A 70,663-nucleotide genomic window follows, 5' to 3' on the forward strand; every position below is an offset into this window, starting at 1 on the left:
AGTGTTTCTATGTAGGTGTTTATTAGGATCTTTGGCAGTGGCTGATACACTTAACTCTATGGGGCAGAATGTGAACAATACATGTACACTTTGTCAATCAGGAGATGAAACAATAAACCATGTGTTGTTTCACTGCTCATATGCGCAGGAGGTTTGGAGAAGGGTGGCAATTACAAGTTTACAGGTGAGCTTTTAACCCTCGTTAGAGGATAACTTTCGCACTCTCCTCAGTACAATGGAACTACATGGCCAAAATTGGACAAGAGTGGTTGTTGTGGATGATTTGGAAAAATAGGAATGCAATCTTATATGCCAGCACTCAAGTTTCATTAGATAGATTGGTAAGAGAATCACTGGATGAAGCTAACTTATGGTTAAGGTTGAATCAATCAGAGAATCAGCAAGGAGTTCATCCCTCAACACAGTTCACTGAGAAATGGTTGCCACCTTCACCTGGGTTTATGAAATGTAATACCCACACAAACTGAAGAAATTCTTCCCTGCATTGTGGCATGGCATGGAGAGGAAGAGACTGCAATGAGACAGTATGTCATCATGCCCGAGATGCCTTTACGACCTCTCCTAACCGTTTTGTTGCAGAGCTGAGTGGTATCATTTGGACACTGGAGAGCAACAGAGATCTTGGAGTAGTAGAGCTCGTGCTCGCTTCAGACTACAGTGAAGTTATTGAGGCAATTAATGGTCCATATCATTGGCCACGAGCATTACTAGAACAAATTTCTGCACTCAAGCTGTGTTTCACCAGTATTACGTTTGAGGTATAAATTGTGCTGAATAACTCAATAGCGAGAGACATTGCCAAGAGTGTTATTCGGAATGGTCGGTTCCAATCATATATGGCGCTTGGAGGGCCGGTGTGGTTGCATGATCGTCTCCTACGAGAAACTACCGGAAACAACTAATTATTCTTTCTTATGTTTTTTTATTCTCATTCCTTGCGATTTGTGCAAGTGATTTTTATGAGTTTGTATTCCAAACGTATGGTTCATTTCATCAATCACAGATGTTCAAAAAAAAAATCACAGCCTTAAATACATTTGAAGAAGTCAACTACTTTTGTTGACCAAATAAACAAAAGATTTTTAAATGAATTTGAGCTAAAACAAATTCTGCTAATTTTTGGGTCCATCTTCTATACCTATATATCCTAACTCTCTCAAATCCTAACTATTCATCTATAATCTTTGGAAAACAATTTACATATTGTTTTATAGCATTTTTATGGAAATTCTCTCAAATGACTTTTAAATTGTTTTTTTTCACCAAACATATTCACAAGAAGAAATATGACCAAAAGATGTTTCATTAAAGATCCAAAAGACTTTTATACCCTCACTTATATATATATATAAAAAAATTATTTGAACAAAAATATAAAAAAAAAATCAAAATATTTTTTATAGTTTGTAAATTATACTTTTTTAAATTCAAACTTAAAAAAATATTTTCAAAATTTTATTTTGAAATTTAAAAATTCTTTCCGGAACTATTTATCAAATTTTTACTTTAAAATTTTAAGTATTTATTTATATATTTTAATAATCCTAAACTTTATCCCTCAAATCTAAACCCTAAGCCTAGATTAGTTAAACTTATGGGTAAGTGTCTACTTATCTCTGTAATGAAACATTTTGGTATTTTGACTCTTGAAGGCTATTTTTATAATAAAAACTTTTTAGGATCATTCTAGGGAATTTCTCTATTTTATTTTATATTATTTTATTTTATTTCATATGGATATATTTAAAATAACACTAATATAGAGCAAATAATTTCTGAATGCATTTCGTTCTAAATTTCATAGTATAAAAAATATTTCTTATGATTAAATTATAGCTTTTTGAAGGTTCTTATATTGCAATTTCACTAAAATTTAGAAAAGGAAAGGAAAAATCTGTATATATAAAGTTAGCTTTTCCCTTCTTCTGACAAGTGGCAGGAGGATTTTTCAACACATATCATCCATGTATTTTTTTACATTTTAGGTCATTTTTCTTTTAGATTATTATAATTTGGCCAAGTACTTTGTAATTATGCAATATCTAATCATTTTCGCACTAACTATTATCGTGTGAAGTTTGATAATCTATTTTATTGTTCACTAAAATTCAAGAAGAATAAAGAAATAAATAAAATAATAAAAATATATTTTACGTATTTAATTTATTCACAACTAAAAATAAAATAAATGTTTCTTATTTTATTATCTTTTTACCATTATCTATTATTTAATTTATAAATTATATATTTATTTAAGTATTAAAAATATAAAATGACCAAACTAATAAGAAGAAATTAGAGTGCAATACATAATCTAAACATAAAACTTCCACAGTCACTAACTCAATAAAGGTTTGAAGCTGAAAAAATATCAACAAAAAAGACTAACACATATCTCATCTTACCATAGAATGTCTTGCCTAGAACAAGCAGATGTCCGAAAAAGGTAAAAAGATAAAATATGAGACAAAGCAATCCCCAGAACACAAATGATCGCGATCTAGCACCAGCGCAAAAAAACCCAAAAAAGCAGGTCAGTGAAAGAATAATCATCGGAAGAACAAAGTCACCACAAAACAAAAAGACGCATGTCTAAAGCACCGGAAGCACAACCACTAGCTAAGATATAAGAAAACCTCACAAACTAAACAAACACATACAAGGCGCCCATGCCCGAGAAGTACCACAAAACTCTGAATAGAAGAAACCAAAGCTCCGAAAGACTAACTCCGCACACCTATACCAAGGGATGCATGAGAAGAAGATAAATAACGTGAGTGGCGGAGAATGGAAGCCAACCACCGAGAAACCAAAGCTTAAGCTTGAGACCATAAACAACTTTCCAAGCGCACAAAGCATACACAGAGAAAAACACTATCCAAACTTGGAGTAGCAAATATGGCGAAAGGGAGAGCCACCAGAGATGTGATCAGCGATGAAAGATACAACGAGATGAGAAAACAAAGAGATAAAAAGAGACAAAATAAAATCAACAAACCGTGGAGCCATCCTCGGTTATTATACATATAACAACACATTATTAAATAGATAAACACATAATATATTAACTTATTACCTACTACTATATAACATAATAAAATATCAAATAATGCTCTTCACAAATAAATACTGACCACATAATCACATCATCCAAAAATCATATTTAAGAATAATAAAATAATATTCGCGCGGACACCCTCTAGTTTTAAATATTCATGACCAGAATCATCTCAAAGATTAAAACAAAATGAAATATCTAGAAGCAATAACCGCTGGATCATTAGGCGAGTTAATTCTAGTTATAAATATTAAATCCTATGTTACAAATAAGAGCTTATTCAAAACTGTGTTTTTGAATTTAAGTGGTTTTAATGGCTTGGTTCCGGAAAAATTACATGTTTAGATCCAAAAAATTATTCGTGCTAAATACAAGCCATACAAGCATTACGTGCTAAATACGACCCTAATTCTATTTTAATTCAAATTTCCAACCCGAACTTCTTTGTATCACGTAAAATATACTTTGACTAACATTTAGGTAGTCAATAATTAACCTAGTTAAGCCAACGTGTAAAGACTTTAAGTGGGTTTGATATGTTAAGTAAAACTATGTTTGCCTCTAACACAAAAAGACAACTTTTTGTATAAGTGATTAAATGAACCTTTTAACCATTCTTTCCTTTTTCTCTGCAATAAAGACAAGCCATTTGACTTGTGGGGGAATGTCACGTTTAGTGCGTCTTATGGTGACTATTGGGTGAAGAATAAAGCTAGAGATGTTGGTTACATTGATGGACAAGTGAAGATCATTGAATCCAAACCAAAGGATGTGTTTGTTATGTTATCAACTGAGTTTGGGAAAGGTTTTTATGGACAAAATGTGTGGTACAAACTGCATTTTGAAGACCATAAGGATTGAAAATTACTGATTAATGGGGACACTAGTTTCTAAAGAATGCGTGAAGCGGGTAGATGGACAGGTGTAGTCAATCTGTTTCTATTGGATACAACAGAGAATCCTGAGGAAGCAGAGCAACTTTAACCCGACAAGGAAGAGGTTCAGGTTGAGGAAAACGTGGCTGATTTTCTGGATGAAGATACCTCCTAATTCTGATGGTGAAGAAGAAGAAGAAGAGAGTTTTGTGAGATTTAGACGAGGTAGTGGACAACTTCAGTTAAGACAAATGTTTGATACTATAGATGAGTTCAAAGATGCTTTGGTAGATTATGCAATTAAGGAATGTTGAAATATCAAGTTAAGAAAATGAGAGAAAATTAATTTTTCAGCTGTGTGGGACTGAAGAAGGTTTTACGTGGAGGATATATTGATCTTAGGAAAAGCTAATTGGAAAGTGGATGTGAAGACATATTTTGAAAAACATAGCTATCAAAAGAATGGATATTGTAAGATTCTCAAAATGCCAGTGATTACATTCTTGGATTATATAAGGACTGATCCAGAAACAAAACCTAAGACTATACAAGAACAAATTGAGCAGATATTGAATTTGATGACAACAATCGGCAAGTGTTAAAAAGCGAAGGCGAAAACAATTGCTCTCATCAATACGAAGAATGAAGATCAGTCTTCTAGGCTGAAAGATTACCGTATAACACTCCTTCATTAAGTGACTCTTTGATGAATATAGTAAGACTTTGAGATTTCGGTTAACTAACCTCATTTCTCCCTTGCAGGTCTAACCCTGGATCAACTGTGGAGCTAGACACAGTATTGGATGATGAAGGATCATAAGTTTTCATGAGGTTTTATGTGTGTTTTTCTACCATCTGCAAGTTATGGTCTATGTGGTGTCGTCCAATCTTCCGTGTCTATGTTGTTTTATGAAATCCACGCTAAAAAGGACAAACACTAGCTGCTGTGGGAAGAGACGCCTATAATGGAATTTATTGGTGGAGCGTGGAACAGGTTGGATTGATGGTTTGTAGAGAGCACATAGAGGTTGTAGTCGGGTTTTTGGTGAAGACAAGAAGGTTCGTGTAGTTGGATTTTGAAGGATGTTGTAATGACTGAACAAAACGCATATTGGTATTCTAAATGCTTGAGTTCTAGTTTATTGGAGATTGCAAACTCAAATAAAAACAAACATCATTAATACTTATCAATCGTCTTGTTACAAATACAAACACCATTCGTACTCATCATTATTCTTGTTACAAATACATAACACTACTCATAAGTTAGCTACAAATACACAACAATAGACAATACACCATTCATAACTCAAAGACCTCATACAATCATCTCACAAAAAAACCCGACAATGTTCTTCGAGCTTTGGAGATGCATTTTGCATTCTCCAATCTCCTTATTAACCACAGCCTCGCAAACATGTGTCTCTTGTGCCAAATTATCGAACTCATTTTCATGAACAGTGAGCCCATTTTCTAAAGTCATGGATGTTTCTTCAATGTTATCAACTTTCTCAATTAACTCTTCAATCTCTTCAACCATACATATATCTGTCCATTTTAACGTATGAGACCAATCCCTTAAAGACAAATTGCAAGCTTATTTATTTACTAAACCCGAAATTGACATGTTCCTAATCTATAGAACTTTTTTTTTTTTGACAAAAATAATCTATAGAACTTACCCCATCTCTTCCTTATGGGCAGGCGTGAAAAATCGCCCTATATTTTTAGTAGTCTTTGATGTCTGCATTACAACATGTTGCCCACATCTATAAATGTTAGGAAACCCTCTCCTTCGTTCACTCATTTCTCCAATCAAAGCTTCAACAAGATGCAAACAAGTTTCATGTTCATCTTCCACAATTTAATGAAATATAATAGTTATTAACATACAGATGACATTGACGATTTAACTTGCCCATAAACTTAAGTTCTTTAAAACTCCAAATTCTCGATCTGCCCTCAAAATAGCTCGTCTTTATCACAGAGAAAAGGAACGAAGGTTAAGAATTTCATTTAATATAAAAAATGATGTCGTCTTGTGTTAGGCAAAACAACGTCGTCTTACTAAACATATCGACCCTACTTAACGGCTTTACGCGCTGACTTAACTAGGTTTAACGATTGACTAACTAAATGTTAGCCATTGTAGGTTTTACGTGATGCAAAAAAAAAATCGGGTTTGAAATTTGATTAAAATAAAATTTGAGTCGTAGTTAACACGACTAATTTTTTGGGTCGTATTTAGCATGATCCTAATTGTTTAGGCCTAAATAGGCAATATTCCTCTTTGGTTCCATTTGACTTCTGTACTGATTCATATGAAAATGAAAAATAAAACAGATGATTTATTGGACTGATTACCATCTATTTGAACTTCAACCTAAGATGGGTGTGGTCTGATACCACTATTATCACCAAAATCTTTAACTTTGATTCAGTTTTCTGTTATATATTACTGTAATAATTCAACTCCAATTTCAGAGTGTTAATTTCATGTATTCAATTATATAGTTATAATCATATTTTAGCATCTATTTTTATACCAAAAGAATGTAAATTTGATGAGTGAATATACTATCTTATAATGCTTACACAGATAATTTTCCTGTGTGAAAATCTAGTAATCCTGACATGTATCCACCAAAAATCTACAAAACAAATATGGCAAAATACATGTCGAAAAACAAACATAATATGTTTATCTGAAACTCAATTAGTAATCTATCTTATTAAAACATGAACATTATGTTGGATCTAACATTTAGTCATAAGTTATATTACATAAGTGTTATTAATGATTAATGAAAATAATAATAGAAACAACATTATACTAATTTCTATGTTTCCAAATAATATATTTATTAATATAGTGTCCAAAAATATAAAACATTAGAATCCACTTTTTAATAACTTTTCATTATTTTTTAGAATTATTTGATAAATTATATAATTGATCAAATACTCAAATAATATATGAAAAATAAAAAATAAATATATGTGTTTTCAAGTTTAGATACTACAAATAATTAAATGTAGTTTGAAATCAATTACACTAATGAATTATTTTATCTACAATTATAATAAATAGAAAATTATATATCTTATTATAACAGGAACATTGTGTTGACCTAACCTTTAATCATGAGTTATACATAAAAGTTATTAATGATTAATGAAAATATTAAATCAAGATAATTATAGAAACAATATACTATCTATGTTTCCAAACAATAAATTTATTAATATTGTGTCCAAACAATATAAAACATTATAAATCAACCTTTTTAATATTTTTTATTATTTGTTTAGAATTATTTGACAAGTTATATAATTGATTTAATACTCAAATAATTTATGAAAATCAAAATAAATATAGCTATTTTTCAAGTTTTTTTTGATGATCCTGGTATACGAATTCCCCCGAAAGAGACCCGACTAGTGCCTAATGACTGTCCACCGGAGCTAAGATGGAGAGCCCGCCGAAGGCATTCAGGGGGCCGCTTTTTTCACCCCATTTTAGTCGACGGTGGCCGGGACTCAAACCTAGGTGGCGGAACCTCTTTTTCAAGTTTAGATACTGCAAAATAATATCATTTGATATGAAATCAAATAAATTAATGAATTATTTTATCTACATTTATCATAAATAGAAGTTACATTCGTTTAAATTTAAATATGCTTTTATGTTAAATTAAATATTTTATATAAATAAAATATTAGAGTTGCTAAACTGACATCAAGTAACCTTTAGAATTAAAAATTTATCAAAACGATATTACATAATTAATTTAATAAATTGCAGAGATTTTATTAAAAATTCAGAACAAAACGGATTAAAATAATTAAAAAAAAAATAAGTAATATCTTATATAAGTCTATTTATAAATAAAATAACATAATTATATATTTTCAAATAAACTAAAATAAAAATTTAAAATATTTAGTTTTGTCAATTAGATTTTGTTAAAGAATCATCCCACGCTTTTAAAACGCGGATTAGAATCTAATAAATACAAAAGTTTTCATATATTATATCATATCTGATTTTTAAGTTTGTGATTCCTAATGTGTTCATTAGATGATGATTATTTGGTCACTCATTTTTTGATAGACCATTTTTCTTTTGAACTAGACAATATTACGTTGTTTCATATGGACTCTAAAACCATATCAACGTGTAGGTTTACACTTCAAGATAATAATTTTTTTCTAATTAAAACTGATTAAATGCAGATAAATTTGATTAGTTTAGTGAAATCTTATATATTAAAACAGAAGTAAGAACTTTGATTCATGTGTAATTTTTTTAAAAATGGACCTAATGAACCTATTTCTAGAAAGTCATGTTACATTTAATTTCTAATCTTATCATTTAAATTTTGGGCCTACCAGAAATTTTTATTGGCCTATCAATAATTGGATTTAAACAATAGATGATCCATCGAATTTATATATAGTATAAATTAAATAGATATAATTTAATGTTGTAATACTATACTTTCATACGTTAAATATTTAAATATTTGTCATGTTAACTTTAAAAATTATAAAGATTTTTTTAAAATAACAAAAATCATATTATCTAACAATGATTAATCTTTACTACCTTAAACCAATGAAAACAAATTTTAAACTATATAGTTTATTTTAAAAATTAAACAAAAACTAAATTTTTAATTATTTACTCGATAATATAAATCTATGAAGAGAAAAATTTAATTTTTTATAAACTTTCTAAATTTGTAAAATGTTACAATATCTTTGAATACGACAATAAAACGATATTTTACTAATCTTTATATATAGTTACGATTTTAATAATGAAATAATAATCCGAAAATATATATATAGAAGAAGATACAAATACATGTGAAAGTTTGAAACAATCTATTCAATGAAAAAAATATACCGTAAACTTATTATATTTTAAAAATTGATACACACATATATATTACTCTCTCTGTTTCATAATACTTGATGTTTTGCCTTAGTGGACAAAGATTAAGAAAATTATTTTTTTCTTAAAAAAACATTTTAAGGATATAATTTTAAAATTAGTTAACCAATTATAAAAAAGACGGTAAAATCTAATTGGTTGAACAATTTCCAATAAAGTTAAAGTTAACCTTAAAATCTCAAAACTTCATGTAAATTGAAACAAAATAATCATTCTATAATATAACCAATTTAGAATTGAAAACAAAATATTTATATAAAAATAAATGAAAATAAAAAAACGCGCGGTTGCGCGGATCGAGATCTAGTATCGATTAAATTTATTGAAATATAACTGTGTTCCAGAAAAAAAGGATTTTAAATATAATTTTAATTTGATTTAGAAGTTAAAGAAAAACTTACAAAAAAATCAAACTGATTGACTATCGAACCAAACCGATATTTTTTTTTGTAAACATGTTGATCGGTTAATTGATAAGGTGTTGAAAGAGAGCCAAGGGAAGCAAGAAGAGAAAAGTAATTACTCCACTTGTTTGGTCAAATAATGGAAGCGGCGACTAAGCAGAGCGTTACAAACCGCCTTCTCACCGTGAAGTCAGTTTCCGGCAAGACTTACAGCCAACTAGCGGCGGAGACAGGGCTCACCAACGTCTACGTGGCTCAGCTGCTCCGTCGCCAAGCCCAGCTCAAACCCGAAACAGTGCCCAAGCTCCGTGAAGCTTTACCTGCTCTGACAGAAGAACTCATCGCCGCCATGATGTCTCCGCCGTGGAGATCGTATGATCCAAACCTCATCCAAGAACCCACCGTCTACAGGTTTTTTTATTCTCATCGAAGTTTATTAGTTTCTGGGTATTAAAGTTGATGGCTTTTTATAGGTTGAACGAAGCAGTGATGCATTTTGGTGAGAGTATAAAGGAGATTATCAATGAAGATTTTGGCGACGGCATGTAAGTTTTGACTATACTTTATATTCATATAAGCCACTGCTGGTTCTTCTTATGCTCATAGTATTAGCTTCTTCAGTAACTAGAATGTTCTTTGTTATTAAATTAGAAGGTAATATTTGTTTAGTAGATTCCGCTTTACATATAAGATTGCTGTTAGAAACCTTTGAGTCTCTGTTAGTGGTAACTTTAAAACTGAGCCTTTTGTTACATTGTTGTGTGTGTATTCAGCATGTCGGCGATAGACTTCTATTGCTCTGTGGACAAAGTTAAAGGAGTTGACGGTAATAACCGCGTTGTCGTGACACTTGATGGGAAGTATCTTTCTCATTCGGAACAGGTTAGTGTTTCGTTTGTTAATCCATATTATTGATACATCCACTAATGTTTTGAATAATTTGGGGATCATTTTGTTGCAGAGGACTGAGAATATGGTCTCAAGGCTAAACCTCAAGGGAAGTACAAGCGAATGATATGAAAATGTAAGAAGAAAACGATTCATATGAATGTAAGCAGCAATCCATGAAGGTTTTTATGTCTAAAGCTGTAAACATTGTAATATTTATGGTGTTTGTTTATCCTGTACTCTATGCAACTCCAGCCTCAACCTGTTTCAGGCTGAATAACAGTGAATTAAATAAAATAAAAAACAATGAAACCTTTTCTAGCTTCGTACTCAATATTGTTTAATTTAGTTATAATTTCATACTAAATATCAGTTGAGTATCAAGAGGATGCTGCTTTTGTGGCATGGACTACTACTCACATCGACTCTTCCAAGTAACCTTGGTGGTTTGTGTGTCAATGCAGAGTGTGTCTATTTCAAGGTTGGTAACAAAAACAATGGGAAACTCTTTAAGTTGTTGCAGAATCTCGTTTGTCAGCACTTCCCACTGATAAGGCCATGAAAGCCAAATGTGCTAAACATGACAGTACAGCTAATTCTTTCCAAGATTCGGAAAATAATAATTTACGGAGAAGATGACTACCATGATGTCTTGAGAACAAGATCATTAAAAAAGGTTAATTAGGATTAAAGAACCCACGCTCTCAGTCTACTCTACTATTCTCGCTATATCTCCTTAATGTTGAACGTTCTGTATATGGTTTTATGATCCCTTGCTTGCAAGGGGAAATCTAGCTTTGGCTGTTGATGACGATGGCTTATGTACTGAGAATGATCCATTTCAGTTGCCGTTATGTCAAAGATGCAGACAAGTATTTTACTGATGCCGTCAAGGTGGTTACTGATGCCTAAATGTTTGTAATAGGGCCACATGAGTTAGTTAAGATCACACTTACTGATTTGTTACAATTATTTTGTTATTTCAGGCCAAAGGAAGGCTTGTTAGTCAGGGAGATTTACTCACTTTATCCAATTTACTGGCCGCCAAAGACTCCTCCTCTCATATACAGAGATCAGTTCTCGAGTTGCGGAGTTGGTATGCTTCATGTTTAACATGATTTTTTTAGTAGAGGTCTTAGTTTTTGGGTTCGTTTAGTAGTATAGTTCCAGTGAGGCACTTCGTCTCGCTGGTCCTTGTCTTGAGTTTGGCTTAAAAGATGTAGGCTTTCGTCTTGTCACCCAGTCCTGTTAAATATCTTTGAATTGATTACATCTATATGCCATCTTTCTGCATATTGATTTGCGAGTTAATCGCCACACTGTTTAGGATATCTGGCCTAATTGGCTCGTAGATATTAGCAAAGATGATACAAAGCTTATTATTTAATTTCATGAGACGTTTACATGTTGAACTGTTGAAGCTTGATTAGGCCTGTGTGCAAGGAGCAGTTTTAGAAAACAATAAACAGGTGTTATCCCATACTTATGTTTATGCCACGCTTTATCAGGTCCTTTGATTGCTTGTTTGAGAGTAGGTGAATGCATTGTGCAAATATCCATGATCTGATTATAAATAATACTCTAATAGTCAATGATTGCACTTAATTAAGTGATAATTTTAGGCTGATTAATCAATGAGACCAGTCCAATACCCCGATTCACTAGTGACTCGAGTTTTGCGGAGAAAATACCGAATGAGCTCGCCTTTGCGAATATGCTCAATGAATAATCAATTTGATTTAAGATTTGCACACAATCTCCCAAAAGTCCGAAATTAATTTCTGAAATACCAATCGAAAAACATTTCAATTCACCTTAAAAGTCCGAAATTAATTTCTGAAATTTAAGATTTGTATGTATATGTGTTACATGTATCTATATATTGTTTATTTTATTGTGCATATAGAATAGATCGAGAGAGAGAAAAATTATATTTCAATTGTATAGCTTTAAATAAAATAAAATTCAACAAATCAATGTATCCTTTTTAAAAAAAAAACTCGAACCATACTAGTATAAGATAATATAGATTGAAAATCCATTTGATGTAATATATAGTATAAAATATATAAAATATATAAAATATATATTTATTTAGAAAGATTCATTATATTTTATGTGTAGAAAATAATATTTTTAATATATAAAATAAAAAATTTAATAATTATTTTAACATAAAGTGAAAGCAACTAAAAGTAAAAAGGAGAAACACATTTGTAACATAATTTTTTTTTTTCGAAAGACGTGTAATTCAAGGATAATAGAAGTTAGAAAAATTCTGATAGTACTTTTTAAATTTTTATCACAAAATAGATAGCTCTCAATGAAAAAATGACCAAAATAAATTTTATTAAAAAGTAAAAATACATTTTTACCTTAAAGTTAACTAATCTACACTTAGAGTTTAGAGTTAAGGGTAAGTTTCTGGGCATAGATTTCAAATTTAAAAAGGATAAAAAATATATATTAAAAATTTCAAAATAAAAAACGGCTATTTTGGTTATTTTTAAAGCTATTTTGATGACAAAAAATTAAAAATAACTATTTAAAAGAATTGTCAAAATAGTTATTATACAATATACATAGTATATTCTAGTCTATAGAACAATATGGTCATTTGATGAATTATTGATTTCTTCTGATTATAAAAGTTAAATTTCCTTACAAAGAAATCAATACATAAATTCATACTTCACTTTCTATTTAAAATTAAATCTTTCTAATTATATTAGGTTTTCAACTCTTAAATATAACAAAACTGATTATTCAAAATAAAGTAATAAAATTCTGTTTACTTATCCTACAGAGCTAACATAAAATTTAATTTAATTTGAATATTTTCCTCTTAAAAGTAAAATAATACTTTCAAGATCTTGACCCTCCTTTTAATTAACAAAAAAAATTATGATTGTTGATGTATAATAAACGATTTAGAGACAGTCCAATATAGGGGAAAATAATATATTACTGCCAATAGTTTCTCCATGTATACAGTACGAGAAACATTCAAAATAAATTAAATAGCATATAAACTAAAATTTAAGTTAAGCAAAAAAAAAACTTAAAATTGTGAGGAAAGAACTAAGAGCATGATTATTGGGGGTTCTCATAGTGGGATTCTCAACGGAATATAAAAATCCGTCTCTTAACTTTTAACGTTAAGAACCGGCTCTTAAATAAGAGTTTTAAGAACCGGTTCTTAGTTTTTTTTAGTTAAAAGTTAAGAGACGGATTCTTATATTCCGCTAAAAACTTCATCCTAATAACCTCCAATAATCACACTCTAATACCGCTGAATGTCCGTGAAAACTAACACCTAGAGATTCTGTACACACGTCAGCTTTCAGCTTCGTAGAAAGAAATTAATGTGCTGTCTGCAATCAAATCCCAACACGCTTTCTTTCTATATTCATACCTATCGATCCTCCCCTATTATTGAATTCGATCTCTCCATCTTCGCTCTCCTAGCTTTTTGATTCTCTAGTAAATCGTACGATCTGTATCAGTTTCAATGGCAGCAGAAGGGGTGAGAGTGGAGCAAAGACATGGGAAGGCGAGAGTGAGAGTTGGGAGAGTTTGGCGTCAAGGCGGCGATGGATCTCATCACTTTGTTGAATGGAACGTTAGCATCAGCCTTCTCTCTCACTGCCTCTCTTCTTACCACCGTGACGATAACTCCGACATCGTCGCTACCGATACCATGAAAAACACCGTAAGTCACTCCAAAAAACAGACAAAAACTTTTTTGACTAATCTTGACTCGAAAAAAAGACAAAAAGCTTTGATGTTTGTATTACATCATCTTACTGTTTCTTCTCAAATCTTCAGTTACTTGCGATCATAGTTTATAATCTCTGTCATCTTGGACTGTAGATCATAGGATCATTGTAATGAAAACAACTTGTTGGATCTTGAGGCTGTAGATATATGTTCTTGTTCTTGCCCTGTTTCTTGAGAATCAACCACCTTTTGTTTGTTTGATTGGAACGTATCCAACTTACCTTTGGTGTCTGTTATGTTTTTGAATGAAAAGGTTTATGTGAAGGCGAAAGAGTGTGGAGATCGACTCTCTGTAGAGGAATTTGCAATACTTTTAGGGAATCACTTTTCCTCCTTTTATCCACAGGTATATATATCAGCTCAATATACACTCTTTAAAAGCGTGTGTGTGTACCCATCTCTCTTTTCTTGTTTATTGTTACAAGGTTTACACTGCTATTGTTAATATCATTGAGAAGCCGTGGGAGCGTGTATGCATTGATGGAAAGCCCCATTTACATGGTCGGTTTTGTGACTCTGCTTTTGGAACCAGTTTTGCTTTGGTTTGATTAAGTTTCTCAGTAAAGGTTTCTGTTTTGTTTAAAGGTTTCAAGCTTGGGTCAGAGAACCATACAGTGGAGGCTACAGTACAAAAGTCTGGTGCACTAACCTTAACTTCTGGTGTTGCAGGACTAGCTCTGCTCAAGACAACCCAGGTACACAGCATTTTGTTTTTCTTTTTGAATTTTCTGGCTGTGGCGAGTTAAATGTCGTTTGGCTAGTGTTTCCTGCGATGCATAGAGTTATTGGTTTGCAAATGAATTCTTTTTGGTGTTTTTCTTCTTTTATTGGCGGTCTTCTCTCGTTTAATCCCTTGCCGAGTCTACTCTATAAGAAAGGGAAACACAATGTAGATCGTTATACCTGTCCTTGTTTGTATATAGCTGTTAGATATACAAGTCTGCTCCTCTAACTTATGAAGTTGAAGGAGAGGAAAAGCAAAGAAGAATGATATGAAAAAACGAGATTTGATGTTAGTTTATCAGTCTGTTTTAGAAAGATTCTGATAACTCATTACTCACAAAAAGCCACTTTAATGAAAATGAACAGTCAGGATTTGAGAAGTTTGTGAGAGACAAGTACACCATTCTGCCGGACACTCGAGAGAGAATGCTTGCCACAGAGGTGAATGCATCTTGGAGGTATGAGTTAAATAATGATGCTACTACATACATTTCTTATTTGTGATTGATTCTTCAAACCGAAACTAGACGTTCATGGTTGATAGGTACTCATATGAGTCTGTTGCAAGCATCCCAAAAAAGGAACTCTACTTCAGTGAGAAGTTCATGGAAGTGAAGAAAGTTCTGATGGATACTTTCTTTGGTCCTCCAGAAACCGGTGTGTATAGTCCTTCTGTCCAACGCACACTCTATCTTATGGGAAGCGCTGTACTGAGAAGGTACCATCATCATATCTGTCCACATTGTCTTCACTTTTTTTGGGTGTGATTCTTACCATGATCAGATTCTTTTGACATGTTCAGGTTCCCTGATGTAGCATCGATTCACCTTAAAATGCCAAATATTCACTTCTTACCTGTAAATCTTTCAACAAAGGAAAACCCTTCAATGGTTAAGGTAAGAATCTTCATGTTTTTACGATGACATTCCTAGATATGAATGGTTTCTGATAAATTGCTTTTGCAGTTTAAGGATGATGTGTATTTGCCAACGGATGAACCTCATGGATCTATTGAAGCAACCCTAAGCCGCATAACCTCGAAAATGTAAAAGCTTTTGGACAATGCAATGACAGTTTAAAGACAACACTTCACATGTTCTACAACTTTTGGCTTTTTTGCCTTGTTTATGAAATAAAGAGGGGCACTCTTCATGAGGTGTTAGCTATATGTTGCAAGAAACTATGGTGTCTTTGAACACAAAAAAATGTATGTGATGCATGGGTTTGCATTTATATGCTATATAAACCATGTACATGACCTTCCTTGTACCCAAAATGTTTCAACTTGAATTACAATGTTGTTGTAGTTGAAGTGAATCATTGCTCAACTGCTTGAGTAAAGGACCAGGCACACTATTGAAGGTTGTCATGATCATTGCCTGTAGAAATAATTGAAGTATGATCTGGAGACAATATATGATTGTCAGTACAGACTGGAGAATCATCATGAATCTATGAAAGGTTACATTTTGATTACTTCCACATGCAAAATATGAATCATTTCTGGTAAAGAGCATAACCTATGAGAGTGGTATAAAAGACAATGTTTGTGTAACTTTTGTTTGCAAAGGCATCTTAGTTTTAAAATGTAGAATAAACGACTACCATGTCAAAATACTATGAATCCAAACTACATGACTAATCTTTCCGTTAGTTCTTTGATTGATAAAATCGGTGGAAAACAAACTTATAGCCATCCGCGGTTATACCAGCGTGGAGTTGTAAAGGGAAAGACTGTCAAAATGAGGGGATTCAACTGAGTGATATATAGGATTAGTGATAATTCTGGTACAAGATATGATATTAGTACAACATTTCCAAATCAAATCAGACCGAATACTCTTTGTAAAATCTGAATAGGGGTGGACATAATCAATTCGAAAAAATAAAATGGAACCAAACCGAAAATGAGAAAATGCCTGAATGGGTTCAAGGGGTCAGGTAGTTTGGGTATCAATATACCAAACTGAACTGATACTCGAACATGTAACCATAAATATTGATACTCAAATGGGTACCAAAAAAATATCAATACTCGAACCGGTAGCGGAAATAGCTGATATCCAAATATATGTATATTTTCTAAATTCTAAACAATAATCGTTAAACTCTAAATCCAAATTTTAAGGTATTTTTTTAAGAAGTGGTATCAAATTAACGGTATTTTAAGCATTTTTTATATATGTATGATTAAACTAGTTGTTTTATGTTATTTTAATATTTTCAAAATATTTTTTAGCATTTATAGATATTTTCAAGTATTTCCCTATGTATATATATATATTTTTATATTTGGTTATTTCAATATATTTTAGTATAATTTTAATGTATTTTAAAAATAAATAGGTATTTGAGTATATTTGGATATCCAAAATACTAATAATATCCAAATAGGATCCAAAAAAAATTTCAGGTACATCTTCCGGAACCCGAAACAAGAAAAAAAAAAGTAAATTCAAACCTTCAAAACTAAATATCCTAATGGATCCAATCCGAAATCTGGATAACCATGCTGAGTATAACAACGAGAGAAAATTGGCCAGTCCCATAAACCAAAAACAATTATTAACAAAACAAACCATAATGCTTTTTTCTCTTTTCCTCTTTTTCCAAAATCTCTACCTTTTTGTTGTTAAATGGGTAGAGGACAATTATGTAACATCCTCTCAATATTATAATATTATTTTATTACTGATTTTAAAAAACTAAATAATGTGTTATTTTGGCTATTTGAACAATTAACCCAAAAATATGCTTAAAGAAGGCCAAAATTGATAGTGGCAAATATATATTACAAATCATAAATATCTACTTTTCATTCTTTTAATATTTTTTTTATTCTTTACTATTTGTTATATAAGGTGAAAATTAAAGCGCTTACTCTTTACGCTTCGCAGTTCATTTCGAAATTCAAAACAAAGCTTTCCAGAGGGATACAATGCAGAAGGCGATTTAACTAGTAAGCTTTTTCAAATTGATTTCATAATTCGTTTTGGATTTGAGATGAGTTATGTTGAGAGTTAAAAGATTTACACAATCATGTATTCGATTGTTATGCATTTTTATTTCGATCATTCAGATTAGTTGAGTTTTGTTTTTCAGTTTGATATAATCTTTGTGTTTATGAGCTCGACGGAGATGAGTTTCATGTCGACAATTGTTCTCCTCTTTATTTCATGTGTTTCAGATTATGATGAGTTTGATTTCTATTTGAGATAAATTTCATGTCAAGGATCTCTGTGTTTTTACTTTCTTCTCATCTATGTTTTAGAGTTTCGTTTAGATTAGTTAACAATTTGTGTGTGTTTCACTTTCTTTTCTTCGCTGTTTTGTGTACAAGATTTATTCGGATCTGAGATTAGTTTCCAGATAGAGTAGTCGATGATCTGTGTATTTTAATCTTAATTGCACTACTTTTAGTTTCATTGCCAATTTGATTTAGATTAGTTGAGGATCTTTGTGCTTTCACTCTCTATTCTCTGTATTCCACTGATTTAGATTAGTTGAGGATCGTAATGAGTTCCCACCTTCGAACTTCTTTCCCTTATGAGTTCTTGCAAAGTCACTTGAGGACAAGTAAAGAACAAGTTTGGAAGAGTTGATATCTTGCATATTTGCATTAATTTAAGCTTCCATTTTGTACATAATGATCATATAGATTAGGAGTTTAGCATCTTTAGGATCCATATTGCATTCATATATCTTAATCAGGTAATGAAGTGTCCTATGGAGTAATCAGAAGTGTTTAGAAGCATTGTGATCCAAAAAGAGATGAAGAATGGAGATTGTTCAATCATAAGGCGAGCCACGCGGGTTGCAGCACCCCGAGTCCACTTGCCCGCGTCACAGAAAGACCAACTCGAAGGAGCCACACGGGTTGGAGCACGCGGGGTCGACTACCCGCTCGCACGAGCTAGAAGTATCATCGAGGTCTTCACGCGGGGAGGACGACGCAGGTGATCCCCATCTTCCCTTACCCGCGTTGCCGAAGAGTTTTGTTCGAGGAGTCACGCGGGTGAAGCAGGGCGGGAACCCTTACCTGCTCGCACGAAGAAGGAGTGTCGTCGAAGGTCCGACGCTGGGAAGGTGACGCGGGTTGGTGCTGGTCGTCTTGACCCGCGTCGAGACTTTACCTTAGTCGAATTTTAATGTTTTTAAGGGCTTTTAAGACTTTTTAATGGAAACCATTAGGTTTTCCAAAGATATATAAATACTCTTGTAATCCTAAAGTTAGGATCTAATCTTGTTTTCTATCTAATAACAGAACTTTTAGGTGAAAGATCTTATCTTGATCATTTTCTCTTGTGATTTCTTGATTATCTTGATCACTAATCATGATTAGCACCAAATCATCATTGATTCTTGGGCTCATCATGAAGAGTAGTGAATAGTCATCTTTGGGTGAGGGAGACTAAGGGTGATTAAGCTAGATCTAAGGTGTTTTAGTATAGATCCATCTTGTTCCTTGCTAGTAGAGTGCTTTTAATGCAACTTTAGAGTTGACCTCTTTAAAGTTGAGCTCTAGGCATTTCACACCTGAAAGGTGTTTGATAAAATGTCTGAACCAACTCTCCTAAGCTTTTAACATTATTTACCAAAGAGAATTGTTGTTAAAGGTGTTAAGATGACTAGTAGACTTGAGATTAATGATTAATTAGATAACATTCAACCAAAGAGATTTGATGCTTGAGTTATCTTAGTAAATGAGCATTCATCTAGAGATAAAGTTTGTTTAGGATGGTGTCTAGGTCTAAGGTAGATAGATTGGTTGAAAGTTAACACCTTTAGATTGAAACTTGATCACCCAAGGTCAATTCCTCTAGCACATGAGTTTTCTTATCTCATAAGAAAGAAAAGTTTGTCTTTTATTGCATTTTAGTAGTATTCTAGTTCAAAAATCATCTCACCAATTAATAGCACTTAGATTAAACATGGTCTTGCATTCCCTTTGCTTTAGAATCACTCAGAACTGGTTTGAGATCCTTTATTCTACAACATTTGATTAGGAGCCTTGAAACTATGCTTCAACACTCGACATGCTAGAGCTCACTACAAGAAAACAGCGACATACTGAGGGAAAAAATTGTCGGTATGTCGTCGGAATAACGTTATTCCGACGACATACCGACGAAACAAGTCCTCGGAAATAACTCCTCGGAAATTCATTTTTCCTCGGAAATCCCTCGGAATTTTTCGACGGAATTCCGAGGAAACAAATTTCCGAGGAAATTCCGAGGACCACCTGTTCGTCGGAAAGCTCCTTGGAATATACCGAGGGAGAGCATCCTCGGGATATTTCGATGGATTTTCCGATGGTCCAATCCTCGGAAGTTCCGACGAAATGTTCCTCGGAATTTTTATCGGAAAATTCCGAGGAACAGGTCCCTCGGAATATTCCGAGAAACGGGGTCCCTCGGAATATTACGAGGAACATGTCCCTCAGTATATTCCGAGGAATGGGGTCCCTCGGTATATTCCGAGGAACATGTCCCTCGGTATATTCCGAGGGACCCCGTTCCTCGGAATTTAAAAAAAATTAATTTTTTTTTTAAAAAATAAAATTTTTGAAATTTAAATTCGAAAATATAAAATTAAAATTGAAATCATTAAAATTAAAATTAAAATTTAAATTTAAATTCGAAAATATTCAAAGTTTCACAAATAAAAATAAAACATTCCGAGTTTTTGGAAAAAAAAAAACTACGCGTCTGGCACGTCCGGGAACACCTCGTTCGGGTACATCCTCTGCATCATCTCCATCATTTGCTGGTTCAGTCTCCTATGTGCCTCATAGCCCGCCTGTTGAGCCGCCATCTGGGTCTCCAACAAAGATATGCGATCATCCTTGTCCTTCAACTGAGCCGTAAGTACTTCTGGATCAACAAAGGGCGGTGGTGCAGAAGAAGGAGGAACCGATCTGGTGCGACGACCCAAACCGACCAAACGTCCCTTCTTCTTTGGAACCGACTGAAATAGAAAATAGCCAAATTTAAATCAAGAAATAAATGAATTAAAATTTTAAAAAAAAAGAACTTACGGATTCAACGATTTCGTTGATTCGAAACCGGGACAAGTTGGTCGAAGCCGTCGAAGCGTCATCATCGGTTTGAAGCTGAGACACTTCGTCCTGCACCTGAGTTTGGACCAGGGTGACCACTTCCCGCACAAGACCGTCATCAATCTGGCCGGTCTTCTTGTTGGTATATGCCCTCTTCATTAGGGCGAGATCATCAACCGGCTCGCCATCATTTTCTTCCGCCTTGAAAAAAACATAAATTAAAGAAACATTAGAAATTAGAAGAAATGCACAAAAAAAATAAAATTTAAAAATTTAAATAATTGAAGAAAAAATGAATGAACTTACCATGCGATCTCCCAGAAAGGCAATAGATTGAGCACCCAAGTTATGCTTGAAGACGCCCTTCCCTTTACGGTCGCTCCTGCGGTTGGTGGAGTTGGTGGAAGAAGTTTCTTTCGTCTCTTCCTTATCCCAATGCGCACACAACTCCGTCCAGATTGTGTTGTTTATCGACTTTGAGACCTTTTAATAAAAAAAAGAAAATAGTTAAATAAATAAAAAAATCGTTTAATAAATTTAAAAAATTGTTTAATAAATTTAAAACAAACCTTGTTGATTTCTCACTTCTTCTTACACTCGTGGATCTGCTTCCCATAGTTGTCCATAACTTTATGGACGAAGTGGTGATAGATAAAGAGCGTCTCATCGGAATTCCTGTTGAACTCTTGCTGAAAAAAAAATACAATTAGTAGAAAAATTATATTAAAGATTAAAAATATAAGTTAAAATTAGAATACTTACCGCAAACTGACGAAACCACAGATGCTGCTTGTCGGTAGGGAAGTGAGTGAAAGTCGGATGTCCCCTGTCGAGGGCCGAGTACATCATACGGTTGATCCATGCGCTGATCCCGTTCCCGGATCGGTTGAACCTAATAAAAAGAACAAACAGTTAATAATGAATCAAATTGTAAAGAAAAAAATATGTTTAATTACCATGTTTGACCCCGTCCATGTGGATACGGAGTGAGATAGGAAAGATGGTCACGAATGGGCTGTCGAACCAACTCCGCAACACTCATCACTCCCGGAGGACCCGAAGGAGCAGGAGCGGGTACAGTAGCGGGAGCGAGAGGAGCAGGAGCGGGTGCAGCAGAGGGAGATGTATGGTAGAAGCTGTGGGGCGAAGGGGAATCCTGAAAATGACTGGAATCCCGAGACTGGCTTCCCGTACCACCACGACCACGACGCTGTCGAGGCCGGGTCTGATCATCATGAGACCTGTAAATTAAAAAAAATATATTTAATAAATATAGAAATATATAAGTTAATATTTTTTTTTAAAATCCCAAATAATAGTTTTTAATCACAAAAAAGTTTTGTAGATATTAAAAATGTTTAATAAATATAAAAATTTATATAATATAAATATATATTTTTTTTTAAAAAACAAAAAAAAAATCTCAAATAATAGTTTTTAATCACAAAAAAAGTTTTATAGATATTAAAAATGTTTAATAAATACATAAAAATAGTTCTAATAAACAAAAAATAGTTTTAATAAATAAAAAATAGTTTAATCATTACAAAAAATAGTTTTAATAATATTAAAAATGTTTAACAAATATATATATATATATATATATATATATTTTTTTTTTTAAATCCCAAATAATAGTTTTTAATCACAAAAAAGTTTTATAGATATTAAAAATATTTAATAAATATAGAAATTTAGATAATATAAATACATATATTTTTTTTTAAAAAAAAATCCCAAATAATAGTTTTTTATCACAAAAAAATTTTATACATATTAAAAATGTTTAATAAATATATAAAAATAGTTCTAATAAACAAAAAATAGTTTTAATAAATAAAAAATAGTTTAATAATTACAAAAATAGTTTTAATAATATTAAAAATGTTTATTAAATATAGAAATTTGTAAAATATATATATATATATTTTTTAAATCCCAAATAATAGTTTTTAATCACAAAAAAAGTTTTATAGATATTAAAAATGTTTTGTAAAATCCAAAAAATTGAATTTATATACAAAAAACGTTTTGTAAAATCCAAAAAATCAAATTTATATACAAAAATCGTTTTGTAAAATACAAAAATCGAATTTATACACAAAAATCAAATTTATATACAAAAATCGATTTTATAAATACAAAAAAATAAAAAAAATATAAAAAAATTCTAAATCAATGCAACAAAAAAAATTATTCAACCAAATCACAGTTCTAATTCTATTATACAACCAAATCACAATCCTAACCAATCACCCTAACAAAAATCAATCAAACCTACACAAAAACCTAACAAATAGAACCTAAGAGAGTGGGGTAGGGTCCTTACATGATTTGTGTAAGAGAAGGGGGAGATCGCCGGAGATATCATCGGAATTCAGGGGGAAATCGCCGGAGAGGAGAGAGGAGCCGCACAGAGGAAGAAGAGAGAAATGGGGAAGAAGAAGCGGCTCGTGGTTATAAAACCTAGGTCCGACGGATACTATCCGTCGGAATTCTGTCGGAATTCTAATTTCAATTTTCGCAAACTATTTGCCCGATTAAATGAAAATATTCCGAGGAAATTCCGACGGATACTAAAATATCCGTCGGAATTCCGTCGGAATATTCCGAGGAAATACCGAGTAACTAGTGTTTGGGGTTTCAAAACATCAATTTTTTTGCCGTATTTCATTTCTTATACAATTGTAATGTATACCATTGAGGATTCTTTGTATAGATGATCATAAACCATGAAATAACAAATTTCAAAACGAATTGAAAGTATTCCCTTTACCGTTCATTAAAATGTATAAGTGTTTCTCTTATGATGTGGGGATTTCGTTCATACAATCGGAAAAGTGTTTATTATAGGGTAAGGAACAAATTTTTGACTTCATAATCAGTCTAAGACACTTAATAAGGGTTATATAAGTGTTATTCAAACCGCAAAACGTTGTTTTCGGTTTATAAACCCTATTTCCTCAGAATTTCCTCGGAATATTCTGAGGGAATTCCGAGGAAACCATTATCTTCCTCGGAATTCCGTCGGAATATTCCGAGGAAATATCGAGGAAATAGTGTTTGGGATTTCAAAACATCAATTTTTTTTTGCCGTATTTCATTTCTTATACAATTGTAATGCATACCATTGAGGATTCTTTGTATAGATGATCATAAACCATGAAATAACAAATTTCAAAACGAATTGAAAGTATTCCCTTTACCGTTCATTAAAATGTATAAGTGTTTCTCTTATGTTGTGGGGATTTCGTTCATACAATCGGAAAAATGTTTATTATAGGGTAAGGAACAAATTTTTGACTTCATAATCAGTCTAAGACACTTAATAAGGGTTATATAAGTGTTATTCAAACCGCAAAACGTTGTTTTCGGTTTAAAAACCCTATTTCCTTGGAATTTCCTCGGAATATTCTGAGGGAATTCCGAGGAAACCATTATCTTCCTCGGAATTCCGTCGGAATATCTATTAAAAAAAAAGTCGATGCTAGTCTGTTTCCGAGTCATCATCACCAGATGAATCTGAATCTGGATCTTGGTGAAACTCTCCAATCATTGGTTCATCCTCTACGTGAACGACGGCTTCCTCTCCGAAGTCGGTTAAATCGACTACAAGGCCAACTCCAGCTGAATCTTCTGCTGCACTTAAGTTGCCGGATGTGCTTGGTTGTAGTGGGTCTTCCAGCTCAGAACTTCCCTGAACTCGGCCTCTCGGGTTGAGTCTTGTAACAGTAACCCATGGATCATCTCTGTTCCTTACCCGGGGGTACTTGATATAACAAACCTGTAATATTTAAAAAAATATTAGTAAAATTATAAATTAATACACATGATGATGAATCATTCTAAATAATTAACATTTAATTACCTGATCGGTCTGAGAAACAAGAATGAAAGGATCATAATATTGCAGCTTTCGCCTCGAATTTACTGATGTAACACCAAATGCATTTGTTCTCACACCTCGATCTAGAGTGTTGTCGTGCCAATCACAATAGAAAACAGTACAACGCAATCCAACCATACCCAAATACTTGATTTCCAAAATCTCACGTATGTGTCCGTAGTATACATCATCTCCTGATGCAGAACAAACGCCAGCATCATAAGTCGTACTCGAACGTCTCCTCTTCTGAGTTGTGAATGCATATCCTCGAGTACAAAATCTTGGATATGACTTCACAACAAATTTTGGTCCAACAACCATCTCGCGTATCCAATCGTCAAATGTTTCACCTCTGGCCAAACCAGCAGACACCTATATTAATAGCACATATATATGTTATATCAATAAATGTGAATTAGTATAAATATGTGATAAATGATATTTTAATTTGTTTAAAGCACTCACATAAGTAAACATCCATCCAGAAAATTCTCTCTGCTTCATTTCTTCTAGCTCGTCCTCTGTGGCGTATCTATATTCGAACCGCTTTTCTGCCATGAAAATCCTGTACATATGATGACAATAATGTAATTAATTAAGATTTAAATTTCAACTTGTTAAAATAAAAATTTGTAAGCTAATTTATTTACCTCTCATATTGAAGAACATCTTCGCAGTTGGTGAGCAAATATGTTTGCAAATTACTGCGCTCCTGCTCAGTAAGTCGACGGTCCTTTGGTTTTCCGCTAAGTCGTCTAACGTCTGTGAAAATGTCTGGAACCGTAACATGATATGTTGCCCGTTCGCCTCTATCATCATGCCGAGCAGAAACTGCGAAGATGTTCTTCAATATGAGAGGTAAATAAATTAGCTTACAAATTACTGCGCTCCTGCTCAGTAAGTCGATGGTCCTTTGGTTTTCCGCTAAGTCGTCCAACGTCTGTGAAAATGTCTGGAACCGTAACATGATATGTTGCCCGTTCGCCTCTATCATCATGCCGAGCAGGTCTTCTGTTTTTGGTCTGAACTTCTGCTGGAAAGTAGTACTCGGCAAAGTTTGAAGTTTCTTCATTGATCATCTGTGCGACTATAGAACCTTCCACCCTACTTAAAATTTTCACCATCTTCTTCAAATGGAACATATACCGCTCATACAGATACATCCATCTATACTACACAGGACCACCAAGTTCCAATTCTCTTGCCAGGTGAATAACAAGATGCTCCATAACATCAAAAAATGAGGGAAGAAATATCTTCTCAAGGTTGCACTGAATCACGGCTATGTTAGTCTTCAAATTTTCAATACCTTCAAGAGTCACAGATCTCGTGCATAAATCGCGGAATAAATCACTTATCCCTGCAATTGCTTCATGAACATTTCATGGTAATAATTCCTTGAAGGCAAATGGAAGGAGGCGCTGCATCATTACATGGCAATCGTGGCTTTTCAAGCCAGTAAACTTTCCTTCCTTTCTGTCGATACAGTTACGCAAATTTGATGCGTAACCGTCTGGAAATTCCACATCGTTTGAAATCCAATCAAAGAACGCATCTTTTCCCTCTGCATCAAGTCGGTATATGGGAAAAGGAGCCCTATCATTCTCATCAACATGAAGTTCTGAACGAGCACATATATCGACTAAATCCAGTCTTGACTTCAAATTATCCTTTGTTTTACCTTGAACATTAAGGATCGTGTTCATGAGATTGTCAAAAAATTTCTTCTCAATATGCATGACATCTAAATTATGCCTTAGCAGATGATCCTCCCAGTATGGCAGATCACAGAAAATATTTTTTTGTGCCAGTTATGTAGGTTTCCAACAGCATCTACCGGAAAACGCTCATGTCCACCGACGTCTGGCGTCATTTCTGCACCAAAATCTCTTAGTTGTATCTTCAAATCTTTCCCACAAATCTTTCCGGAGGTGGACTGTCAAACACCCTCTTGTTCTTCGTAAACAAATTCCTACTCCTACGATATGGATGATCAGGTGGTAGGAATCTCCTGTGACAGTCAAACCAACACGTTTTCCTTTCGTGTTTTAGCTGGAAAGCATCAGTGTTATCTTGACAATATGGACATGATAGCCTTCCATGCGTTGTCCATCCAGATAACATACCATATGCTGGAAAATCACTTATTGTCCACATTAGTACTGCCCGCATTTGAAAGTTTTCTTTACACGAAACATCGTATGTTTCAGCACCTTGAGCCCATAGTTGTTGCAACTCATATATTAGTGGCTGAAGAAACACATCAAGTGATCTCTTAGGATGCTCTGGTCCGGGAACGAGAATCGAGAGAAACAAAAACTCTCGTCACAAACACAAGTTTGGGGGTAGGTTGTATGGTGTAAGAATGACGGGCCATAGAGAATACTGTCTTCCACTCTTGCCAAACAGGCTGAAACCATCAGTACATAATCCAAGGTAGACATTTCTTCTCTCATACGCAAAGTCGGGATACTTTGATTGGAAATGCTTCCACGCTTTTGCATCTGAAGGATGTCTGATCTCACCATCTGTTGAGTGCTCCGCATGCCATCTCATTGGTTGCGCTGTGCGTTCAGACAGATACAACCTCTGCAACCTTTTCGTCTAAGGCAAATACCACATCCTTTTATATGGCACTGGAACTCTTCCACTCGTATCTTTATAACGAGGTTTTCCACAAAATTTGCATGTAACCCGCTGTTCATCCGCCCTCCAATAAATCATGCAGTTGTCGCTGCATACATCTATTACCTGATACGATAAACCAAGACCAGCTACTAGTTTCTGAACCTCGTAGTATGAACCAGGAGCTACATTATCCTCGGGTAGAATACCTTTTACAAAATCAGCAATCGCATCCACACAGTCTTCAGCCAAATTATAATCTGTTTTAATGCCCATCAATCTTGTAGCAGATGATAAAGCTGAATGACCATCTCTGCAACCTTCGTACAATGGTTGCTTTCCAGCATCCAACATATCATAAAATCTCCTAGCTTGTGCATTGGGTAAATCTTCCCCTCTAAAATGATCATTTACCATCTGCTCAGTACCTACACCATAATCTACATCTGTTCTAATTGGTTCTTCTAATCTAACCGCTGGCTGAGGTTCGCTAGTACTACCATGTTCATAATCAGTTTCCCATGATGATACCAAATTTTGTAACTTCGTGTAAACTCACTCAAATAGAGATGAGTCCAAACATCCCACTCTTTAATAACCTTTTATTTTTACAATTAGAGCAATGACATCTTAACATACCTGTTTTTGCTTCCGGTTGTCGGTGAACTAACCCCATGAATTCGGTTATACCTCGTTGGTATTCTTCCGTAAGCAATCTCGTGTTCGGATCCAAATGAGGTCGATCGATCCAAGAACAAAAATAATTTGAAGAAGACATGTTTTTTATGAATCAAATTCGTATGTAAAAAGAGTAAGAGGGAGGATGAAGATATGAAGAGGAAGAGGGGTGCTTGTATTTATAGTTGAAATCCTACCGACAGCCCAAGGAAATTCCGAAGGAATTCCGACGCCAACGGCTAGTTCGTCAGAATTTCCTCGGAATTTTAAAAATTCCCCAACGACTCTCTAACGGCTAAAATATATCCTCGGAATTCATCGGTTTTTTCCGAGGAATACGTTTTTCCTCGGTATTCCATAAGAATACTCCGACGGATTAGTATTTCCTTGGAATTCCCTCGGTATATTCCGAGGAAACCAAATTTTGTGTTTCAAGGAAATTCCTCGGGATATTCCGAAGATTTCATTTTCCGTCGGAATGTCCGTCAGAATACCGCTGTTTTCTTGTAGTGGCTTTGGAACAGACTGTAAGGAGTTGATCGCTATGATTAAGGAGCCTCATGTTTGGCTAAGCTTTGCAACAGAATTGGAAAGGATAGAGACTTTGCAGTATGCTTCCCAGATTTCAAGATCACTTATATTCCACGATCGTAAAATCAGACTTCTGACTCTTTACCTAAGACTGCAAGGTTTTTCTATAGAAAGCTTTATTTTATTGGTTGTTCTATTCCGGTCTCGTTACCCAGACTACCTCAAGTTAGTGTAATAGAATAGCAGTTCGTTGTAAAAAAAAAAAAACATACACAAATGTGTAAAGCATAATCGGTCGCTTTGACGAAAAGCCAAGTGATGGTTTGAGCTTGTCTATGGGTTTACATTGGCCTACAGATATAACTAAGTCCCAATATCATTATGGATGCCTAAGATTCTTCAAACCTTAGCCACCTTATCATAAGATCCTTGTGAGAAGAAATCTTATAAATTACAATTGAGAAAAGAGCGTTTGAAAAATGAGATGAATTTTGCTTGTATTCTAATAATCAGGTCGATAGTTGTATGGTTTGTAATATTCATTCATTCATAAGATAAATAATATAATATGAAAAAAATAAACTTCAAATTTTCAATACATCAACATTACTAACCAAGAAAAAAGCATTACAAATGTTTTAACTAGTGACGATTTTTTATAACAGGAACAACATGTAACGGGTTGGCCTTGTGCAAGGTAATACCAAAGGTTTCATCCATGTCGACTGTGTTTGGAAGCTTCCAGTCAAAGGAATAAAGAAGAGAAACGAGCATAAGGGATACCATCTTCACAGCCAAAGGCAATCCTGGACAAATTCTTCTTCCGGCCCCAAACGGTGTTAACTCATAGTCTCTACCTTTCACATCAATTTCTTCCCCCAAAAACCTGTCTGGCTCGAACCGGGTCGGATTCTCCCACACGTTCGGGTCTCGTCCTATTGCCCATACGTTCACCAAAACCTGAGCATCTTCAGGGACAAGGTATCCAAAGACCTCTACGTCCGTTTCCGCTTTCCGTGGGAGGAGAAGAGGAACAGCTGGGTGCAAACGCAAAGTTTCTTTCACAACCGCTTGTATATATGGCAATTCTGAGATATCAGGCTCTTGAACGAACCCGTTTTGGCCTATGATACGTTGGATCTCGGACTGAGCTTTCACCATTGTTTTAGGGTTAGTAAGTAACTCTGCCATTGCCCATTCTACGGTATTAGAGCTTGTGTCTGTGCCTGCTATAAACATATCCTGATATACAATCAAATATGAGTGAGCTCGACATTTCATACCTATATAAAAACAAATTATGCATTTCCAACTTAATATATAGGTCTAATAATGTCTTTTATTTAATTATATCATCACATTTTTGACATATCCATCTATGGTTTGTTGAAATACTAAGATTACTGAAAAAAAACTAAGATTAATGATTTTTTTATTTCAGACATTGATTTCATTATCCTATAAAGGCACTGATTATGTGCAATACAGTTGGACTTACCAAGAGAAGGTGTTCAATATCATTATTGTCGAGTTCGGCTTCATCCCCTACGGTGAGATCAAGAAGCGCATCCAAAAAATCTCTGTTGGAAGCATCTTTTGGATCATTCCGCAACGATTTTTCCGCAGTTTTAATATCGATGAACCCTCGAAAAACCTTAAACAACCTCTCTGTACAGAACTTCATCCTCTTGCTATTACCTTGCAGATCAAGAAACCCAAGAAGCGGGAAGAAGTTAGCAAGGTCTGGACTCCCAGCAGCTTCCATGCCTCCAATAACTGAGTCATGAAATCCATTTGAAATTTCCGAGCCGTAGCTACAGAGATCAACCGAGAATATAATGTTCGATATGATATTAAGAGTTGTGATGAAAGATGCACGAGAAATGTCAACAGCTTCTTCTCTCTCGCTGCTTTCATCCATGAAGCTCATAAGCTCTTGCACCTTTTTCATCCGCAAAGCTTTAGTGGCTTCAATACGCTGTGGCGAGAACATGTGAGTAGCCGACAGCTTTCTCAACAGTCTGAAACAAAACATTACAATAGTTGATTACTGTCTTAGAGGTCTTTGTTGCATTTAATTTTTATGCTTGCATATTAACAAATTATCAACTTGACAGAAAATAATAATAAATTATCAGGTTAATTATTATGCTTACAAGATTTCCGTATGAACTTTGGAGATTACAGTAAAAGTAATCACGAATGGCAAAAAAAAAACATTTTCTTTTCCGTATGCCTTTGCAAAAACAAACGCAAATATATGCCTTTGATCGAAACAATCCAAATTTTAGTAGCAAAACTCGAGAGAAAATAAACAAAACCCCATAGAAAAAGAATCGACAGTAGATTATACCTCCAACGGGCCGTCGACGGATGAATCCATGCAACGGAAATGTTTTGGTGATTAATGGATCGTATTGAGTTAGGAGAGGTACGGCTAGACAAGGTTTGATCGTGTGTTTTTAGAACCTCTCTTGCAGCTTCTGGTGAAGTTACTATCACTGTGTTTAAACGTCCAAACTTTAGATGCATGATTGGTCCATATGTTCTGGAGAGGTCCGCGAATGAACGGTGTGGGAGTTTACCAACTTGGTGAATGTTACCTATGATCGGTAACCGTGGAGGTCCAGGAGGCAGCATGGCGGATCGGGAAGAGCTCTGTCGAAATCTTACGGAGGTAAAAATAAAGAAAAATGATAGGATAAAGCAAAATGGCAAGAACAAGTTTTCTGAGACAATTTCCATCGTTGCTTTCTCAGTTGATAGGGATTGCAAAACGTTGTCTAAATATATTATATTTCTAGTTTCTACTATTGGTAGGTTGACCAACGACAATGGTATTATATCTTATGAAGTTGGTAATATATTTATAAACTTTTTTGAATCAACTATTTATGTATAAATTAAAAAATAAGTTACAAAATTAAATTTTAATTTAAAATCTATTAATTATTTTTTTTGTAAAAAGATCTGCATTAATTTTATTTTTTATTTTATTTTTATTGATTGAAATATGGTTAGAGATAATGAAATTTTAGAAAATATATAAAACTAAATGTTTTTAATATGTGTGTGCAAATATAAAAGACACTTTAAATGAAGGATGAAGTATTAAATTATGTGTGGCATTTGGCCATTGGTTATTGGTTGCACGTTACATTTGCAATTATTTATTACATCAGTTAATTCATTTGTAAAACCATGCATATCTCGGGCTAATTAAGACCAAATCACAAAGAATCCAATGAAGTTTATTTTACATTTATGTTTACTTTCTATTTCCTCTGTTTCTCAACATACAGACTTAAAAAATAGCAGAAATATATGTAAATTGTTATTAATTATATTTTTTTGGGCAATAATATTTGAGATAAATAAAATTATTTATAGAAGCAATGCAGTTGCAATTAATTTTCAGGTGAAACTAAGTATAATTTGCATTGAAATCATAAAGTGATATTTTTTATGTTACAAAAAAAACTAAAATGACACTTATTATGAAACAGAGAGATCAATATTTTACTGGATCGTAAATTGACAGATAGTATTTTTTTTTCTATTATTATAGTTTTATGCTAAGTTGACTTTATCTGCGAAGGTTTTCAACATAATTGGTTGCGGGAAATTACAATATGGAAAACATAGCTTGATGCTTATTAGATGACTTATGAAGTTCCATAACCAAGTTATGAAAATAAAGTTTTGGAAAAAAGTTTACTATGCATTATATAAGAACATCTTCCATCCCTGAGTTCTAGCATAGTGTCCGCGTAGAAAATAACAACTAAAATAGTTGGTAACTAAATCGTCAGAAAAATTGAAACGTTTTATTCGTTTTTAGTTTTTACCGACAAATTAAAAAGTACTTCTATTGGTTGGCTGAAGTCTAAAACCCATCAGTGGTAGGTCCCGAATACTAATGGTATCCGGCACGTGCACGCACTAAAAAACCTTCTAGATTGGCCCATGACTATACAGTATACACCGTCATTTGTCACACACAAAAAAAATGTATCATACCCGGACATGTTAGAGCATGTCCATTGGTAAAAGACTATTAAGGGTTCTAATGATTAATTTAGTAGTTAATTTTGTGATTTGAAAAGTTAAAAACCTTTGTTAGTCTAATTAAATTTCTCTTTTGGACCCTCCAATGGAAGAATCTCATTGAAGTTCTTAAAAAAATTTTTTGTTGAAATGGTTTGTTGCAATGGTAAGAGACACAATATTTTGGTGAAATGATTTGTTGCAAGTGAAACGCAATATTTTGGAAAACTTTTGAGACACACAATACACTCGTTTTTTAGTAGTTGCAGTGGTCATAGATGATGAGCAGCAGTCTGAAGACGAGGAAGCTGGAGACATAGGTCTCTTCTTCTTTTCCTGTGCCTTCTTCCTCATATAAGTCCTCCAGTAATTCTTTATCTCATTATCGGTTCGTCATCTTACCACGTTTGAGACCAGGATGTAAGTAGTTAACCCACCTTAACCTGCAACTCTTCCCTGTTCTATTCAAACCTGCAGCCAAAACCATATCATATCTTTTAATGGAAGGTCCTTTCCAAAGACCAACCATTTTTTACCAAAACAAAAACCCTATACCTAGTCTTATGTTTCTCCCTCCACCTTCAAACCTGACACTTTCGCTACAAAATCCCATCGTCGATCTCCAAACATGTGGACAAAAAATGTCTTTCACTCTCTTGGTCTGATGACGGTGCCACATTTGGACTTGCAAAGTGATCATCAGGAAAAGTATCCTTGAAGTTGCCACGTTTGGACTTGCAAAGTGCAGTCCTATGTGCCTTGCAATGGATCAAAAAAGCATGAGTTTCATCACAAAGATGTTAGAAAGAGACAAGGACATACGCGACAATGACAACATCATCTCCATAGAGAGAGGTCCTCTGGTAGGCAGCACTGTCCCAAGCCAAGCAAGCAGCCTTGATACGTTGTCACAATATTAAAAAAAAAAGCTTTAACCTTTCTAAGATATCAATCAAAAATGGAGAAAATAAAAAGCACATCAACAAAATCCAATTCTCAAATTTGATCTCAAAAACAACAATTGTCAGCTCAGACGAAGCATGCAAAATGATATAATTAGCTATTAAAAATCAAAATAAAAAACCGGAGCTTCTAGCTCAGGTGGTATAGGAACCTCGGCTGGGGTGCCCGCCATCTCGACTTTGAACCCCGGCCACTGCGGTATTCAAATACGGGCCGCAGCGTTTCAGGAGCCAACGCGTGGAGAGCCGTTTGGCCGCCCACGCGGCTAGTCCAAGTGCCCGACTGCTAATCCGTGGACCCCTGCCCTGTCGCGCCTACGGGCCGATAGTCTAACACGGGGAACCCTGGGTCGGTGTCACGTAGGGAGACCTGGGTTATCAAAAAAAAAAAAAAAAAAAAAAAATCCAAAGTTCATTACAAGAGATCCAGATCGAGAATAATACAGGATCCCGTAGGCCTAGAGATCGAGAGAGAGATGAAAGCTTACAGAGAGAGAGCCTTTGAAACTGTGTGAGGAAGAAGGACGGAGATGTTCAAGAAGAACTCGTTGTCTCTCGATTCCTTTCTCCATTTTTTTTTGCAGATTTCTGGGAACGAAAGTAGAGTTGTTGGGTTTGATCAATTTATAAGGAAGATTAAATTGGGGAACTTCATGGATACTTCAAGGATACTTTTCCGGCAACGATGATTTCTTCGAAGGATTTGGAGGAGGATGAAGAGAGAGACGGGCCTTTTGTCTTTTATGAGTAGCCAATACGAAAACGCCACGTAGGGGTTTTTAACAATTCTAAGACCATCTCCATCGGTAAGAACCTCTCATAGATGCTTATCTTTATTTTAATTATAAGTTTTCAAAATTTTGAAAATTAAATTTTTTTTAGAGCTGTAACGTTTTATCATGTCCAATGGTACAAAACTCCTCATGGGTCCTTAAGAAAGATTAGTGTTTTAGTGGTAGAACATTTTCTTAAGATGTACAAGAACAAGAATAATTTAAGTTTGGAATGAATTACAAAGAGAAAAATAGAAGAATACGAGAGATATGTATGTGTATATGTGGCATTGTAATGATATTGTTTTGAAATCTCTCGTGGTTTTGTCTCAAAAACAAAGACAACAACAAAAGAAGAAACGAAAAACTCAACAAAAGAAAAACAAAGACAACACCACTAGTTCTTTTATCTATCCATACCTTCTGCAGATTCAATACAATTCCTTAACTTTCTCAGAAAATAAAACTGACAAATTTTGATTTTTGATTACAGAGAAAAAGAGCGAATGAAGTAGACGAACCTTGGTGCCTTGATCGAAAGAGTTAACCCTGCAGAGGCAAGTGTAACGTCTCTTTTCTAGAGATTTTCAGGGAAACCACCAAGGATTCTCTCAAGGCAAGTGTTACTGTCTCTTTTCTTAGATTGCAGATTCCCAAATTTGAATAAACCTAAATTTCCAAATCAGAACATCAAAATCTTTAAATTGAGATAATACTTACGAAATCATACATGATGAAGAAAAGAAAATTAAGGTTTGGAACCTATGGGGAAGAATTGATTTACCAGAAAATACCAAAGAGAGAAAGAGAGGGCAAAGAGAGAAAGAGGAGAGAGAGAGACACACAAGAACCAATAAAAGGTGGACACGTTAGGGGTTTTTACCAATCCTAAAAACTGTATTTTAGGAACCGGTTGCTACCACTTTTTTCCTTTTTGATTTATTTTTTGAATTTTTTTTCAGAGAACCCTTGCTTAACAACCTCTGACGGAGGTGCTCTAAAAGGTCTTTGCTTAACACCGGTTCTCTGTTTTTTTATTCATTTTTGATTTATTTTTTTTTGTTTTTTATTAAGAACCCTTGCTAAACTCACCAATGGAGGTGGTCTTATACTCTAGCCAAAGATTTTTTTCGAATAGAAGGCGTTAATAATCAATTATAACAGATCCAAAACATTGTGCCAAAAAAAAAACAGATCCATAACGATCTGTAAATCCGATAGTGTAAAATAGTGGCTATGCTGGTAAGTTTGTATTCACAACGATTAAGAATTAAGAAGTGTTTTGCGCTTCTTTTATAACAGACTAGATCGTTTTGCCGCGCTACACACGGCTAGTCTATTAAACAAATTTCCAATCATTTTATTTATATGTATTTTATATTGTATAATAAAATTTTAGTTAAAATCCAGAAGAAATGGAATGCTAAATTAATTAGAAAAGATAATGATTGAAAAAGCACTGTAGTTAATGCATGTAAAAGTTTCATATGTAATACTAATAATGAACAATTTTTTTACAAAATATAGTTTTTCTAATTTTCTTTTACAAAAACCCTCATTTTATTTTTGATATAAATAATTTACATAATAATAATTGTAATATTTTCATCTGTAGTTTTATATTTTCTATCTTCAAAATGTTGGTAGAAAATAATCACTCTCAAAATCTGAAAAGTTAAGTATAGACAATGAACTGACTTTTATTTAAATTTAAAATTCTATTATATAAATTTAAGATTGTATATATTTATTTTTGATATAAATAACTTACATAATAATTTTTATTATCGCCATCAATGTTTTGAAAACCAAACCGAACATTGATTTGCCATTACAGTTAGGTCAATGGTTGCACCGGTCAAACTGGGTTGTAAATTTAATTTAATCTTAAATTAAATATATATATATATATAATTATTTTTATAAGACATTTTAAAATTGTTAGAAGCTAAAATGATATGCAAATAAAAAGAACACTTCAAAAATAATATTAAAATATAATGGAAACCTAATTTATTCAAATAGATATTAAAATAATATAGGTTTCTAATGAAAGTTTTTTTTTCTAATTTGCAATTTTAACTTGAATTTGAAAAAAAAAATCAGAGTTTAATATCAAACTGGACCAGTTCTCAAACCGAACTTGTTGGTTTTTATCACCATTCTTAATCCAACCAGCCGGTCCGGTTCTTAGAATACTTGATTATAAAGAAAAGATAGTCACCGTATCAGTTGTTAGTTTGCAACTCCACTGCTTCACCACACCATTTCTCAATCACTGAAACTGATCTATATAAATCTCTATTTTATTCTTAAAAAATCATAATTAATTAAGAGAAAGAACTTATGGTGTCTCCTCCTTTTCAAATGCTGTCCACTATTATTACATTTCTGGTAAAATTAAGAGAATTTTATCTATGATGGAGATATGCTAGAAAGAAAATGACACTGTTCATCAGGCTATCATAGTAGTTTTCACTACTCTCCACAACAATAATCATAGTGGCTTTCTAAGTAATTTATATGTTCGTTCAAAAGGAACTATGAATGTCATTTACAAAAAAAAATTGATACAGAAGGCAGGAGAGAACGTGTATCTGTACATGAATCTCTCTGTATAAGCTTTCTTTGAACTCTGTTCAAGAATATAATCAACCATTCGAGTATACATACTATCCGTAGCTATGGTTCTTCTGAGAAACATTTAGAGAACCACATGTACTTCAATTTCACGATCAAAGCAAAGACTCCAAAGCATGGTACGTGCATCAACCCAACAGCGGCATACCTGCAACATCAATTAAAAAATTTGTTATAATCGATATAAGTTAGGGGAGATGAGTTTGAGTAACGTTAACATAAAGGGGCGTATGATGATGACAAATCCAAGAAAGGGTATGGCCACCTGGACAAATAGATGCCACATTTGTTATACTTAATCTATTTACAGAATCATGTAAAGTAAGGATAGAACCATGAGTGTTACTAGAAGGAGACACAAGCATGAACAATCTATTGGAGTATAACGAATACACCGGTCCATAACACAAAGTATGAAATCCTAAACAATGGGAACCACTGCGTAAACAAAGAAATCATCATCAATGTCATCAACACTATAACCATCATCATGTTATTATGTTTGAGTAAGGAAAGGATACATATACTAACCAAAGAGTTCAAGAATGTTTCACCGAGGAGGAAAACAGCGTTGACTGAATGCTTTATTACAATGAACTGTCGTAAAAAAATGCTTGGTTAGAGTTAAGCATATCAGAGACAAATGACAAAATGTGTGTTAAAACTTACAAAATCTAGATTGAATTCTTTGGAAGTGAGAAAAGGGTAGATGATGAACCAAAACACACCATCTGTAAGCAATACAGCTCCTGCACAAGTCTACAAACCCCAAAAACACATGTTCAGAGAGACAGAGAGAAACCTAACACCGAGTAACTTAAACACATTTGACACTTACTTGAAAAAGAATCTGAAGAATGTAACCCAATGTAGAAGCGAGTAGACCTATTGTATCTCTCATGTCCGTTAGAAGCTTTAAACACATTCGGGTTTTCGGCATGAATGAGAGGTCTATACGACCCCTGCTCTTCATGAATGAGAGCGGTTTCGGCTTTTGATTTCATCAAAAGGGCAGATGAAATAATCGGAGAAGAGGTAGGGGACTTGCAGTTTGGTTTCACAGTCGCGGAGGAGGTGGCGGTCTTTTTGTTGATCTTGCGGTCGCCGGGGACGTTAGGGTTGCCTTTAGGTTCCATTGGAAGCAATATGTAAGTGAAATTTTGTGTGAGTTTTATCAATCGTACTTGAAAGAAAATCTAAGAGAAGGAGTTTTATAGGAGGAGGAATGGTGAGGAAGATGAAAAGAATCCATTGAATGAGATGGAAAAATGATTGATTAGGGGAGTAATGGTGAAGTAATTGGATGAAACCGATATGCAGAGACGATAATCGAAGAAGAGGAAGAGGCGACGGAAGCCAAATTCGGAGATCGAGAGAATATCAGGAGTACGCCTTACATCTCATAATAGGCCGAGATAAATTAAAGATCAGGCCCAAAAATATCAAAATTCGGAGCCCAATTGCCGAACACAACAGACGGATTACGTGGCAAAATAACTACTTCCCATTGGCTAATTATAAAATCCGACGTGGACAGGTTCAGGGGCTCTCATATCCCCCTTTTAATAGTGTTAGATGCTATTATTTAGTTATGGATGTAAATGTTAAATTTAGTGTAAAATTCATTAGCTGAAGATCATTTTGAAAAAAAAGAAAAAAAAGTTTTGGGAGAAAAGTTGATAAGGTCAACCAAGTGTTGGTAGCCTAGTGACAATTTCTTGGGGTTTGGTGTGTACTCACATCAGTCATGAGTTCGATTTTTTCTGGGAACTAAATTATCATCACTTGGCCAGTATGGACTTGTGCTTCGGTCCAAGTGGTTTACATGGTGGATCGTAACAGATGATCGGTTCATCCCCTGACATTAATCGAAAGGTATTCCAAACTCGGATCAGGCAGTGTTGTAGCCAGTCCACTCTGTAGCGCGTTCCTCCCGAGCTCGGCCGGATCAGCCGATAGGATTTATCAAAAAAAAAAAAGTTGATAAGGTCTCTTTTGGTGAAACAATAGTTGATAAGTTCATAATTGAAGAAGAATAAATAAAATGATTCAAGATTTGAGGATCCATTAAAAAATTGAGTTAGTGGTTGGATCCGTAATTTTTACAACTTTTTAGGATCCATTAAAATAAATCAAACTATAAATACTTGACTAACCAAAAGTTTAAGGTTTATAGTTTAGAGAAACCGAGAAAGTAGAAAGAAAACGGAGATTAACTGTGGATTATTTGTGGAAGTTCTCTTAGTCCAGCGGTTTGACTAAGTGTTCGTTAATGTTTATACACCAGGAGATCTGGATTCGATTCCTGGAAAAGTGCAATTACGTGAATTAATAGAAGAACGGTTTACAAGAGATTTAGCGATTAGTTTTGTACTGTTTCATTATATATAAATTATTTGTGAAGAAAGCACGGAGAAAAGATGTAGTCTAATTGGTTTGTTTGACCGCATACGTATAGGTGCGGTGGCGGGTTCGAATTTTAAAGAGTATTCGGCTATTTTTCCCTTTTTTTCCTTTAATGAACGTAAACTGAAAGGACGAATGTCCTCGTCTTCATCGTCGAATAGAAACCCTAAACATTCGGATCTTAGCCGTTTTTCTTAAGATATCACTTATCGATAGTAGATTTCGAACTTACCCAAGATTATAAATTAAGAAAACGTTGATCTTTTGTACGAAATCTGATTTTCTGGGAGAGTACGCCACGGTTCCTTACCGATTTGCGTTTAAACGCCGAGTAAACGTTCAAATCGCTCTTCCACTTCCGCCTTACACTCCACTGCTTGTTTCTTTCTTCACCTCTCTCCATTTTCGGGTTAGTGTATTTGTTAAAGCTTTAACTCGAGGTTCCAAATTCTCTCTAATTCTTGTTTCTTGTTCTTGTGTAGTGCAACGAGATAATGTGGAAGCTGAAGATCGGCGACGGAGACAGTCCATGGCTGAGGACGACCAATAATCACGTCGGAAGGCAGACTTGGGAGTTCAACCCGCTCCTCGGGACCCCTGAGGAGCTCGCCGCCATCGAGGAAGCAAGAAACTCCTTCACACAAAATCGATTCTCCAACAAACACAGCTCTGATCTTCTCATGCGCCTTCAGGTTTATATATTCTTTTAATATTTTTTATCTGCATCTACAGCTCATAAGATTCTTTAATATTATAATATGCTGAAAACTTTTATCTCTCTCTGTAGTTTTCAGGAGAAAACTTGATTAGCTCAGTTTTACCACAAGTCAAACTCGAAGATATTGATGATGATGTTACTGACAAGATTGTGGAAAACTCGTTGAAGAGGGGTTTAGATTTCTTTTCAACGTTACAGGCCCACGATGGCCACTGGCCTGGAGATTACGCTGGCCCTATGTTCCTTCTCCCTGGACTCGTAACCCTTTCTGACTTTTTTCATTTCAATCAATCATTTTGATGAGATACAACAAAACTCTAATTTTCCTTAACATGCTGTTCCAGATCATTACACTCTCCATAACTGGAGCACTGAATACAGTCTTGTCTGAACAACATAAACATGAAATGTGCCGTTATCTCTATAATCACCAGGCAAGGCATCTCTCCTAGCTACTTTTATTGGAATTTTCCTTTTCTTTTCTATCTTCTTTAGACACATAATATGCCCATCCACATATTGTATGTTTCAGAATGAAGACGGAGGTTGGGGTCTACATATTGAGGGCCACAGCACCATGTTTATGTCTGTCTTGAACTATGTTACTTTGAGGTTGCTTGGACAAGGACCTGACGCTGGAGATGGTGCTATGGAGAAAGGCCGAGACTGGATACTCAATCATGGTGGTGCTACCCATATCACTTCCTGGGGAAAACTGTGGCTATCAGTAAGAGAACCTTCACCTCTATCAGAGTTATATCCTATGAATGTTTCTGTTACTTGATTCATCTTTATTATTTCTTTTGAATAAAAGGTGCTTGGAGCTTTTGAATGGTCTGGAAATAACCCACTACCACCTGAGATATGGCTTCTTCCCTATTTCCTCCCAATCCATCCAGGTACTCATGACTATTTCATATGGTCTCGACTTGAGAACACCATCCAGTGTGTTAACTGTGTGTGCATTTAGAAATTTGAATATTGTTCTCTTTTCATACGGCTTGTTTTTAGTCTGTACGTATATAGATATAGTGAGAATTTTCTTCATGCTACAGGAAGGATGTGGTGTCACTGTCGGATGGTCTATCTGCCCATGTCATACTTGTATGGCAAGCGGTTTGTTGGTCCCATTACGTCCACTGTTTTGGCACTGAGAAAGGAGCTTTTCAGTGTGCCGTATGAGGACATCGACTGGAACCAAGCACGCACCCTTTGTGCTAAGGTTTGTAGAATTGATGGAAATTTGTAACTTTTCTACCGCTAAGCTAATCCCATATATAAAAGAAAGTAACTTGCTTTTTGTAAAGACCTGAAGCATCTTCATTTTGCAATGACATCCGTTACTGGTATAATACACAATATGAGTAAATATGATTCTTGATCTCATCAAATATAAAACTCACAATGTGGGTCCTTTACACATATATCTTTGTTTCCTCAGGTGCTCAGTCGTTACTTTTATTTTATTTACTCTGACAACTGCTTTTATATTGAAGGAGGATTTATACTACCCACACCCACTTGTGCAAGATATTCTTTGGGCATCACTTCACAAAGTTGTTGAGCCTGTTCTAAGCCGATGGCCCGGTACAATTTTGAGAGAAAAGGCTTTAAGAACCACACTGGAACATATTCATTACGAAGATGAGAATACAAGGTACCTCTGCATAGGACCCGTGAATAAGGTATGCAAATCAAAACTTCCATGTTTGAGATGATTAACCATTGTTATAATTCTCTTTTAAATGCTTTTGACTTCTGTACTTATTTCATCAATGTTGTTTTCTGCTGTTTTAATAGGTACTAAATATGCTTTGCTGCTGGGTAGAGGACCCAAACTCAGAGGCTTTCAAGTTGCACCTACCAAGAATCCATGACTATCTCTGGTTAGCTGAAGATGGAATGAAGATGCAGGTATCGCATATTTATATATATGATCACGCTAGGTTGATTATATGGACGGTAGTGAACTGCCGATTCAGTATCAATAGTACGCCTCCTAAATCATTCACTCAACAGTACACAATGTCTAAAATTTATATAGTATTCAGAATCATATTACTATATGAAGGTGGGGCTTTTTTTTCCTAGTGCTTGGTTGATATAATCATTCTGGAATCATAAGAAAGAAATAAACACCCTTGGGAGCATATACATCTCTTGTAGAACATGTTACTAGCAATAAACATTGAACTTGTCTTCCGTACTCTAATGAAGCAGCTATTGACAGGGTTATAATGGAAGCCAGCTATGGGATGCGGGTTTTGCTGTTCAAGCTATTCTGGCAACCAACTTTGTCGAAGAATATGGGCCCGTTTTGAAAAAAGCACATTCTTTTGTCAAGAATTCCCAGGTTTGCGAGCGATAGGCAGTTAATGAAAGATTAGCATGCTGTTCTGTACGTTCTCATTCGTGTTTCTTCTCGTGGAACAGGTGTTAGAGGATTGCCCTGGAGATCTGAGTTACTGGTATCGCCACATTTCTAAAGGGGCTTGGCCTTTCTCAACTGCAGATCACGGATGGCCTATCTCTGACTGCACCGCAGAGGGTCTTAAGGTAACTATAATAATGTGAAACAGAGTAACCTTTCACGATTTCTTTCCTAGTGTTGCTAATGAGTCTGTTGTTTTCTCTCGGCAGGCTACTCTTTTGCTATCCAAAGTTTCCAAGGAGATTGTTGGTGAGCCACTAGATACGAACCGGCTATATGATGCTGTTAACGTTCTCATTTCTTTACAGGTTGAATCTTGTTTCCGATATACTTTTTAGTGCTAGTTTTAGTGTATTTGATCAGTCAAAGGTCTACTTACCCCAAAGAAAACCATTTTCCTTGTCAGAATGCAGATGGAGGCGTCGCAACATATGAGCTCACAAGGTCATACCCTTGGTTGGAGGTAACGCCTCTGTACCTAATATAGATCAGTAACAGTCTGAAGCTTGATAACATATACTTTTTTTTGTTGTATCTGTGAGACTAAGTAGTCCTTAATAACCCCCCCCCCCTTTTGCTTGAGTTCTTCCTTAGTGACAAGTTTTGCTTATATATCTTGGCAGCTAATCAACCCTTCAGAAACCTTTGGCGATATCGTTATCGACTATCCGTAAGACCCTAGCATCTTCCATTTAATGGATATTTTTTATGTTTTAGAAATTTTCCTTGAGTCGCTATAATGGTTGTGTAGTTACGTGGAATGTACGTCAGCTGCTATCCAAGCTTTGGTAGCATTCCGAAAGCTTTATCCGGGTCATCGGAAGAAGGATGTAGATGAATGCATTGAGAAAGCGGTCAAGTTCATTGAATCTAGTCAAGCAAGAGATGGCTCATGGTTTGTCTCTCTAGTCACGATAAAAAAAAAACTATTTGCGGAGTTACATGTCTTGTTTTCGTTCTTATATTATTGGTGTATCTTGGTTTCTGTCTCGTAACCTGTGATAGGTATGGATCATGGGCTGTTTGCTTCACGTATGGTGCATGGTTTGGAGTGAAAGGGCTTGAAGCTGTTGGAAAAACATTGAAAAACTCTCCAGCTGTTGCGAAAGCTTGTGAATTTCTGTTGTCGAAACAACTTCCGTCAGGGGGATGGGGAGAAAGCTATCTTTCATGTCAAGACAAGGTTAGTAATTGCTTTGATGTTCATTAAACTATACCTACGGCTACTTGATCAACTGGTCTGTGTCTTTTTTCTTGCGAGTAGGTATATACAGGCATTAAAGGCAACAAGTCTCATGTTGTGAATACATCATGGGCTTTGCTCGCACTCATTGGTGCTGGCCAGGTGAGTGAATTACTTTAAAAAAACTTTAAACTTTGGCATTCTTTTTCTATGCCTTTCCATTAATGTCTCTTTTTTTTTTTTTTTTTTTTTGTGTGTGTGCTTAATTAGGCTGAGGTAGATCAAGAACCACTACACAGGGCAGCAAGATACTTGATAATTGCTCAATTGGAGGAAGGTGATTTCCCACAACAGGTAACTAGTTGCAGCATTAACTACTACTCTTGGGTGAATAATGGATGATTAATCTCTTGGTTTTGTTGTCTGTCAGGAAATAATGGGAGTATTCAATAGGAACTGCATGATAACATACGCTGCTTACCGAAACATCTTTCCGATATGGGCGTTGGGGGAGTACCGTAGCAAGGTGATACTACAACAAGTAGAATGAGAGTAGTAGTTATTTCTCTTAGGGGAGGAACTCTGCTAGCTTAAATTCTTACTTTGCTCTCGGGGTAGAATGAACCCAGTTATTGTGTGTAATTTGACTCCAAATCTTGGTTAGGTTAATGTCTATTGGTGAAAATAATTTGCATCTATGATTTGACTAAGAGTTCAATGTTCTATTTTGTAAATTCTCAAGAAATCACTTGCAATATGGATTCTTAAAAGTGGCCATCATAAAAAGAAAGAAACATAACAAAAGGCGAACTACCCACCAAGAGGCCAAGACTATTCTTACTCTTACTAAATATCATGTATTAGCAGCCTAATGTTGTATAATAGTTTTTTTCAAGGTTTTAGGAAAATGAATCACTCCATAAAAGTTCGACTAAAGAATCAAAACACATTATTTCATTAAGGCGGTTATATGATTTTTTGATGTAGAATAAGTTGATATATGGTCTAGACATACGAGATTATTGGTACAGAATGCAGAATCAATCATGAACGCAGTTTTCTGTTTTTAAGTTTACAGATATTTTCACACGCAAACTATGAATAGGAAACAGCACAAGAAATGAGAGTAGTACTTAAAAAGTGTTGAAAGGGTTCTTCTACTCTTATTTAATTATGAGCAGAAGGGAAGTTACGGAATGGATCTCCGAATGCAGCTACATTCCCCGGACGTGAGAACACTACCTACAATGTTGTGCAAACGGATGAAGCTATTCAATCAAGTATTTTTTTAGTGACACTGAGGAAAAAAGGCATGGTTACGTTTATGTTTAATGTGTTACCTGGTAGTCTTCAAGAGTAAGAGTCTTGATACCAGCTGCACAATAGTCGAAATAATATTCCCACGTCCTTATGAACTTATCATCGAATCCAAGATCCATGATTTGTCTGTTTACAAATAACAATATTTTTTTATGGGATACGAGTGCAAATGTAAAGATTCCAACCATAAAAAAAAGTTTTTAATACAGATTTTACTTTTGATTTTCCAAGAAGTTCTTCCTCCAGCATCTCAATGTTTGGTAGTAATGAAGCCCAATGTTCTCAACATTTTCTACGCTGTATTTTCTTAGGTTAGGAAGAGAGTAGAGAAAATACATATATTTCAAGGTAAACTCTGATAAAGAAAAAAGACTTTACCTCAACCGAGAAGAAGAGGCCATGGCAGAAATAACTCTGGCTAAGGAAGGAAGGCATCCACCGGGGAATATGTATTCTTTTATGAAATCCGAGTTTAGTCTGTACTCATTTGTAACGCTCTTCGGGTATCGATATGAACTCTTATTATAGGTAAACATTAAAAACTGTTAAAGGTAATGAACTGTTTGTTAGGAAATATGCGATCAAATTTTGCGGTAAACCAAAATTTATGGGAGCGGGAAAGAAGCGCACACACAAAATTGTTAACGGAGTTCGGCCAATGTTGTTTACGTCTCCGGACCTGCTACAGATCTTTTATTATCAACCAGGAAAATTTTACAAACTCACAACTCACACCTCGATCCCAAATACACTCAGAAATTACTCGTAATTTCTTAAAGAAGATTTTTGTGAGAAAAAATTTATTTACAATCTCCCACTTGAAGACTGATTTCAATCTGTCTTCACACCGATGTAGCAGGTCTCCACAGCTTGTTACTCCAACAAGCCAACTGAGGTTGCACACAACCTCAGCTTGTCATACGGCACGGCCTTCGTCAACATGTCTGCTGGATTCTTGCTTCCTGGGATCTTCTCAAGCACCAACATTTCATCTTCCAACGCTGATCTGATGAAATGATACCGACGATGTATGTGCTTCGTCCGAGCATGGTAAACCGGATTCTTTGCCAAATCGATGGCACTTTTACTGTCACAATACAACACACCTTTCCCTTGGTCATGGCCTAGCTCTTCTAGAAAAGACTGTAGCCATATCATCTCTTTTGTTGCCTCCGTTACAGCAACATACTCAGCTTCACAGCTTGATAGAGATACAATTTTCTGCAACTTTGAAACCCAACAAATTGCAGTACCGCCAAAGGTGTAGACATACCTGGTTGTGCTCTTCGTGTTGTCAATGTCACCTCCATTGTCAGCATCAACATATCCCTGCAATCCCGTCTTAAACTTCGTGAAACATAGCGATAAACTTGGATTTCCTTTTAGATATCTGAAAATCCACTTAACGGCTTCCCAATGTTCCTTCCCTGGATTGCTCATAAATCTGCTAACGACTCCCACTGCATGTGCAATGTCTGGCCTTGTACATATCATCGCGTACATCAGGCTTCCTATAGCAGAAGCATATGGAACTTTATCCATACATGCCATCTCGTCTTCCGTCTTTGGAGACTGTTCTCTGGATAACCGAAAGTGACTTGTCAGGGGAGTACTAACTGGCTTCGCGTCATCCATGTTAAACCTCTTGAGGACTTTCTTCACATACTCCTCTTGTGATAGCTTAAGACCTTCCTTGCTCCTACTGATTCTCATCCCTAGAATTTGTCTTGCTTCTCCAAGGTCTTTCATCGCAAACTCTTCTGAGAGTTTCGTCTTCAAGCTATTGATCTCGTGCAAGTCCGCTCCTACTATCAGCATGTCATCGACATATAGGAGCAATATCAAGTAGGACTCTTCAAGCGTCTTGAAGTAACAACAGTGGTCAGCTTCACACCTCAAGAAACCAACGCCTTTAATAAAGTTGTCGAACCGTTTATACCACTGTCTTGGAGCTTGTTTTAAGCCGTACAAACTCCTTTTCAGCTTGCAAACAAGGCTTTCCTTCCCTTTGATCTCAAAGCCTTCGGGTTGCTTCATATAAATTTCCTCATCCAAATCACCGTGAAGAAATGCCGTCTTCACATCCATCTGTTGAAGATGCAGATCTTCTTGTGCTACCAGCCCAAGAACCGTTCTAATGGTCACCATCTTGACTACAGGAGAGAAGATTTCGGTGCAGTCAACGCCTTCTTTTTGTTGGAATCCCTTCAAAACAAGCCTCGCTTTATAGCGCTTACTCCCATCAGGTTCTTCTTTTATTCGGTAGACCCACTTGTTATGCAATGCCTTTTTCTCCTTAGGCAAATCTGCTAACTCCCACGTGTGATTGGATAACAACGAGTCCATCTCGTCGTTCATTGCAAGCTCCCACTTGATCGACTCATCAACTTGCATAGCTTCCTCATAACATTCAGGCTCGCCTCTGTCTGTGAGCAGAATGTAGTTGAGCGATGGAGAGAATTTTACTGGCTTTCTGATGATTATGCTTGACCGTCGTAACTCCGTGACTGGTGTATATGGGACCACTTCAGAATAATCACTTTCTTCAGCCTCACCACTCTCGTCTTGAGAGATTTCTTCTTCTGCTGTTGCGGTATCCTGTGGCAACTCCGGTGTCAGGATATCTTCTAAGTCAACAGCTCCAGGCTCTTTCTTCTCCGAGCTTTCTCTTAGCTTATCCTTGTACAACGCTTCTTCGTTGAACACAACATTCTTGCTGCGGATGATCTTCCGATTTTCATCATCCCAAAACCGGTAACCAAACTCCGCGTTACCATAACCGATGAAGTAACACTTCTTAGACTTTGAGTCAAGTTTACTTCTTGCAGCATCATCAATATGAACATAAGCTAAGCACCCGAACACCTTTAGATAAGAAAAAGATTTACTTTCTTTCCGCTCCAAACTTCTTCAGGGATCTTAAATCCCAACGGTACAGACGGTCCTCTGTTTATTAAGAAGGCTGCGGTATTGATTGCATCTGCCCAAAACGTCTTTGGCAATCCACAGTGCAATCTCATGCTCCTTGCACGCTCATTCAAGGTTCGGTTCATCCTTTCCGCTATTCCATTCTGTTGAGGCGTTCCAGGAATAGTCTTTTCCATCTTGATCCCATTATCAGCGTAATATCTCTTGAACTCGTCGCTGATGTACTCTCCACCATTATCAGACCTTAAACACTTCAACTTGAGATTCGTCTCAATCTCAACCATGGCTTTCCATATTTTGAAAACCGAAAACACTTCATGTTTGTTCTTCATGAAGTAAACCCACACTTTTCTTGTGGAGTCATCGATAAAGGTCACATAGTAGTACGAACCTCCCAGCGATGCAACAGGAGCGGGTCCCCACACGTCAGTGTGCACCAGCTCTAACTTCTCAGATTTTGGCTCTCTTCCTCCTTTAGAGAAACTAACTCGTTTTGTTTCCCAAGGATGCAACTTTCACACATCTGATGATCCACCGTCTTCAGATCCGGAAGAGCACCATTTTCCACCATGAGTTTCATCCCTTTCTCACTCATGTGCCCCAACCTACAATGCCACAACTTGGTATGTTTGGCATTCTCGACAACAGCAACAGTGTCTTGATAACTCGTCGTCATATAAAGAGTGCCTCTTTTATGACCTCTAGCCACCACCATGGAACCTTTCTTGACTCTCCAGGCTCCACCACCAAAATTAACATCGTGCCCCGTATCATCAAGTTGACCTACTGAGATCAGATTTCGCATCAACTTTGGCACATGTCTGACCTTCGTAATCTTCCACACACGTCCGTCTGACATTTTCAGATTGATATCTCCAATACCAACTATGTCCAAAGGTAATCCATCAGCAAGATATACCTTTCCGTAATTTCCCGCAACATAATTCTCCATAATGTTATGGTGCGGTGTGGTGTGGAATGACGCTCCTGAGTCAAGAACCCATGAATCGACTGGGCTATCAACATAGGATATTGACGCTTTGGTGGTACTTGTAGCTGCATCCTGAGCTTCAATTTTCCTCGGGGAATCAACAGACACTACCAATGCATCAGCGATTTCACGTGTCACTACATTGGCTCCGCCTCTAGTGTTGTCTTCCTTCTTCGGTGGTGCTTGGCAATTCTTCTTAATGTGACCTGTCTTTCCCCAATTCCAGAACTCTGCAGGCTGTCGGAATTTGGACTGACCCCGTCCATTCCTTGACTTCGATCTGCCATTACTCCGGTTATTTCTATCTGGGTTTCTCCCTCTGTTTTCCACGTTGAAAGCAGAGCTCGTTGATGCCTCCCCAGAGTCTATCCTTCAAACTTCCTCAGCAAGGATACGATCTCTAACATCATTGAATTTGAGCTTTTGAGTACCCACAGAATTACTAACCGCTGCCCTCATTGGCTCCCAACTATTTGGCAGAGATGCCAAAAAAATCAGTGCTCGCACTTCATCTTCAAACTCGATTTCAACTGATGACAGTTGGTTGACAATCGTGTTGAACTCGTTCACATGTGCGGCAACCAGGCCACCTTCTTCCATCTTCAGATGAAAGAGTTTCTTCATGAGAAACACCTTATTGTTTGCCGAAGGTTTCTCATACATATCAGAGAGAACTTTCATGAGCCCTTCTGTGGTCTGGTCTTCTCCTTCGCAACGTTGTAAGCAACGTTTTTCCACAGTGTTAACCTCATAACACCCAGAACTTGTCTGTCAAGGAGCTCCCTCTCATCCTGATCCATCTTCTCAGGCTTCTTGCTCAGCGGTTGATGAAGTTTCTTTCCGTACAGATAATCTTCAATTTGCATTCTCCAAAATGCATAATCTGTACCGTCAAATTTCCCGATACTGTGCGCCGAACCGTCTTCGCCTCCCATCGTTTCTGGAACCACCGTGTATTAGAACACCTACGTCGACAAACCGATGTTACCGACAAAAAATTCACTATTCACGAATTACTGTTCACATGAATAGTAACTCCGCAAAAAATTTGACCGATCACCGTAACTCAAGCTCTGATACCAGTTGCTAGGAAATATGCGGTCAAATTTTGCGGTAAACCAGAATTTGTGGGAGCGGGAAAGAAGCACACACACAAAATTGTTAACGGAGTTCGGCCAATGTTGCCTACGTCTCCGGACCTGCTACAGATCCTTTATTATCAACCAGGGAAATTTTACAAACTCACAACTCACACCCCGATCCCAAATACACTCAGAAATTACTCGTAATTTCTTAAAGAAGATTTTTATGAGAAATTTTTTCTTTTTTTTTTTTCTTCTTCTTCTTCTCTTCTCTTCTCTTCTCTCGTTCTCTCTCTGTTTTCTTGTTTTGGGATGTCTTTCCTCTTCACCTCAGCTCTCCTTTTATAAGCATGAAGAAGGTGTTGGTGAGCTCACAATCTTTGACAAAACCAACGTCAACAATTTCAGCTCACCGTCCATGCCGACCAACACGTAAAACGTGTTTTTTTTACTTACACTGTTATTATGATACGTGCTCCAAGGGAACTATGAGGGCAAGAAACAAGTGTTACCTGCAAGACAAAGATGCCGTCTTCTGCAAGCGCAGCTTCACAGTGACTGAAGAATGTATCCATAAACTCGTGGCCAACATGTTCTATCATCTCACTGAAACAACATTCCAAAACTGTTGTTATAGACTCATAAAACAGGTTAAGCAGTTCTATACAATAGAGAAGAAATAAATGTATTACCAAGATATGATTCTGTCATATTTTTAGCATCAGATAGTTGACGATAATCGCAAAGCTCAAATGTAATCCGATCCTGGTGATTCATATGTTATATCCTTAGTTATAGCCTTTTGGTGGGATCATAAATAAAAAAATCAATCAATGGATTGTTCAACACAAACCTGAAGTCCAGCTTCTTTAACCTTTTCTTCTGCATATTTAAGCTGTTCGATAGATAGTGTAATACCAGTGTATTTACATCCAGTTTTTTTCACAACTTCAATGGCCAAAGTTCCCCATCCACATCCAATCTCTAAAACCTCATGGTTCTTTTCTATTCTAGCCTAAAATATGCAAATGTACTTAGTAAAAATGAGAGAAAATCATGTTCTAAATCATGAAGATTGTGTTATCCTATACCTTATCAATTAAAATATTTATTTTCCTCATCTGTAGTTTTCAGATCCTCATCGTCTGACTATTAAAATATTAAATGAAGAAACATTAGAGCTATATTCGTAGCAAAATAACATAAGAGCAAAAAAAAAAGAGTGAGGAAATCTCATTGTCAACTTGAATGCCACAGTGGAATAACTCATGGTATCATCCAAGAATAGAGCAAAAAGGTCATTTCTCTGTAAAAATATCAAGTGATAAAGTAAATCAAGAACCCTACCTACACAAGAAAAAATGGTTTCTCATGAGACATAAAGGATGTGAGCATAAGACAACTTACAAGGTCATAGTGACGTGAAATGTTCCTCGAGCTTTAGTTAAAGTGTTCTGCCTAGAGAAATGCTTTAGGAACTGTATTGCAGATGTTAAACCAGCAGTCATAAACATCGGTGTCCACCAACCCCTACAAAATCCATTAAAAAAAAGGAATGTAACTTGACAAGTGAAATCTTGCATTATAACTTAGCAGAATGTTTGAAACTTTACCTTTTCTTAGCAAGATTTAAGTTCTTTGAGTTCAATTCTTTGTTAGCAATGAGAATCTGCAAGTTTTTAATCAAGAAGATAGATAGATGTCAGAAGCTTCTTACTCAATCTCAGTTCTTCAATAAGTGCATTACCATACCATGATCAAATTGAGAAGTCCTTTTTCTTTATTAACAAACGAAAAATCTCCATTTATTTAGGCATCGGCAAGTCCTAAATCTGCTTATGTCATAACCTGTGGGAAAAAAATCATCAATGTTCCAAGTTCTAAAGAGCTCTTCTAACATGGTGTGATCCTACGTGCCAACCTTCCAGTAAAAATGAGGATTGTGAATCTCCATGACAGATTCTAAGTTACATCTCAAATCCTTTCCTTTGAAAGTGAACATTGTTCCTCCTTCATATACTCTGTTAAAATTTATAAACAATTATATGTAATATTGAAGAATTGTTATTCAAATGAAGCTAGGAATTATAGAGAGAGAAGAGTGCTCACGTTACACAACCGGTTGATATGAAATGTCTCAAGAATCTAGTAAATAAAAACCGAGCCCCCTTTTTGGTTAGAGATGGGACCATATGTTTTGGTTTGCTCATAAGAGGAACCATATCTTTCCCTAGCAGACCTTGTGCAGCCCTCATACCGGCCTGTTAGAATATAAACAAACTTTCAGTTTACACAAAAAACTATTAAGAGGAACATTGAATTGGATTATTTTATAGAAATGATCAATACCTTTAGCCCATCTTCATGAAAACCAGAGCCTGCAAAATTTGAAAGGAATCAAATGAATCTTCATTCACATGGATTAGGATTACTCAATTCAATCATATTTATTTTAAATCTGGTGGGTCTTGCTAGAGATTGACACTGTTTTCGTACTAGTCCATATTCGTTTGAAATAGACCAACGTACTTACCAAATTCATGTATAGGTCTTGATGGACAAGTTTTAATAAAACACAATATGGAGTACCAAAAGTTCGTTGGAACTATTTTTTGAACATTATGAATAATGTACTCAAATGTCAAAAATGAAATTTTATTTGAATGGGAAATGGAAGTCTAATGTGTGTGATTTGAAAAATTTGAACAAAGTAGCAAATACAGTCATTGGATAGTTGAACTTGGATTTATGTTTTGATTTGTTAGTTGGACTTCATGTTCATTAACTTAAATCAAATATATGTTGATCTTTTATATTGATAAAATATAAAAAGAAATCTATTTTAAAATATATTATTTTGTTTGAATTGGTCAAACAATAATAATTTTACTCTTTAATTTCTTAGTCAAAATGTGGAATAAATTCACATACTAATTGACAAGAATTAAAGTCTCCATTAGTGCACCATGGAGGTTTCATTTTTGTGACGAAGAATGAAATTTGTGCTCATTATTTTTCTATAAAATGGCTTATAAGCATTATAGAAAAAATAGACTTTCAAGTTTCAACAACAACAAATCACTTTCTCCTCTCAGAATAGTTATGCTAGTATTTTTTTTTGTCTGAGAGTACAACACAAAATTAGGTTTGATAGATTCTGTTTTTCGGTGATGGTAAACAGAAACAATGCTGCAGTTGTATCCTAGGAATCTGAGCGCTATGAAACCGTCACACTACATGGCGTTTAAAGATTTAAGGAAAGAGATTAATCATCTCGACTCTACAATTCTTCTTTATTTTTATATTTCGGTATTGTAATTTTAATTTATGTTCTTATTATTTCTTACAAATATCAGTTGTCTTATGGTAGTAAAATAAGGTTCCTACACTCTTAAATATTTAAATATTGTTTATGCTTCTGCACTAACAATACATATATTTGTTAAAAGTTTTTTCTTAAGAACATGTTAATCCATATTTGGAATAGGTGCCGGAATGGATTTGGCTCCGTTGTTGGGAATTAGATAAATCCTATGATGAAAATCACTCTTCTCCATCAGCTTGTTCTCGATTATGATTTCAGTAGATTATATTTTTCTGGTATAAAAATCATTAATCTAATTATTTTTAACAGAAATCCTTGTTAAGTTTTTTCAGGAAGAGGTGATTATCATTTGTTTTAGTCACTACCTGAACCGGAAAAGGAAAGTTGGTTATATTTTTTCCTTGTGGTGTGTAACTTAAATTAATTATTAAGTTCTTGTTTGACCGTGAAGGAAGAAATCAAGATTTAAGTTTAACTAAGGTGAAATATACCAATGTTATAACAATACTTTGGTCCTTAAGGGATCAAGTAGTATGGATGGAAATGAATTTTGTGAGTCGACGCCCCAAATTAAGTTTGGGAAAGGTCTGCCACATATAAATCTGTTTGCCATAGGAAATAAAATGTTTGTTGATACTAATCAATACATTTATATTTTGTTATTGCTTAAATGCAAGTTGTAAAAATATTGGCCATGCAAAAACAATGAGAATTCTAAGACCAATATGATTGAAACTGACATTTGTTTTGTAGTTTCTAAAATCAATATGGTTGAGAATAATCGTATAGAATGGTGGTTTTGATGGTAAAAATAATATCTTGTAATGATATGTATATTTGCTAAAAAAAGATTTTTAAATTAGAAATATATATTTAGTTATGTTATATGTATATATAATTAATATTTTATATATTCGGATATCCGTTCGGTTCTCGGTTCAGTTATTTCTGATATAGAAAAATAGGAACCATTCAGTTATATGAATGTTTTGGTGCGGTTCCGGTTTCGGGTATTTCAGTTCAGTTCCTGTTCAATTCTTTGGTTCCAATTTTTTTTTCCCAGCCTACACACATCATTAGAAATCCGGACCATACCCCAAAACCAACTAGTCCATAAGCGTGCTTTTGTTTATAGTGGTTATCAAATCAGGGGGAAGCTTCTACCACCAGACCATAACTAATCGATTTTATTTGTCCATGTTTCTAAATTCGGTATGCACTATGTATTAAAATACACAAGACCAGCCCAAGACATTGTCATACATAAGCCTGTTAACCCAGACAATCTCAAAACAAGAGTAAATTTGCTCAAGTGAGCTTTATTGATAGAACATAAAGATGAAACTGAAATAGCTTTAGGAAGCTTTATTGTGCAAAAAAGATAAAGAAAGGAAAGAATTTGTAGGTTGACTTCAAGTGGTTCAAAGAGTTCTATTGATTCATAAAGATGAGAAGAGAGACTGCATTCAACGCAGCCAAATTACTTCATACATCAACATAACACCACCTTATATAATAACAAGATATGACCCCGTTGCGTTGCAACGGGATTTGTTTGATGTTTTAATTTAATTAAAACCATAAAATAATAAATCATTTTATTATAGTATTATGATTGTTTTTTGTATATGTTGTTTGAGATTTATTTTATAATTAAAACTCGTTTTCACACATAAGTTCAAGTTAATATTTGTATTTTATAATTATGGTGCATAGATGAGTTGTTATAAACTTTATACTAATGATTAGATAAAATACTATACATAAACATTTAAACTGAACACAATCAGAAATAAGAAATGAAAAAAAAAATGAAAGTTAAATACACCAATCGAATCAATGACAACATTGATGACAAAAAAAAAAAAAAAAAAAAATCAATGACAACATTATACATGTTCTTATGTACTAATTTAATGTTTTATTAAATAAGTCTTTAATTTTTTATTTTGCTAGGTTTTTTTTTAAAAAGGAAAACATTCTATTTTATAATCTTCATTTTATTTACAATTAAAAATAAAAAATAATATTAAATACTCTTTTACAATTTTGTTTAAGATTTATAAGGTAAATTATTGTCATATAACCTATTACAATTTTTTTCTTTCTAGAATTTCAGAAAAAAATATTGCTATCAAATAATTATTTTTAGTTATAAATAAATATTTTCAAAATTGCTATTTTTACAAATCGTATCAATACTAATTTTACACTATAATGTTCATCATCAAACACTCTCGTAAAAATAATATCAAATAATTTTTTATACTTCTCTTTCGGTTAGGACTTAAAAATATTATACAAATTTCTTTTTTTTTAGGATTTTGTTTTATAAAAAAAAAGAAAAATAACTATCAAATTTTCTTTTACAGTTTTGTAGGATTTTAGAAAAGAAAATTAATATTACATAATATTTTACAATTATATTTTGTCTAGGATTAAAAACAATTTCTATCAAATAACTATTTTTAAAAGTTGCAATTTTCAAAATTAGTTTTTTACAATACTTTTTGTTAATTGAATAATTGTTACTATCATGTTTATCATTAAATTTTTGAAGTAAAAATTACTATTAAATAAAATTTTACAATTCTCTCTGGTCACGATTTAAAAGAAAACGAAAACTTCTTAATTGGTTAAGTTTAGAAAATAATTTTCTTTTAGAAATCTCTTTTATTTAAGATTTTTGGAAAAAAAGAAGTAATTTTTACATAATGGAAGTTTTGAATGACACATTCACAATCTAATTTTTAAAGTTAATTTGAAGTGAAAGTTAATTTAAGTTAATCTTTTAAGTTAGTTTTTATTGATATCAGGTGAAATATTTGAAGTTAATTTTGGTTTATATTTTTTAACACAAAATTATCAAAAAGTAAAGTTAGTTAATTATAAGAAAAATATGATTAGTTTTACGTTTTTATTTTATTTAGACTTTTGAAAAATAAATTAATTATTTTATTTCTTTTAGATTTTATACAACTATTTTATTTTAAATAGAAAATTTATGTTTAATTATTTATATATTTTATCTTATACATACAAATAGATATTTATCATATTCACACATACTCATGTACCAAAATAACAACAAAAATTAAAAGTTATGCTAGCATAAGATGTAATAAAGATAATAAAAAGTTGAGTTGTATCATGAAATTAAAAGAAAATACTCATATAATACTTTTCATATAAATACTATTGTGTTTTGTAAAAATAATATGTGAAAGCTTAAACCTAAATATAGATGTGAAATATTTGTAGTTAATAGTAATAAATATAGATGTGAAATATTTACTTATAAGATAATAATAAGAGTAATTTTACAATTTTCTTTTAATTATGCTTTAAAAAAATTAATATTATTTATTTTAAATTTAGTTTTTCTTCATGTTTTTATTAAATAATTTATTGTACTTCTAGGATTTTACAATTCGTTTGTGTTTAACATTTGTTTCATAAAAGTTAATGTTTATCTTTTGTAATTCTCTATTTTTAGTAGCCTTTAAAACAAATATTATAATGAAATATAATAATAACAATAGTAATAATAATAATAAGGGAAAATTGCCAAATATGATTCACAACTTGATTTCAAATGCAAAAGTAAACACAAACTTGAATCAAATGCAAAAGTAATCTAAAAGACTATTGAAATTACAACCAGTACCTTGTGAACAAACAAAAAACCCGAATTTTTTTTTACGTTTCTAACTCCCGTAAGTCGTCTGTCCAGACGACTTTACAGTAAGTCGTCTGGACTAGTTCTGCTTAGAAATAATTTAAAATTTTGTAAAAAATATTTTGATAAGTGAAAAATTGAAATAATGTAATTAACATATGTTTTAAGAGATATAAATTAAAATATAACAAAAATTAATTGTTTTCAACATAGATGAGTGAAAGTAGTGAGTCATGATACTCTTTAGTTTTAGTCAAAAAAAAATGTTTTTTTTTTAAATGCATAAATGTTTTTTTTGAAAACTTTAAAATTTACCTAAGTGTGTTTATTTTTGTATATAGTAAACACTATTTAAGTATAACTACGGCTTAATAACGTGGTTAGTTAGTTAATTTAGCCAATTTAGTTTAGGAGTTAAATTTAGGGTCTGGGACGACTTACTAGTAAGTCGTCCAAACCGGACCGAACCTTTAATTTTTCAATGTACTTTTAAACTTAACCGGATTATTTACCGGACATATATAAGGTGTTTTTTTATTCACTGTTTCGCGAAATTCAGAAAACCCTAACGCCGTTTCTCTCAAAGGCGATTTCGAAGGCGATTTCCGTCGGTTCTCTCTAATCCATCGTTCTCACCGCCGGTTATCTCTCTGTCGTTATCACCGTCGTTCTCACCACCGTTCTCACAGCCGCTTCCTCTATATAAGATTTGAGAGGAAACCCTAGCGCGCATTCTCTCAGAGGCGTCTTGTTGAACTCCGCCGCCAGTAAGTTATATCTCTTACTGTTGAGTGATTGATTGAGGAAAACATGAACATAAAACGTTGTCTCTATCAATTTATACACTTGTTCTTTTTTTCACGTCTATTTTTGCAGATATATAACCATTATGTCGAAGGCGACTATATCTTCTCCGAATTTTCAGGTCGGCTTTAAAATGTTCTACTGGAAGTCTTGGAAGACTTATAATTAAGTCGTTCAGCTGGAAAACTTGCCAGACGACTTAATTATAAGTCTTTGATTGTTTTGAGATGGTTGTATTTGATTGTTTTGCAGGCAAAAAAAATGGATATACCAGAACTCCCCCGTAGGATACATACATTAGGGGAAGAGCCCCCCGCAGTGCATAGCATTTCGTATCATACTTGTTGGACGTTGCATACTGCTTTAAAGAAAGCTTTTCATGATGACGAATATGAAGAGCTGATGGAGTCGAAGTTGGGAGTTTTCATCAAGTTCCAAGAGCTGGGATTTGATTGGGCTTCAAGGCTGGTTCACTACATGCTCGGTTTCCAGCTGGACATAAAGAAGAAGTATAAGCTGTGGAGTCTCGTTGGTCCAGAACCTGTGAGGTTTTCACTGTTAGAGTTTGAAAACCTCACTGGTCTAAACTGCGAGTACATCGAGGACCTTGAGAGACCTCACTGTGTTGTTACAAAGGAGTTGACTTCTTTCTGGGAGATGTTGGGAGTTCATGTCGAAGCTGGACCATATACTCAGGAGATAATAGCAGCATTTGAGAGATGCGAAGGGTGGTCTCGGGATGATCGCAAGCGGCTCGCGTACCTTGCCATCTTCACTGGATACATTGAAGGGAGAAAATATTTAACCCCTGCACGGGTTAGTCTGGCAAGGCTAGTGATGGAGCTAGAACGGTTTGAGAATTATCCATGGGGGAGAGTCGCGTTTAAGGTGTTGATGGACTCTGTGAAGGACATAGATATTTCGGGTTGTTACATTGTTAATGGGTTTGCGCAAGCTCTCCAGGTCTGGGTGTACACAGCTCTGCCGGAATTGGGTGCTAATTATGGTAATCCTCTTCCAAACAATCCGTCTCCACCGATACTGGCTTACAAGGGTCGCAAAGGACGCAGACAGTTTAAAGAGGCTATCCTCAGTCAGGTATTTACTGCAATCTGTACGACTTTGCAGAAAACTTATAATTAAGTCGTCTGATAAGTCTTCCAACTAGACGACTTAGCAGAAGACTTATAATTAAGTCGTCTCGAAAGTCTTCCATCTGGATGACTTAGTAGAAGACTTATAATTAAGTCGTCTGGGAAGACTATCCATACTACTTAATTATAATTTTTCTACTAAGTCTTCCAGCTGGAAGACTTTCCAGACGACTTAATTATAAGTCGTCTACTAAGTCGTCCAGCTGGAAGACTTTCCAGACGACTTAATTATAAGTCGTCTGCGAAGTCTTTTCTTTCCATCTTTCTTAATCCATCCAATATCTAAGTTCACATATTCTATTTACTGCAGACTAGGGTGATTAACTTTGTTCAGAAGGAAATTGGTGAAATGTTTCCAAAATGGGAGTTTGATGTTGAGGACACGCCCGCGGAGAACAAAATTAAACTCATGTTTGTGAAGAAACCGTGGAAGTGGACCATAGATTGCTGGGAAGTCACCGGTACTTGGTTCAATACAAAGCCGGCGGTTGTGAGTCCAGTGATATTCCGTGTTTTTAACGGTTTTAAACTCGTTTTGGAGCAATTAAATGGTCGGTTTTAATTAATGTTTTGGTCTATTTGATGCGTTTTGGTGTTCTTAAGTGTAATATGCAGGTTACTAGATAGCTTGAAAGAAAAGAACGCATTCGGGATTTATTCAGAAGCAAGATGGACCGAACAATGGACCGAATGAAGTATTGATCGCACAGAGCCACAGATCGACCGATCCGGTCCATGTGGATCGACCGATCCACGGTTTCAGCCACAGATCGACCGATCCGGTCTATGTGGATCGACCGATCTCAGGCGCTACGGGCTCCACACGCACAAACGAGCTTTTCACTCCTTTTTACCCACTCCCCTCAATAATTCACAAAAGAACTCGACCTTGGAGACTCAGAAAAGACCAGGGGCGACCAAGGAGGAGATTTAGAAGTTCTAGAGAGAAGATTTGAGTGTTTTGTACTTGTTTTGGTGTGATTTGTGAAGATTTGTAAAGGAGTTCATCTCAAAACCATTTGGAGAAGATCTTCTGAACCTTTACTCTGTTTTAATACAATCTTATCATGTTTTCTTCATCAAAATCGTTTTGTTCTTGCTTAGTTATGTGTGAGTAGTCATCTAGTTGGGTTTAGGGGTTCTCATATGGGATTTCTTGATGTTTTGATCCATAAAACGTGTGTAGACTAAGGGATTACGTTTTGGTTCTTCATCTAATGGATTTCTTACTGCTTGAACTGAATTGATCACTTAGTTCATGATTTCAGATTGTTTGATGCACCGAAAGTGATTGTTTGAACTTCCGAAAATACTTTAGATGAGCAAAGTGTCCTTAACCCTCGGAAGTTGATGTTATTGCGCTTTGTGAACATATTGAACCTGTTCTTAATGCTTGTTTAGAAATTGAAACTCAGCGGAAGTTAGTGTGGAGATTTCTATAACATAGAGAATTAGCGCTACGGAAGTAGGTTAATTCTAATATCGTGTTTGAGTTCTAGACGGTTCTTAATATATCCCTGTGTCTTCCATTAATTGTATCTTGATTAAAAAGAAATCCCTGAGAATTCCCAATGCCCAACGTTTGTTTTAAAATAGTTTTCAAATCGTTTAAATCATCTTTTTACAGCTTGTTTATGTTTTGTGACACTAAGAAAATTAAATAAAAACCATCAAAAATATATCTTGATTCGCTGTAGCTATTAACTTGTCTGCAACTCTACGTGTGATCATCGGTCCCTGTGGATTCGATCCCGCATTACTACTGCGTACTTTACTGTGCACTTGCAGTTAGATAATCGGGTTAAAACTCGAGACATCAAGTTTTTGGCGCCGTTGCCGGGGACCATTTGGTCACCCTAGAGTTAATGATCAGTTTAAGACTATAGCATTTTCTTTATTTTGTCTAATGTTTCTGTCTTTCTCTTTCTGTTTGTGTTTTCAGGTGAATGAGCGGATTTCATACTAGAAGCAAAGGATCATCGAATTTAATACCTTTGGAGTTAGAGCTCGGCCGCCTAGAGAGACAAGTGAAAAAGAAAAGACTTGAGTCCGCTGAAGAGGTTGAAATGGCTGAACACCAAGAAGACCAATTTCAGGACAACCCGCAAAATCCAATTCCTGTAAATGAACGAGAAGGCAACAATGCTGGTGATAATCAGCAGGCTGGTGTAGCTGCAAGACAACAGGCTGGAGACTATGGCATGCCTAGGATGACGCTTGCACATTATGATACACCAGATGCATTCTATGCCGATCGTTCTGGGATTCGCCCACCTCCCATTGAGAGAAGAGACTTTGAGATCAAGACTGGTCTCATTAATTTGGTGGAGAAAAATCCGTTTCATGGAAACCCGTCTGAGGACCCGATGTATCACTTGGAGCATTTTGAGCGAGTCTGTGACACCAGCAGACATAATGGAGTTCCTCAAGGCGCTTTGAAATGCAGGTTGTTCCCGTTTTCCTTAGCTGATAAAGCTATCAGATGGTTAAAGTCCATCCCTCCAGGATCTCTTACTACATGGGAAGAGACAAGAGCTGCTTTTCTACAGCATTTCTTCACCAAGTCAAGGTCCACATATCTGAGGAGCAGAATTGGAAGCTTTCAGCAACTTGATTCAGAAAGCTTTCATGAGGCTTGGGAGCGTTTCAAGGAGTACACACAGGACTGCCCTCACCATGGCTACACTGATGTGAGTTTGCTGAACATTTTCTATAATGGAGTTCATGAAGAGAGTCAAGATGCCATGGACACAGCAAGTAATGGTGATTTCATGACCAAGACTGTTGAAGAAGCTTACACCTTGTTGAACAACCTGTCATCCAGCAAAGCAAACCGCAAGTCAAGGTTTGATACCAGCCAGAAGGGTGTTGGTTATGAATCCAAGAAGATAGATGAGTTGAATGCCAAGATTGAGATGCTTCTCAAGAGAGATCAGAAATCTGTGAAATTTGTGGAGGAGCAAGGCTATCGTTCCTCACAAGAAGCTGTTGGTGATGATTCAAGTGATATGCAGGCTGATGTGAACTACATTGGTGGTCAAGGAAACTACAACAGAGGCTACAATCAGAACCTTGGGTGGAATCAAAATCAGCAAAATAATCTGTCTTACCGGAGCAACAATGTGGAGAATCCACAACATCAGTCCTACCCTCAGGCAGGAAACAGGCAGAACCAGAATCAGAACCAGAGTGTGTTCAACCAAGGATTTCAGAACAGAAATCAATATCAGGGGAACAACTCGGGCAACTCAGGATTTCAGCAAAGGCAGCAGTACAACAACTATCAGAATCAAGGAAATGCCTCTTCGTCACAGCCTTCTCAGGATAACGAAATTAAGAAGATGCTGCAAATGGTGCTAGAAGGTCAGAAGAATAGCACTGCAGAGATAAACACCAAGGTGGATAACATGTATGGAGAGCTTAATGGGAAGTTCGAAGCTTTGAACACCCATTTGAAAGTTTTGGAAAAGCAAGTTGCTCAAACCGCCTCCAGCAGCAGAACAGCACCTGGATTTCTACCAGGGAAGTCAGAGACGAATCCCAAGGAGTTTGTGAATGCTATAACACTTAGGAGTGGAAAAACGATTGAGGAATCGAAAGAGAAAGAGATCGACCGATCTCAAGAACAGATCGACCGATCCAAGGGGAAGGAGATCGACCGATCCGGTCCATCTGGATCGACCGATCCCGTGTCGACGAAACCAAATTCCTCCGAACCTGAAGAGGTGTATGTGGCGCCTCCTGCTTATGTTCCTAAGGCTCCATACCCATCCAGACCAAGGCAGAAGATCAAAGAACGTGAGTACGAGAAGCTAAAGAACCTTGTTGGGGAGTTACATGTGAGATTGCCATTTGTTGAAGCGGTGAAGATGGTACCTTCTCTTAAAAGGTACATGAAGGAGATTCTTACCGATAAGATGAGCCTAGAGCGGGGTGTGTTGATGCTCAATGAGGAGTGTAGCGCAGTTCTACAAAATGTCATGCCTAAAAAGCGTGAAGATCCCGGAGCATTTGTTCTACCATGCCGCATTGGATCACTTACTTTTGAGAAGAGTCTCTGCGATCTGGGTTCAGGAGTGAGCCTAATGCCTTTCTCTGTCTCTGAGAGGCTAGGCATGACGAACTACAAACCTACAAGGATCTCCTTGGTCCTTGCTGACCGATCAGTGCGAAGACCAGTCGGTGTACTAGAAAACATCCCTGTTGGTGTTGGAAAGGGATATGTGCTTACCGATTTTGTAGTTCTGGAGCTGGAAGAGGAACCTAAAGATCCTCTCATTTTGGGCAGACCATTTTTAGCTACTGCTGGAGCCATGATTGATGTACAGAATGGGCATATAGACTTACGTCTAGGAGACATGGCGATGAGATACAATGTGGAGAAGGTGCTGAAAAATCCGACTATTGATGGACAGACTTTCTGGGTTGATACATTGACTGAACTGGTGGAGGAAATGGATGAAGAGTTGCACACTGATGATCCTCTACAAGTCGCATTGACCCAAAGGGAGAGTGAGTTCGGGTTCATGAACCAAGAAGTGGTTGGATTTTCTGAGATTTTGGATTCAGCCTCACCGATTGAGAAGCATGTCGCCTATGTCAGCCTTGAAGACTCAGGCACCGATAAAACCGTCAAACCGTCATCCTCCCAACCAGATTGGAGTGAGGAGAATGCTCCAAAGGTGGAACTTAAAGCCCTCCCAGCTGGGCTGAGGTATGCATTCTTGGGACCGAATTCCACATATCCTGTTATTATTTGTGCTAACCTGAATAATGTGGAGACCGCTTTGCTTCTTTCAAAATTGCGAAAGTATAGAAAAGCATTGGGGTACTCTTTGGATGATATTACAGGTATTTCTCCAGATCTTTGCATGCACAAGATTCACTTGGAGGATGAGTCAAAGACGTCCATAGAGCACCAGCGAAGACTGAATCCCAAACTGATGGAAGTTGTGAAAAAGGAGATTCTAAAGCTGTTGAGTGCAGGGGTGATCTACCCAATTTCAGACAGCACTTGGGTGAGCCCGGTTCATGTGGTTCCTAAGAAGGGTGGCATCACTGTCATCACAAATGAGAAGGATGAGCTGATTCCTACCAGAACAGTCACAGGGCATAGGATGTGCATTGACTACAGGAAGCTAAACTCAGCCACAAGGAAGGACCACTTCCCACTTCCTTTCATTGACCAGATGCTGGAAAGACTAGCCAACCACCCCTACTACTGTTTTCTCGATGGCTACTCTGGGTTCTTTCAGATACCCATTCATCCAGACGACCAAGAGAAGACAACATTCACCTGCCATACGGTACTTTTGCCTACAGGAGAATGCCCTTCGGATTGTGCAATGCTCCTGCAACTTTCCAGAGATGCATGATGTCGATCTTTACTGATCTTATTGAGGACATTATGGAGGTTTTTATGGACGATTTCTCAGTCTACGGTTCTTCATTTAGCGACTGCCTTGCTAATCTGTGCAAGGTGCTGGAAAGATGTGAGGAGAAGAACTTGGTGTTAAATTGGGAGAAGTGTCATTTCATGGTGAAAGATGGCATTGTTTTGGGTCACAGGATATCAGAGCAGGGTATCGAGGTTGACAAAGCAAAGATTGAAGTTATGACCAGCCTACAGCCTCCCAGGACAGTGAGGGATATTCGGAGTTTTCTGGGACATGCCGGTTTCTACAGGAGGTTTATCAAAGACTTCTCTATGATAGCGAGGCCACTCACCCGTCTGCTGTGCAAAGAAGCGAAGTTTGTTTTTGATGCTGACTGCCTCGCTGCGTTTCAGATTCTCAAGAAGTCTCTAGTCAGTGCTCCCATTGTGCAGCCACCAGATTGGGACTTGCCATTTGAAATAATGTGTGACGCAAGTGATTACGCGATTGGAGCTGTTTTGGGGCAGAGAAAAGACAAGAAACTCCATGTGATCTATTATGCCAGCCGAACGCTTGATGATGCTCAAATCAAGTATGCTACCACTGAGAAGGAGTTGCTGGCAGTAGTTTATGCTTTCGAGAAGTTCAGGTCCTATTTGGTGGGCTCGAAAGTAATTGTGCACACAGATCATGCAGCCTTGAAGTACCTGATGACGAAAAAAGATGCTAAACCGAGACTCTTAAGGTGGATCTTACTCCTACAGGAGTTTGATATTGAGATCAGAGACAAGAGAGGAGCAGAAAATGGAGTGGCAGATCATCTTTCCCGAATGAGAGTGGAAGCTGAAACACCACTGGATGATACATTACCCGAGGAGAATGTCTATGTGATCACCTTGCTGGAGGATGAGTATTTGGATCAGGCTGATTGCTGTGCCATGAGACAAATTCAGGATGATCTCCCATGGTTTGCAGACTTTGCAAACTACCTATGTGCTGGAATTGAACCACCGAACCTGAAGGGATATGAGAGGAAGAAGTTCATGAGAGATGTGAACCACTATTACTGGGATGATCCCTTCCTCTACAAGAGATGCTCAGATGGTTTATTCAGGAGATGCGTTCTGGAGAATGAGATGCAAGGGATTCTTTTCCACTGCCACAGCTCAGAATACGCAGGCCATTTTGCAACATTCAAGACGGTTTCTAAGGTCCTGCAGGCTGGTTACTGGTGGCCTACACTTTTCAGAGACGCCCATGAGTTTGTCTCAAAGTGTGATGCATGTCAGCGGAAGGGTAACATCAGTAAGAGAAATGAGATGCCCCAAAATTTCATCCTTGAAGTTGAAGTTTTTGATGTATGGGGAATTGATTTTATGGGCCCTTTCCCATCTTCTTATGGAAATGAGTACATCTTGGTTGCGGTTGATTATGTCTCCAAGTGGGTGGAAGCAGTAGCCAGCAAGACAAATGACTCTAGTGTTGTCAAGAAAATGTTCAAGACAGTCATTTTTCCAAGATTCGGAATCCCGAGAGTGGTTATTAGTGATGGAGGCTCTCACTTCATCAACAAGACGTTCGATAAACTGCTGAAGAAACATGGAGTAAAGCATAAGGTAGCTACACCTTATCATCCTCAGACAAGTGGGCAGGTTGAAATATCGAACCGAGAAATCAAGGGAATTTTGGAGAAGGCTGTAGGCAAAACAAGGAAAGACTGGGCTGTGAAGCTTGATGACGCCTTATGGGCGTATAGAACCGCCTACAAGACTCCCTTGGGCACCACTCCTTTTAATCTGGTCTATGGAAAGTCTTGTCACCTACCTGTGGAATTGGAGTACAGTGGTTTTTGGGCAACGAAGTTGATGAACTTCGACATTAAAACCGCAGCAGAAAGGAGGATGGTTCAGTTGAACGAGCTGGACGAGATTCGGTTGAACGCCTATGAGAACACCAAAATCTACAAGGAAAGAACTAAGGCATGGCATGACAGAAAGATAATCCCGAGAGACTTCGCTGCTGGAGACAAAGTCCTTCTGTTCAACTCTAGACTCAAGCTATTTCCTGGAAAGCTTAAGTCTCGTGGTCCGGACCTTTCACCATCACAGAGGTTAGACCTTATGGAGCTGTTGTCTTGGAAGACAATGGGAGGAAATTCACCGTCAATGGGCAGAGGCTAAAACCTTACTTCACAGATGCAAAACCCGAAGAAGGAACCAACATTCCTTTATCGGAACCCGATCTCGCCTAAGGACAACAAAATAGTCAGGCTCGCGACTTTAAACAAGCGCTGAGTGGGAGGCAACCCACATGGTTTGATTTTCTTTCTCTTTTGTGATTATGTTTTCTTGTGTGAATTGATTTTTGGTTGTGTTTTTAGATGATTTTCAGGCATGTATCACGATCAGGCAGAGATCGATCGATCCTAAAGAAACAGAACGGGCGATCCATGTAAGAGATCGGTCGATCCGACACGTATGGATCGGTCGATCTAAGGCGCTCACGACACCGCTGCTGGACCTGAGGCAGCGGAGGACTCTGACGATGATGGAGCCTTGGAGAGGCGCTCCAAGAGGCGCACTGACCGCAACGCCTGATCGGTAATCTCTCTTGGAATTATTTTCACACCGAGACGGTGTGAAGTAAGTCTGGGGGAGGATGCTACTTATGTACCATATTGCTTTTATCTCTTTTATTTTCTTAGTTTATCGGATTTGATTGTGTTTTAAAAAAAAAAAAAAAAAAAAAAAAAACTCTCTACGTATTTTTTCTCAGACCCTGTGATGATTATTAGACTATTTCCTTGTGTGTTGTGCATTACATTTCATATTGACCATTTTTCAGGACTGTTAGCGCAGACAAACCGAGGAACCACTTGACCAAGCAACCTCTCCTTAAATCTTTTATCAAGTCTCGGTGAATTGTAATCGACTCAACTATTTTTGACCATTAATGAATTTAATTTCTTTTGACCAGGAATCAACATCAGGAAACGGTATACCATATACACATTCAGGATTTTCTTTACCACATTCTACCACTTTTTAATAATCCTGAATGGCCAGACTCATCAATAGTTTGGTACCACACCTACACCTTACCCTTTTATTTCTTCTCCATGCATTCTTACACACTGATCATATGTGCATACATGTGCAAAAACAATGGAGAGATTAGGGTAGACATGGTTCATCCGACTGCTTAGGTAGGATCGGAACATTTAGGTGGTTAGACACGGACCTGTGTGTCTAGAGGTGTAAATAGAAAAATTGGGTGTTGTAAGTGTGTGATTGCATCGCAGTGTATATATTCGATTTCGGTTTGTATAAGTTTTCGTTCTAAAAAAAAAAAAAAAAAAAAAAAATGAAAATAAAAAAAAAAAAAAAAAAAAAAAAAAGAGTTCATGTTTATATCTCATTCAGTAGATTTGATTTAGACATTTTATTTTTATTTTGTGTACTAGAGATGATGCTTTGTTTTAATTTGGGGTTAGAGTTTGAGATTTGTTGGGTTTTGATCATTTGAGACTTGAGCAGTTCGAAAACATGGTTATCAATATACTCGGTCTCTCCAGCGATTTTGCATAATGTTTTGCATTTTTTTTTTTTATCGCTGATACCCACAAACACTTGAGCCTCACCTAATTAAACACTAAAACAGCCTCCCAAACACCGAGCCCGTTATACCTGATGGAGATATCTTTGGTGGAAAGGTCACGCACTTTTTAATGAATGTAAAGAGTTGATTACTTGAAACTGAGACTTGCAGGTCTGAAATATGGAAAGGTTTGCGCGGTCTTGGTGGGGATTTAGAATGAATGCCTTGACAGTCTCTGATTTAAGTGGTTAGCGAAATCACAAGATAAGGTCTACTGAGGGTTAGTGAGCTCCTAAATTTTAATCCTCTTTACTTGAGGACAAGCAAAGATTCAAGTCTGGGGGAGTTGATATTCCGTGTTTTTAACGGTTTTAAACTCGTTTTGGAGCAATTAAATGGTCGGTTTTAATTAATGTTTTGGTCTATTTGATGCGTTTTGGTGTTCTTAAGTGTAATATGCAGGTTACTAGATAGCTTGAAAGAAAAGAACGCATTCGGGATTTATTCAGAAGCAAGATGGACCGAACAATGGACCGAATGAAGTATTGATCGCACAGAGCCACAGATCGACCGATCCGGTCCATGTGGATCGACCGATCCACGGTTTCAGCCACAGATCGACCGATCCGGTCCATGTGGATCGACCGATCTCAGGCGCTACGGGCTCCACACGCACAAACGAGCTTTTCACTCCTTTTTACCCACTCCCCTCAATAATTCACAAAAGAACTCGACCTTGGAGACTCAGAAAAGACCAGGGGCGACCAAGGAGGAGATTTAGAAGTTCTAGAGAGAAGATTTGAGTGTTTTGTACTTGTTTTGGTGTGATTTGTGAAGATTTGTAAAGGAGTTCATCTCAAAACCATTTGGAGAAGATCTTCTGAACCTTTACTCTGTTTTAATACAATCTTATCATGTTTTCTTCATCAAAATCGTTTTGTTCTTGCTTAGTTATGTGTGAGTAGTCATCTAGTTGGGTTTAGGGGTTCTCATATGGGATTTCTTGATGTTTTGATCCATAAAACGTGTGTAGACTAAGGGATTACGTTTTGGTTCTTCATCTAATGGATTTCTTACTGCTTGAACTGAATTGATCACTTAGTTCATGATTTCAGATTGTTTGATGCACCGAAAGTGATTGTTTGAACTTCCGAAAATACTTTAGATGAGCAAAGTGTCCTTAACCCTCGGAAGTTGATGTTATTGCGCTTTGTGAACATATTGAACCTGTTCTTAATGCTTGTTTAGAAATTGAAACTCAGCGGAAGTTAGTGTGGAGATTTCTATAACATAGAGAATTAGCGCTACGGAAGTAGGTTAATTCTAATATCGTGTTTGAGTTCTAGACGGTTCTTAATATATCCCTGTGTCTTTCATTAATTGTATCTTGATTAAAAAGAAATCCCTGAGAATTCCCAATGCCCAACGTTTGTTTTAAAATAGTTTTCAAATCGTTTAAATCATCTTTTTACAGCTTGTTTATGTTTTGTGACACCTAAGAAAATTAGATAAAAATCATCAAAAATATATCTTGATTCGCTGTAGCTATTAACTTGTCTGCAACTCTACGTGTGATCATCGGTCCCTGTGGATTCGATCCCGCATTACTACTGCGTACTTTACTGTGCACTTGCAGTTAGATAATCGGGTTTAAACTCGAGACATCATCCAGCGAAGAAAAATGTAGTGAAAGAAGACAGTCCAAAACCTCGGAAGAAAGCTCGTAAAGAGGCTAGTGAAGAGGCAGCTGCAATGGCTAGTGAAGATGCAGCTGCAGAGGCTAGTGAAGAGGTTCATACGACTGTTGGTGGGTTGACCAAAGAGGATATTAAAACCATGTTCAAGGACATAGTTGATGCCATGAGGGAATGGTTTGGGACGTGCCTTAAGGAGATCAAGTATCTATCGGAAAGGGTGGAAGCTGTGGAGAAGGAGGTAAGTATCACCACAAAACGGAAAGGGACATCAGCTCAAAACAATACCCCTCCACCTAAACCGACGCTCGAACCCGAGGTTAGTAACTAATCCTCTCCCAACAAGAGATTGACTAGACAAAGTCTTAAGAATAAGAACTGAAAAGTTGCATTTGCTTTGTTTCTTGTATGTCAGAACATGTGTGCTTTGTTTATAGTGTATGAAATGGATCTTTGGACAAAGTTATTGGTTATTATTGTTTGAAATAGATCTTTGGTTATTATTTTATAAACCCATCTTGTATATTGCAGAGTGAAAGTGTTAATGGGACGAACGCGGGAAGGAAGAGCTTGCCGGAGTATAAAGGTCCAGATGTGCCCGCATATGCTAGTTCCTCGAAAGATAAAGCTCCAGAACCGAGCCTTGTTCTATTGGACAAAAATCAATCCACTGTTTCAGATTTACAGAAGGAGGATGCTAGATATCTGGAAAAGAGGGATGCTGCTTTGGCACTTTGCCGTGCAAAAACTGATCGAACAAGGAAACTTGCTGTCTCACAGCAATCTCCTTATACGGCAAACAGCACGGCCAAAGTGATCATTCCAAACAAAAAGCTTTATCCAGGCTATAATCCTTTTGCACCAATTGACAAGAAGAAGTTGAAGGAGCTCGCTGATTGGTTGAAAACTTGTCCGTAAGTGTTTGCTTTTCCCATAATAGCTTGCTTTAGTCTACAAAAACTGATTACTTTTCAACATTTTGTGTTTGCAGTCATTATAGAATACCTCTCGATAAAAAACCACGTACAAGTAGAACTTGGTGGTATCAAATCCTCCGGACCTCCTTA

General features: G+C 35.9%; 7 protein-coding genes, 1 long non-coding RNA gene and 1 other non-coding gene across 14 annotated transcripts in view; 4 read left to right on the top strand and 5 right to left on the bottom strand.

The window, feature by feature from the left end:
• LOC106359775 overlaps window positions 1-619 on the top strand; it is a 15,453-nt gene extending 14,834 nt beyond the window's left edge. For 2 of the 5 annotated variants that reach the window (XR_007326181.1, XR_007326180.1), the window contains exon 7: window positions 1-619. This exon is cut by the window's left edge and continues 2,887 nt beyond it. This is a non-coding gene — a long non-coding RNA (uncharacterized LOC106359775). The other 3 variants (XR_007326178.1, XR_007326182.1, XR_007326179.1) reach the window with 3 other exon arrangements.
• An 8,687-nt stretch (window positions 620-9,306) lies between these two features.
• LOC106452899 (cyanate hydratase-like) lies at window positions 9,307-10,535 on the top strand. The gene is made up of 4 exons (XM_013895089.3): window positions 9,307-9,729; window positions 9,792-9,863; window positions 10,092-10,200; window positions 10,280-10,535. The coding sequence occupies exons 1-4, from the start codon at window positions 9,458-9,460 to the stop codon at window positions 10,331-10,333; spliced, it is 507 nt and encodes a 168-aa protein (XP_013750543.1). The 5' UTR covers window positions 9,307-9,457; the 3' UTR covers window positions 10,334-10,535.
• Window positions 10,536-13,525: 2,990 nt separating this feature from the next.
• LOC106452898 (uricase) lies at window positions 13,526-16,037 on the top strand. The gene is made up of 8 exons (XM_013895088.3): window positions 13,526-13,918; window positions 14,240-14,332; window positions 14,412-14,487; window positions 14,572-14,681; window positions 15,076-15,167; window positions 15,254-15,427; window positions 15,512-15,605; window positions 15,675-16,037. The coding sequence occupies exons 1-8, from the start codon at window positions 13,718-13,720 to the stop codon at window positions 15,756-15,758; spliced, it is 924 nt and encodes a 307-aa protein (XP_013750542.1). The 5' UTR covers window positions 13,526-13,717; the 3' UTR covers window positions 15,759-16,037.
• Window positions 16,038-29,049: 13,012 nt separating this feature from the next.
• On the bottom strand, window positions 29,050-31,328 carry LOC106345615 (cytochrome P450 76C4-like). Its single transcript, XM_013784792.3, has 3 exons — window positions 30,841-31,328; window positions 29,986-30,508; window positions 29,050-29,729 (listed from the first exon to the last, which is right to left on the bottom strand). Exons 1-3 carry the CDS (start codon window positions 31,230-31,232, stop codon window positions 29,130-29,132), a joined length of 1,515 nt encoding a protein of 504 aa, XP_013640246.1. The 5' UTR covers window positions 31,233-31,328; the 3' UTR covers window positions 29,050-29,129.
• Window positions 31,329-32,654: 1,326 nt separating this feature from the next.
• Window positions 32,655-34,777, bottom strand: LOC106452897. 2 transcript variants are annotated; one of them, XM_022696079.2, is made up of 5 exons: window positions 33,985-34,777; window positions 33,649-33,866; window positions 33,357-33,430; window positions 33,122-33,292; window positions 32,655-33,005 (listed from the first exon to the last, which is right to left on the bottom strand). In XM_022696079.2, the coding sequence occupies exons 2-5, from the start codon at window positions 33,667-33,669 to the stop codon at window positions 32,996-32,998; spliced, it is 276 nt and encodes a 91-aa protein (XP_022551800.1). In that variant the 5' UTR covers window positions 33,670-33,866; window positions 33,985-34,777; the 3' UTR covers window positions 32,655-32,995. The 2 variants fall into 2 exon arrangements, with proteins under 2 accessions (XP_022551800.1, XP_013750541.1); XM_013895087.3 differs by having other exon boundaries at window positions 33,090-33,292; window positions 33,985-34,736.
• Window positions 34,778-36,973: 2,196 nt separating this feature from the next.
• On the bottom strand, window positions 36,974-38,045 carry LOC111213216. The gene is made up of 4 exons (XM_022714905.1): window positions 37,748-38,045; window positions 37,579-37,658; window positions 37,441-37,506; window positions 36,974-37,057 (listed from the first exon to the last, which is right to left on the bottom strand). Exons 1-4 carry the CDS (start codon window positions 38,043-38,045, stop codon window positions 36,974-36,976), a joined length of 528 nt encoding a protein of 175 aa, XP_022570626.1.
• A 1,248-nt stretch (window positions 38,046-39,293) lies between these two features.
• LOC111213217 (cycloartenol synthase-like) lies at window positions 39,294-44,392 on the top strand. Its single transcript, XM_013831486.3, has 19 exons — window positions 39,294-39,724; window positions 39,798-40,007; window positions 40,103-40,291; window positions 40,378-40,467; window positions 40,566-40,760; window positions 40,848-40,932; window positions 41,089-41,255; window positions 41,530-41,718; window positions 41,834-41,947; window positions 42,264-42,386; window positions 42,467-42,589; window positions 42,674-42,772; window positions 42,871-42,927; window positions 43,088-43,134; window positions 43,216-43,359; window positions 43,470-43,647; window positions 43,729-43,809; window positions 43,918-44,001; window positions 44,078-44,392. Exons 2-19 carry the CDS (start codon window positions 39,810-39,812, stop codon window positions 44,195-44,197), a joined length of 2,283 nt encoding a protein of 760 aa, XP_013686940.1. The 5' UTR covers window positions 39,294-39,724; window positions 39,798-39,809; the 3' UTR covers window positions 44,198-44,392.
• Window positions 44,393-51,298: 6,906 nt separating this feature from the next.
• On the bottom strand, window positions 51,299-55,092 carry LOC106390932. The gene is given in 6 exon segments (XM_048762772.1): window positions 51,299-51,498; window positions 51,582-51,637; window positions 51,721-51,816; window positions 51,890-51,989; window positions 52,078-52,229; window positions 52,318-55,092. Coding segments are annotated over 5 exon segments (525 nt in total). The 5' UTR covers window positions 52,224-52,229; window positions 52,318-55,092; the 3' UTR covers window positions 51,299-51,371.
• A 6,414-nt stretch (window positions 55,093-61,506) lies between these two features.
• LOC125590895 lies at window positions 61,507-61,613 on the bottom strand. The gene has a single exon (XR_007326897.1). It is a non-coding gene; the product is annotated as a small nucleolar RNA R71 (small nucleolar RNA).
• Between the last annotated feature and the right edge of the window lie 9,050 nt (window positions 61,614-70,663).

The sequence above is a fragment of the Brassica napus genome, chromosome C7, assembly GCF_020379485.1.
Source record: "Brassica napus cultivar Da-Ae chromosome C7, Da-Ae, whole genome shotgun sequence".
In the NCBI taxonomy this organism is placed as follows: Eukaryota; Viridiplantae; Streptophyta; class Magnoliopsida; order Brassicales; family Brassicaceae; genus Brassica; species Brassica napus.

Bases quoted from the DNA above. Each gene is read 5' to 3' on its own strand.
- LOC106452897 (XM_013895087.3), bottom strand. From the start codon at position 33,669: ATGGCGGGCACCCCAGCCGAG. The intron at 33,431-33,648 runs GTTCCTATACCA...CAACGTATCAAG, and splicing joins TGGCGGGCACCCCAGCCGAG to GCTGCTTGCTTGGCTTGGGA. The intron at 33,006-33,089 runs GTATAGGGTTTT...TTTTGGCTGCAG, and splicing joins AGGGAGAAACATAAGACTAG to GTTTGAATAGAACAGGGAAG.
- LOC111213217 (XM_013831486.3), top strand. From the start codon at position 39,810: ATGTGGAAGCTGAAGATCGGCGACGGAGACAGTCCATGGCTGAGGACG. The intron at 40,761-40,847 runs GTAAGAGAACCT...TTTGAATAAAAG, and splicing joins GGGGAAAACTGTGGCTATCA to GTGCTTGGAGCTTTTGAATG. The intron at 40,933-41,088 runs GTACTCATGACT...TTCATGCTACAG, and splicing joins TTTCCTCCCAATCCATCCAG to GAAGGATGTGGTGTCACTGT.
- LOC106452899 (XM_013895089.3), top strand. From the start codon at position 9,458: ATGGAAGCGGCGACTAAGCAGAGCGTTACAAACCGCCTTCTCACCGTG. The intron at 9,730-9,791 runs GTTTTTTTATTC...GGCTTTTTATAG, and splicing joins CAAGAACCCACCGTCTACAG to GTTGAACGAAGCAGTGATGC. The intron at 10,201-10,279 runs GTTAGTGTTTCG...ATTTTGTTGCAG, and splicing joins ATCTTTCTCATTCGGAACAG to AGGACTGAGAATATGGTCTC.
- LOC111213216 (XM_022714905.1), bottom strand. From the start codon at position 38,045: ATGGAACCTAAAGGCAACCCTAACGTCCCCGGCGACCGCAAGATCAAC. The intron at 37,659-37,747 runs GTAAGTGTCAAA...AGACTTGTGCAG, and splicing joins TTCTTCAGATTCTTTTTCAA to GAGCTGTATTGCTTACAGAT. The intron at 37,507-37,578 runs GTAAGTTTTAAC...TTTTTACGACAG, and splicing joins AAGAATTCAATCTAGATTTT to TTCATTGTAATAAAGCATTC.
- LOC106345615 (XM_013784792.3), bottom strand. From the start codon at position 31,232: ATGGAAATTGTCTCAGAAAACTTGTTCTTGCCATTTTGCTTTATCCTA. The intron at 30,509-30,840 runs GTATAATCTACT...GTTTTGTTTCAG, and splicing joins CCGTCGACGGCCCGTTGGAG to ACTGTTGAGAAAGCTGTCGG. The intron at 29,730-29,985 runs GTAAGTCCAACT...ATTGTATATCAG, and splicing joins ATATTGAACACCTTCTCTTG to GATATGTTTATAGCAGGCAC.
- LOC106452898 (XM_013895088.3), top strand. From the start codon at position 13,718: ATGGCAGCAGAAGGGGTGAGAGTGGAGCAAAGACATGGGAAGGCGAGA. The intron at 15,168-15,253 runs GTATGAGTTAAA...CATGGTTGATAG, and splicing joins GAGGTGAATGCATCTTGGAG to GTACTCATATGAGTCTGTTG. The intron at 15,606-15,674 runs GTAAGAATCTTC...TTGCTTTTGCAG, and splicing joins AAAACCCTTCAATGGTTAAG to TTTAAGGATGATGTGTATTT.